General features: G+C 33.5%; 1 protein-coding gene across 1 annotated transcript; it reads right to left on the reverse strand.

Annotated features, from left to right (window-relative positions):
• Window positions 1–14,650: 14,650 nt before the first annotated feature.
• On the reverse strand, window positions 14,651–43,464 carry LOC132563115 (receptor-transporting protein 3-like). The gene is made up of 4 exons (XM_060227873.1): window positions 42,557–43,464; window positions 24,983–25,127; window positions 16,063–16,233; window positions 14,651–15,129 (listed from the first exon to the last, which is right to left on the reverse strand). The coding sequence occupies exons 1-4, from the start codon at window positions 42,928–42,930 to the stop codon at window positions 14,965–14,967; spliced, it is 855 nt and encodes a 284-aa protein (XP_060083856.1). The 5' UTR covers window positions 42,931–43,464; the 3' UTR covers window positions 14,651–14,964.
• Window positions 43,465–72,089: the final 28,625 nt, after the last annotated feature.

A 72,089-nucleotide genomic window follows, 5' to 3' on the forward strand; every position in this document is an offset into this window, starting at 1 on the left:
GCAACACGGTGACGGAAGGCGCAAAGTGTGGAGGCGACGAGGGGAGCGTTTTGCGAACTGCTGCGTCGCAGAACGGGACCGCTTTGGCGGCGGAAGTGTAATGGTTTGGGGTGGTATTTGTGTGGGGACTCGTACCTGGCTTGTTGAGTTAAATGGCAATTTAACCGGTATTCGATATCAGGACGAAATTTTAAGACCAGTGGTTCTGCCATTCTTAAGAAGCCATGGCGTTGGCGCCATTTTGCAACAGGATAACGCACCAGCGCACACCAGTCGCGTCAGCAGAACTTTCTTGCAGCAGAATAACGTACAGTTGTTAGATTAGCCATCTAAATCACCTGATTTGTCACCGATTGAGCATGTCTGGGACGTTCTTGGGCGACGCGTGAGAGAACGTCAAAATCAGCTGTCAAACTTGCAGGAGCTGGCCCAAGGCTTGAACGCTGAATGGAACAACACCTCTCCTCGAATTATCCGCCGGTTTACGAGTTCCATGCGACGGCGCTGCAATGCTGTTTACTTCGCAATCGGTGGTCATACCCGTTACTAATGGTGTTACCTTTGAAATTGACCCCAGCCTCCTTTACAGTCGAATAAAATCAACTGAACGCAAAGTTTTATAATGAACCATGACTGCAGTTTTATCAGAACTGATCAATTACTTTATTCGTACATGATTGGTAAGGATTTATGAAGGGGTTAATTAATTAATCACAGAATAAAGTAGTGTTACCTTTCTTTTTTTGTTTAGGATATAGTGTGAAATACAAGAGAACAAAACAATGAATTTAACTGCATCATATATCTGTTTCGTCCTTCTCACACTCTTTGATGACTTAAACAAGGTTGATTTTTTTAGCCAAATGGGCGACTGAGGAAAATCCAAAGTGACCGACAGAAAATTCCAAATCTAGAGGGGGAGGTGCAGCAGCCCTATAATTAAATAAATATCGTAATTTCATTATATCAGTTAAGATTAGGACAGCGTCAAGTACGTGTGTATATTCTGAACCGTGCCACTGTTCGATTAGTACATGGTAATAGATTGCCATATGTCCTCCTTCATTTTAATTAATTAGATTTGCATTAATTACACATTGCTACTCTCCCGAACAATTTTGAAAACATTTAATAAAAAGATTGAATATCAACACGATAAGATTAAATAATATGCTGCTATTGGTAGCTCTTGGTTGTTCTACCATGTTTCACAGGAGCGATCTTTTTTCTCTGGTAAAAGTTCAATTAGCCAATAACTCCTGTAATAATACGGTATTATAATTAACATAAATAATGTTTTCTATTTCTAATCATGAAATATGATCAATAGAATTGGGCCTATCAATAAATCGATAGAATAGACATAAAACGATGGGTGAAATGATTCGTTACATACAAAATTAATATACTGATAGGTTTTCCGTCGTATTATCTTCAAACACTCTGAAAGAATCAGAATCATTAAACTTTATCTTGTTACTTTTACCTACGACTGCCTAAATTAAAATTTTAGAACCGTGTCTCTACGCGTTAGTATGTAGGTTGTCAGATTTATCGCCCTCGGTATCTTTAGAGTATCCTTTGAAAATAAAAGCAAACCACTGTAGGTATAGATATCAGTAGATTTATGTTTGTGTGAATTACACCAGAGAACTGTGAAGACATGGATGATAAAAATCAAGTTATTTATTTATTTAGTTCGAGGTATACTTTATCTCCATTTTGCGGTTTTGAATGTGTTTTTATACAAAAAATATTTTAGTGACATTGTTTGGTACTACTATATCTATTAACTCTAAATTGTTATGAAAAGGTGAAGGTTATTTGTGTATCTTTAGTACAGTCTTCGAGATTGCAGGATGTAGACACCCTTTTTATTATTTGCGTTCTAGAGGTTTGCCATTATCTGCATGCAACGTTTTAATTCGTACATATGTTCCTGGTCTTTTTATGCTCATTTGCTGGTATTATAGGTTCAATAAACGTGTGTGTCTTTTGTACAAACATTGATTCTCTTAACATTCTCTTGACAGTATTGGCTATATATAGTCCCTTATCTGGTGTAGAGTGAAATGTTTACCATGTGTTGTTGACATTCATTTTATTTGATATATAGTTCGGAATGTGATTTATCTGTTTTGTATAAATATACTTAAGAAGATATTCATCTTTATCACGAACAGCTATTTGAAAATATATCATCGGATTTCTTGCGGTAAAAGAGTTCTTATTGGGACGAATGAGTTGTGACATTTTGACAACTGACTTTAAACTTTTGTCTGTTTGCCAAATAGTGAACAGTCAGTCTTGACTCATTCTTTTGAACAATTTGCTAAATGAAGGAAACACACATTTCGAAAGCTCACAGTTTCCAGTCATCACGATCTATGCTTTAAGACACACGTCTGAAATATCTTTAATGTCTATATTAGTAATCATGTTTGAAAAATTGTAAAATATACATGTTGTTAGTGATGTAGTGAAAAAATATTTTTTCCCAAACTAGATCACAGGTTTTACTATGAATATGTCGCCCTGGGCGTAGCGCTTTAAAGGTCCTCGCAAAATGTCAACAGCTTTTAGAGCTTTCAGATTTCTGAGAAAACCGCTTAATGGGTATTAGAGGCAAAGGCACAACGGCAAAACTAAGCAAATATAAATAAAAGATAGAAAATGTGATTAATGTTATTGCCTTTGTTTCTGAATGACTAAATGCGGTGTATTTCATCGCGTGGGTGGGAGCTTTGATATAACTAGTAATATTACATATGAATGCGTATCTTTTATTATGATGTATTGTATGCTAATATCTTACTGGATGTCGGTAGCTGAGAAACAGACAAGTCGATGCTGTTAAATATATTCTTAAATGCATCATCAGTAATAGAAGTAATATTAAACAAAATAAAAACTATTGCAAAAGAGAATGAAAGCAAAATAAAAGAAATATATGAAATAAGAAAAGTTTTTTTTTTTTTTTTTTTTTTTAAATAAATAAGTATTGTCGATTTGGTGAAGGGCTGGTTGTTTTTACTGTTCGATGGTCCATACTAACGAATCATGCTGACATAATGAAACAAGACCAACAAAATAATTTGGTAATAATCTGACTTCCTGGAGCCTGAAAGATACGAAGATCAAACACTGATCATTATCATCTAATTTCTGTGAGTTACTTAGTTTACGTTTTACAAACTAGTATCATATTTTTTGTGTTCGTCACATGTTTAAATTTTCCCTATTTTACAGGTAACCTTTTCTCTCGAGCCGTGGTCTCCACCAACCCTCCCACCTAATGCTTTTGTAAACTTACCAATCTGCTTCGGTTATATTCGTTAATACAAAATAAACGTGTGATATTTTGATCATGGTTCATATAGTTCATGCTTGCGATAAGAAAAGACATAAGTGTAATCAAACAGGTGATGTGGTCATGCACGCACGACCTTTGGTATTTTCGACATATTTGAAATTTATCACTTTCTGTTCCCAAGAGTAAAGCCGGCCACAGCGGATATTGTTTGCATTATTTCTCATTATCGATTTTTGTACATTTAGTAGTAATATATATTTTCAGGACCTGACAGATATCAATTTAGTAATTGACAAAATTGTCACTTCAAAGCACAAGACAAAATGACATTATATCTGATAAAATGTAGGGATATACCATTTAACCAATGTATATTTTAACATTTAACATTACATTATATTACAGTATGATATTACGTCTAAGGCATACCATTCGTCCATTGTAAACTCATGTTCTAAAACCAAATCGTTTGTAAGCTTTGACATTCATGAACTTAATTTTCTTTTTTCCCAGAATAAAATCAAACAGTTTCGGCGTGTCATGGACATTATATACTCTATACTGTTATACAAAAACTACTTGCCCAAAAAACATCCATTATGTGTATGTACTAATGTCCACGACAACTCCTAATGACCTTGTATCTGTCATCACTATTGTACAACAGACATCAAATGCTTCCATAAACAAACACACCATGAACAGACAGGAAACACCAGGTGAAAATGATGTGTTCATTTTACGATCAAAGTTTACACAGACCGGTTAGCTTATCAAACCTTCAAACGTATTTTAAAATCCCGAACACATTCCGTTATGTCTAACTTCTTCTAATGAGTTCTAAGTAATAACATCAACGAATTAATGTTTGTATTTTCAAAATATGGGAAAATATCATTAGTGGAAAAGGTGTAGGGAACATTCTAAGTAAAATATCAGGTCTGAAGCGGACAAAGAATTAGCCCATTGTTCTTGGCGATACAGCTAGACCTGCCAACATATGGGATTATTGAACAGACAGATTTGTATTCCAAACAGCAGAAAAGTGAGTATAATAAAACAGTATTTCTAAAGTATTAACTATACATGGACTATTTTCTAATCTTTATTTGAAATGAATACTGAAATAATGAATATATTCCTTGATTTTTGCTGCTAAAATTTGTAAATATCGATGATTTATGAAGTTGAGTAGATCTTTGACATTTCATTATCTAAATGAACATATTTCCTGTATCTTTTAAATAGCTATAATAAATCCATTTGTTGTCAAAGAAGTTCATGTCAACATCTTGTACGGCAAGGTATATCACATTATATATGACCTAAATTCTAACAAACTATGGCATATGGACGCGTTAATTCTATAAGCTTATTTACAGTGAGGAAATAAGAATTTTGTTTAACTGATATCCACGATGTGTTTTTAGGTTTAACTGGACATCAAAGTCATCGAAGAAATCACCTGCGAAATGGATATCATCGCACGTCTGATTTCATGCACATATTATCTCCTAGTCCTGTTTCCGTGCAAACTGGATGCCATCAAGAATACATTCAGATCATCAGGTAAAGATTTTACTGTTGAACTTATTAATTCATTTATCTTTACTCTGTAGCACTATGCTGTTTTTTTTTAAAGATTAATTTTGCATTATTTATTTGGTGTTGTCCTTTTTAATTCCTCGACGTTCAAAAGTTACCATCGGTTAAAATCTTTAATGCAGTCTATGTTTTATTGTTTCTTTAATTTTGTAAAAAATAAAAACAAAAACAAAAAATAATATGTGGGATGTTCGAGGCTTTAAAAGAAAAAAAATGTAGTTTACTGTTCTATATTGCTTAACAGGGTTGAGTATATATTTCAAATAGATATATATATTGTGTAATAATCAGGTCTGATATCAGGTCACAATTCTCTATAATACATTCACAACAAACTAAGGCAGTAATGGAGAAGACACATCATATGTCACATTTAAACATAGGGAAACACAAACAATCCTTTATAACTGCGAAGACATAACACATCAAGTAAAGAACGGGCACGTAATATAGCATTAAACACTACAGATATGCTAGGAATACACAAAACAGAGATGACAAAAAGCACTTATTGATTGTAAGGAAAGTCAAAGGACATCAAACACCAAAAGAAAGAGAGAATAACATTGAACATAACAAAGTACTGAAAATATACAGAGGAGAAAACAAGTTTTCAGTATTTCAATGATGAGGAGGTAAAATAGCATTTTTGGAAAGACAATATGGGAACAAAGATTATAATTGTATTGTTTTAATTTCCAAACAATCTCGAAATGCAAAAGAAAAAATGCATGATTCATAAATCAGAATTGGGATAAAATATTTGAAACAATGCTTTGGCATAAAGGTTGATATTTGAAAAAAATTTTTTTCAATCATCCCATTAGTTTTTCCTCGCTGTTATTGAACAAGATTTGCATTGCAGATATTGTAGACGATACAGCAGACGCTTACTCTTCCAGAACACCTGGTCCTATAGTTTATCAGGAGATATGTCCGTGTAAATCTTTGCTCTGTTCCAGTTTCTCCTGGTTTAATCAAATTAATTGACTTAAGATTTCGTTGACATATTGTTATTTTCTTTGATGGTTTTTAAATATTATGAATTTTTATCAAGATTTAGCCGGCACGTATTTAAATATCAATGCCATACAAAGTACTGAAATTATCACAGATTCTGTCCCCAATGTACCGTAAAGATTTAGAGGGAAAACAAAAACGTTATTTCTACATTTTAGCAGATGTTTGTATTTGAAAATATCATTTTAATCAATAGAATGGAAAAGTGTTTTCAACTATCGTGATATCTCCTACAACGCCGATTATAAACCCGATGTATCCCAGAAACCGATTTCATTTTTTCAACAAGGAGCATCTCACAACAAACATGTCATTTCAAGCTGATTAAAAGGTTATTCTGGTGATATCGATTTTTATCAACCTTAACTCATCATCAGTTATTCAATAGCAATTAATAACGAAATGAAGGTTCACTGAACGTATGTTAAAGGGAGATAACTCCAGACAGCATGGCTGGAACTTTGACTGGATTTTAAACAGCTTATATTTCGTATACAAAGTTTGTACAATATTCCCGTATTTCAGATCATCTGATTTAGTCAGGATGTACTCGGGTCATTTGTTGTATAGTCATTAAGGTCATCGAAATAAACTAGGTATCATCAAATAAATACTTGTAAATAATTGTTATTATTTACATAACAGACATTCAATTACCCTTGCTAATGTATAACGTGTATAGAAGACACATAAGTAAATGGACGCAAACGTTCGAGGTAAAACAAATAACCAATTCGTCAAACTTTAAGTAAACTTCGAATAAGTCATAAATACAAATTGTAATGTATTGTATATTTTGTAATATCTTTTTTTGTCCAAGCTCCACTTATCAGTGGTTACCATTCGATTTGAAATCACGAGTTTTGACGGTATCATCCTCTTCAATTCGACAAGGTCATAAGCAAGTCTTCTAACTAATTGTTACTGTTTTTTTAAGTATAAATTGGAATACATAAACATATAATACGTAAAACGTCTACAGTTTACCATGGGAAAAAATACGAAGTACGATGTATATCTAATAAGTCAAAATTAAGGATAATAGATAACGTTCTTAATTGCAGGCATCGTGAGCCTCAAACCTATAGAAATCGAATCAGGGATTCAACGCTTTAACAAAGGAGTAAAATGTTAAATTAGGCAACATAATGTATGATTGTGCAAACTCTTAATTAAATTTATGTTTGGTTGTCGAAACTGGTAATAGGAATACATAGGGTAAGATTTGATTGGTTGAACCAGAAAATATACATTATGATACAATGTCTGCATCTAAAAGTAGATATATTGTAAATAAGAGTTAAGATACAATAAAAAAATGCGTTATGCACAATATCTTTTGTGTTAGCACGGTTAACCAGCTCAGAGACTGCCGCTTGTTATTTGTTGTATATATCTTATAAACAAAAAACAACAGGGAAAAGAAATGTTGTCAAATGGTCATTTATTAAATGATAGGAACATTTCAAATACAACCATAATATCAATCACTGTTGTTATATAATATATAGATCTGAATGACATTAACTTCAGTCTATATGTACAACAAAAAGATGGGGTACAAATTATCGGCATACAAACATAAGTTTGAATTTAAAAACAAAAAACAATAAAAAACATGGATATATAAGCTGGCTCAAGACAAAATGTGGGAGTGTGGTATGGGTGGGACTTCGAAAGATATTAAACGTAATCACAGCAGCAGAAAAATTATGAGGAGTGATGAAGATATGACGCGGTCAAAGTCACGAAGAGGTGCGCGCCTCGCTGATTGGTCAATCCAGGCCCTGACTTCCTAGCATCACGGCTACTGCCGCTGGAAAATATACTAAAACCGTGACCGCATATGAGCTACGTGCGCACAATAACATCCAAATAACAAGAGACACAAACTTTAAAAGTCACCAGGATATATTCCAAATAACAAAATCATGCAAGAGCCAACTTACATGTGAAGAACATCTGTAGGATTATGACAATTATACATATATATATACATGAATATATAAAGTAACCATCTAACACAAATGTATTTATTTCATAAAATAAATTTTATTTATATATACAGTTGGTGATTACGGCAATGGAATCGTACAACAAAGAGCTGGATTTGCAGGATTTGGAATGGATGCCATGTGTGCTCTCTGTATAAGGATGGGTAACTATCAGTGTTATTTAAGATACTGTGCTGGCGCGCGAGGGGGATTTGGTGGAGCGGGGTTTGTTGTTGGAGATTTAGCGGGAATGGGAGGTCTGCCTCCTCCTGTGTCTCGAATCGATATGATACCATGGAACCCCACCTGTGCTATGTGTATGACAGACGCTTGTCGGCGACTGTGGTGTGCAAGTGGTCGTGTTGCCGCCGGTTTTGGATTAGCATCCAGTGGACCTGGAAGAGGGAGCGGTTTTGGACCAAATGCATACTATCCGGGATACAGTGGAAATGGAGTTATGGGTGGATATATGACTTCACCTAGAATATCAAGAAAAGTGAACAACTACAAGAACAGACAATATTATTAAAATGAAAAATGAAATCTAAAATAAGGTATTGCTGTTATGGTGATTTTGATTTTATACAAAAAAAAGAAAGAAAATGTATTTATATAAAATATATTCTTTATTCCAAATTGAAAAAAATAGCTCATAAAGATGAATATAAGTCCTTCACATAGTAAAACATCCAGCACCAAAAGGAAAAATATAATTATTGAACGCATATACATGTCCTTAAAACTATGTATTTGTTGTCAATGATTATGTTTCTTTAAATCTCGCTTTTTAGTTTTCAAAATTTAACATTCGGAAATCTGTGCGTCAAAAGGACACATAAGACATTTACATAACACTAATTAACCCATAATACATAATAACGTAAAGAAATTCTACTAACTGGAAATAATATCAATTACAATTAAGCGTTTATATATTAATATTCGTTGTTAAGTGATAACGATTTGAAGTGCCAAATTGATTTGCTTGAATTTGCACAGTACTATTCCGAGTTGGCGTGCCTTTGGTTCCACTGTTATTTACCTTGTTCCCACTTTGAACGTGGCATTATTAACATGAATATACATTGAGATAGACATAGTGGGTGTTTTCGATAAAGCACATGACGCTTTGCCTTCAGGAACACCTGGTAATGTAATAATTGTTCTCATCTTATTTTTGCCGAAACTTTCATCGAAGTTGTATTTGAATTCGGATTCTGTTGATTTTTTATTGTTATGCTTGAAAATATCGCCACTTCAAGAATACACATTATCGTTACAAAAACTGAACTATTATATTACTTAAAGACCTTAAGCTAGGTTTGCAAATTCCATCAACATATTGATACAAGTCGTGGAATTCGTACTAAGTAAGACTTGTAACCACCTGGTATTCTAACCAGTATAACGATGCTGACCTAAAATACACGTACCTGAAAAATAGCACATAGTTTAAAATGGAGACATGGATATCTATATCATGCTGGTTGTAAATATCACTGCGCCACAGCCTTTACCTCCTGTCCATACACTCCTTGTACATAAAGTTTCAAACGACGAATGCATAAGGTGATTTACGTCACACAACTAACATAATCAAACAGATAACCTGCCAATGTCAGACACAACAGTATGAAATATGGCTTTTTGGGGGAAAACAAACAAAAAATAAAACAAAAAAAACATGAAATTCACCAGTGATTGAACATACAGGTGCACATACATATGTAATATTATGCATAAACACATTACCTATTTATTAGTAGAATTAGCCAGTTATTAGATTCTAAACGAAACGTTTATTTACCAAGAAGCGTATGTACTACTACATTAATAATAATATTTTATCACTTTCCGATAGGTTATTGTTTGTTTATCAGTAAAATGAAACGGAAAATAAAAACTGTCCATTCAGTAGAAATAAACACATGTTTCTCGTGTTATCCAGTACAACTTTCTCACGATAAACATAAACAATATCAGCATACACTGTTGATAAAAAGATATTTGACAAAGGTTCTTCTAGACAAACATCGATTCCTTTCTAAAACTTTCTGTAATTTTATCATCATGATGACAGTTTAGCGGGAGTTATCTTTCCTACACCTACTTATACATTGTAGCTACTAACTTGAAGGGAGAAAACTCTGTATACATTTATGCATTCAAATCGTCGCGGACAAGGTTTGGGTAAGCCAGGTCTAGTGTTAATGTAATTATCTACTTACAATTAAACGATATAGAAATGAAAAACAAATATCGCACCTTCACAGGTACAATAATTCTTTTGAAATAACGATACCAGTCAGCTTGTTTAATTTTTAGCTTTCCCAAAAGAAGTTTTGTTGAAAATGTACAAAAATTACTGAATATTATGTACAATATTCGCCAAATAAAAAAAAATTCTCTTTTGACTTCGTTCAACATTAAGGAAACTTCAATCACTACATGTCCCGATGCGAGAGTGGGTTGCGTGCTGGTGGATCATTTCGTAACATTGCTAAGTCTTAAATATGGTCACACGTATGTACCAATATAATGGAGACAGTTTTACAAACGAATGATTTGACTTTCCCGAAAGCTTCGTCACGCCAATAGTTATCCTACTCTATGTTTTTCTCCTACCCTACAGTACGGTAGCAGATTGCAGGCGAAATGGAGTCTGCTCTAAAGCTTAGATGCCGTTACCACGATATCAAATAACGTAAGTGGTCACGTAAATATGATATCTCTTCCTAGCTACTATATTGACATTTCAGACTCCAGTCATTATCAGGAAAGCCATCGAGTGCTGCGACTGTCCTTGACTATGTATACATAACCCTGCCGTAATGTGTGTGTCTGAAAGCCTTGTATAGACTGCTTTTCGGGATCCGTAATCCTTATAGTGGATTAAAAATTTTCCAGTCACTAGCCACGTTAGTTTTCATGTCAGTATACTAATAACGTTTTCTAACTAAGCTAAAACGACGTAAAATTCTACTTACATCAACGGTACAGTGGACAATTGAGTATGATTCGCTTGACATATGACCAAGTCACAAACATGTGGTGTTGTTACTGCAAAGCGATACAATCCATACTAAAGACTGTGTATTCAAAAGAAAGTGGTTTTTTTTTTTAAACAGTTCATGCTAATATCAGGATTGATATTCGATTTTGTTCCTTGTATGGATTGATGAAGGGAAATGGACCTCACGTAAATGGCGCAATCACTGTTTCGCATTTTATTTGCATTGGCACGAGCTTTCCTTTCCCAGTAACCAACACGCGACAGTAAATCCGTAAATGAAACTGCACTACCTTGTTGTTTCATCTTTCGAGGTGACGCTAGGAGCCTAAAGTGTAAAATCGTAAATGAAACAGCATCTAGCTGTTTCATCTTTCTGGGTGACGCTTTCTAGGTGATTGTAAAATTTCAAATTTGCAATCTCAAATGTTTTTGCAAAACGACGTTATTATAATATCTGCTATCAAAACTGTCTATGTTTTTACGATCATAGCATTGTAGCTTCTATTTATTTTCTTTCTATAAGTAATGAGAGTAAAATTCTAATCAAACAATATAATTATTCCGACATCCTTACACACGTGCACGGGTATAAGACAATTTTAGCCATAGAAATAGGTTAGCTCTACCGCATCGACGTGATCTGCCATGAAAATCTATGTCAAAGCAGTTGAATGTGATGTTCTGAATGTCGGGAAAACATAAGCCAGCAAAATCATGATTCAAACTCGAAACTCAAATATGTAGTGTTATATAGTTTAGCACATGTCGGATATTATCCCTAAATTGAGTTGATGTCTGTTATCTTATAATGCGGTTTTTAAATCTATATAGAGTTATTGTCCCTATGTATTTTCAAATACACAGTTAAAATGTATACGATAAATTTCATATTGCAATCTCTGTACTCTTTAAATGCGTTATCTCCATCACATTAGTAGGTGACCAGATGATATTAAACCATGTAAAATTTTTTAGGTGTGACATGAATAATTTTCTGAAGTATCGATTAGGATCTATAAGGCTACAATTTATTTCTATACCAAGTTGCAATTTTTTTCAAATCGAGATGAAACAATCATTTATCCTTTACGATTATTCTAAGTCAGTTCAGTAAGACTTATTCTCTGATGCTATAAATGTTTAAAATTTGATTAAGAGAACAAACAATCATAAAACGTACATTTAAATGCTTGAAAAGTGTTATTTATTTCAAATAGACAATATAAAAATTCATATTGCAAACATACATTGTACACACAGAAACATTTAAATTATGTGACAGCGTTCAGAATTCACTTTAACAAATGCATTCACCATTGATGATACTTTTTTCTCAGTTTAGTCACTTTGTAGCACTTTAACATTGCAGACATTTCAAATCCCTTTTGACCGGATGAATCTTTTGTTTGTGAAACCATTATGATTTCATACTTGTTATCGTGATAGCGCAAGTCAACGTGAAAATATATGGCACGCGAAAAACACGCTCTCTAAAGTATCCACACGAAAACCAAGGCGAGGAGCTAATAATGGTAGCTACCAGGTAACCTACCATCATACATTCAGATATTTCTCATATTTTGCTGAAATTTCCGGAGCAAAAATTTCGAATTATGTCAAGAGGAGAATAAATGTTTGGAATTATGAATGTGCTTAATTCAGTTATCATCAATATATTTTTGATCAATAGATATCGCTATTTAAGATATAAACACTTTTGATTCAGAACAAGTGATTACCTATATAATTAGCTAATCATAATTATGGACAGTTGTATTGATGGAAATAAACTTTCCATTGTGTTTGATTGAAATTGAATAATATATATAAATATATATATCTTAAGTTCAAAACTAGTTATCAACACCAACTTCAAAGAGAACAAAGTGATACCTGCAAAATAAAGAAAGCTTAGTATCAACCCTAACACGCCAGATAGAAACAAACACAAACGTAGACTAACAAATACATCTAAAAACTTAAGAAATGGTGTACAGGGTCTTCTCATTATATTTAACGCCGAAATTAGATTTTTAATTTATACATTTAAGTCTGTAATATAGTATTAAGAATCAAACGTCATGCTGAATATACACATCAGCTTGACGTTCTTTAAAAATATCAAATATATGAAAATTTCTTTATTGAATTACGAGGCAAGAGCATCTCCTAATTTTGATTTTGAGATTCATTTTGTCAATATTTGTTTTCCACAGTCGCCTCCAATGTTTCAAAATTAAGTATCGAGCTTGTTTTGATGAATCAAAAAGGAAGAAACAGCTCTACAGTTAAATACATAGCTGCAGTGAATCCAAGTCACTATTTGTATTGAAAACCATTCTTCACTAGCGAATTTTTTGTAAAATATTTTTCAATGTATCATACAAGACCCTGTGCTCCATTCCGATAAATTCTAATAAAATCTTAATTGCGCAGCAGGCTTATTTAATAAGAACCACACTGCAGTACATTTATATTAACAGACAGACAATACGTTTATATACAGAAAAAATACAATGTAACAATTTAAGTATTTACAAATAAGGCACAATAATTATCGTATCGTTTGAAGAATGTCGAATGATTTTTAGAAACAGCTTTAATTATTCTGAAAGTATCCTAGAGACCTATTTACGCAAAATACATAAGTATCACTTATGTATCAAACATATTATCATTAATGCGATATTTCCCCTGCTTGACAGGAATAGCTTTGTTTCTCACATCTTTGTTAACAGATTTTACAGAGATTGGAAATAATTAGATCAAATTATTGACAGTAATACTTAAATAGCAAATAATTAATAGACAATTACACTATCAATTATTAAGATTCTATAATCCATTAACTTCCCCGGGTTAGTTTATTCATATTTAGTTTATTTTTAAACAGATACTAAATTATAAGGATTGATATCAATAATGAAATGGGACTTAAGATAAAAAATACTGTTTTAAAGACCATGCGATTGTGCAGTTGCCTATAACACTAAACGATTATTAACATATATTGTTGTATTACAAAGGTTTTTTTGTTCATGAGTTTTTTTTATTCAAAAATCTTATTTTCGTGAATTTTTCTACCCTTCCATGTATGTTGAACGACTGAGATGAGACAATTGATGAATATATTGTTAAAGAATGAAATGTGCCTTTTTGTGACAGTCGAATTTCAAAATCAATTTTTTCCTTATGTAGATTAGTACATTGCTTGGAAATATGTTGGATAGAATTTTGCAGTTTTGAGTAGAAAACCACCTGACAGAAGAACGGTATGATCAAAATATGTGCAATAAAATATGTTTAAAATGATATATTATTAACTATTAATTTATTCGAAGAACACAAAAGATAAAATTGCATCAATATTTACAAAACATATAACGTACGTTATGATAAAACAATTTTGACAAATGCTGGCGACATAGCAAACGATATAATACTTAAATGTTTAACATTTTTTTATCTAACAACATTTTGAGTTTAGATCGTATTTTAGAGACAATGCTACTATATTTAGTTCGCAGTAAAATGCTGTGTCTAATAGTAAGCAGATCTAGCAAAAAGGCTAAAAGAAAAACAATGGTGATGAAAGAATTAACACCATCTTCAAATTGAACACAGTCAATGAATTTTTAAGAAATTTTGAACTAAATACATGAATCGAGACTGTTCAACAATCTGTTCTGCAAATAGTTTGCTACACATGTATAAGTAAAAATAAAACATTTAATAAAATCAAATAATATATACACAAACTATTCAAAAGTAAAATAATGAGCACACTATTTTTTCTGCTGAAACAGCAGATGTTGATAATGACAATAATACATCATTGCATTCAGAACGAATATAAGACAACGAAATTTTGTCATCGGTATATTTTTGGCCAACCATATCCATTTTATTTCACTCTCGTCCAATTTTCATTTTCCTTACACGGCCCACCATTTGTGTAGTATCATGTAGGAGTTACTGCCCTTCAAATGCATATTACACTGTTAAAGATGGCGCTGCCTTCACGAGAATGACCATTCTTCCCGGCATAGACCTTCCTTGCAAGCTTGGCACAGTTCGGCGTTGTGCTGGTTTCTTGGTTTCCCTGCTCTTCGGTCTATCCTTAGTGGAGGACGTATAAAACCATAGTATATTTGTCCGACTCGATTATATACGTTTCCAAGTACCTGAAATAATAAAGGAAGGCCAACGATAAATACAAAAACTGTTTTGATTAATATTATCAATTCAAAATATCTCGAATTTAAATGGAATCATTCTATAAATTGTCATTTCAGGGTAAATCCTTATTATGCTCATACACTGGAGAATATGTAATTTTGATTTAATCCTTTCGGTTGAAGAGAATAATTGCTTAAATTTCCCATGTGTAAAAACTAGGCCCTTAAGAAGTTCTGGAAGGAAAACACAGTTGCATGATGCAGTGAGTGCATCTACTGTATCTTATTCTAGAGTTGTAGTGAAAAATTCTGATCACTTGTGAATAATTTGTACAATCTTCAAAATTACAGGCACTAAAACACTACTGGTGGACATTTCGTCAACGAGGTTTGACGTAACCTGCATATGCCACGTTTTGCATCATTCGAATAGTGGCATGCTTCAGATTATATACATGCAATTGCTTTTGTTCTAAAATTATCAGATATATAGAAATATATCGAACCATCGGGCTAGTTTATCTTTCAATTAAGATTTTGACATTTACTTGCGATCAATTTTGGTTGCCCTAAGTCGCATCTGATGTTTCAAAATGTATGCCCTGGCATTAATGACGAGTTATAGAAAGACAGAACAAATGTATGATGCTGTTAACTCCTTATCTGGGTACATTGTGCCTAATTGTAAAATTGTATTGAAATGTGCTACTTACGAAGCCTTTGTACAATCTTTGCTATCGACTCAATCTTAACCATTAACGAATTTGTTTTTATCTATAGTTCTTATCATGTAAACGATAGTCTGTTTACTTTTATAAACGTAAATCTCTCATATCGTATTAGCAGCAAAACACTGTTTTCGCTGATATAGAATCTTGTTTGCTAATATACAGTTTTATTCCGTCATGGTTTCTTAAATAACTTTTTACACATCATTACCTTCACTACTTCCTCAGGATACCACATGGCATGTTCATATGTTCCATTTTTACATCTCTGACACTGCTGACCGTACAACTTAAACATGACGTAACCCGTGTTTGTAACGTAGTTTAACTGGAACCAGAATATAACACGTCCCTTCATTGAGGTCCATCCATGTCCGCAACTCTACAACAAGAAAAGGGAATTTATTTACAGATTCAAAAAAATCTTGGTGACTGTTATTTAACATGAAAATTATCTCGTCAAGGAGATATATAAAATAATATTGATTTTATTTTCTTAGTACATAGTACAGAAGAATCACGTGTCACATTATTGGTATTATATGTTTTACGAAAAAACGTATTTCAAGGTTCTTCTGAAAGAAGACCGATTTCAGTAGGAACAGTTTTCTATATAAGAGGTGATCAGGATGTACGTATGTTTAAAGGCTGTGCGTCATCAGCTGCATTGGCAATACAAGAACTATATGCCTTAACATCCTTGTTTCAAAGACGATCATGGCAATGAGAATATTTGTGTTAGCCTATCTTTTCTATGCGCTGTCACTTGATATATGTACATGTATTATCATCATTATGGGTGGAGGCTGTAATATATAGGTAAACCTGGAATATATCTGATAAGGAGATTTATAGTCCGTCATGCAAACAAGCAAATTCAAAACCGAGAAACTGTATGAGCAAGATTCCTAACACAGGACGTTTTTCCAGCTGGGGTAAATATTTCAAGTACATCATAAATTACATGATTCAGGCATATGAAGTGCAAATATAAGGTAACACACGGCGTTGGACAGTGTTAAAAATTCCAAAGACAAAACCGGCATGTGTGCACACCTGTACGCAAATCTGTAAACAATTTCGTTCCTTTGTTTCTAATAATGGTTGTCCTTTGTCAGTTGATAGGGCTGTTCTTTATTCCCCTTTCTCCACGTGAATCATGTGATCCCTGTTAGAGGTATACCCAGATTATGTTTACATAAGCAAATCCGACCCCTTATCCAGTTTATCTCCTGTACCTCTTCTGTCATACGTAGCTCAACAACAATGGTTCTAAAATATTCAATCTGGAGTAAATTCAACAGAAGAATTCAAAGGTACATCCAACGTGTTATTTTCATAAAATTTTTGATGACGTTTCAAAGGATTGTTTTTATCGGTTCAATGTTAAAACTGTAGTTACATGTAGATACATGAAGCAGCGTGTGTAAATACGCCCTTCGCCGTTTATCTCCCACGGGGACCGTGGTCTCCTCGTGTTGTCCTGAATGTACATCATGTATCTATGTGTTCTAACACAAACGTTAAGATAAAATGGATCACAAACATATCGGCATGAGATCATTAACGACGTAAACAGATTAACAGCATTGGCAACATGACAGTATAAACAACATGGACAGCATGACAGCACTGTCATGAACGTGTGATCCCGGTGTTATCAGGATAATAGCGCAAGACTAATCTGTTAATATCTAAATTGCATGTTTAAGGTCTTTAACATGATACTCCTTAATATGTAAATCTTAAGGAAACATTTATTTTCTTGTTATAACTCATAATCAATAGATTTCATTGATCAAATATTTACCACTGCATTGTGCTTTAATGTTTCAACCTCACAGGATGCTTGAGTGATAAGATTTGAATCAAACTTGATGGACGTTTTCAACTTTACACCGTGGTGAAGCTAGCTTAAGCAGTTCGTGATAACAGAGACACAGCTCATTGTTAGAAGCACGGATTGCTCGTAAATTTACAACAGATTTTTTCATACGGATGCTAATGACACTTAAAGATATACTACAAATTCTTGATTAATCGAACGACTAGAATTTTATCGTTAATCTCAACGTACTTTTGTTTTAATATGACACCACTAACGGCCATAAGGAAATCGGTAATTATGTTTTTTTTAATTTTCCAGTGGCCCAATTTTCATGGCCATTAAGATATATAAAATGTTTAGCCGACTTCTTAACGTCAGCATTCAATTCTCTGTTTTATCTTCGTCTGACTCATTTTATCCAGTCTTGTACAAGTTGACATTAAAATGAAAGAATTTAAATATTGATTTATCAATTAAATTGATTTATTCCTTTAAGCTATCACAACCCTTGCCTGGTACTAGGTGATGCGAAAGTAGCTCTATTCAAATCTATTTTATTGCTCTGTTGAATGCTGTTATTTAATCAAATACGTTTAACAAGTGTTGCATTCCTATTGATTTTTTTAAAAGCAATAAAACAATACAAGAAATGCAAAGTAAATATATTCGAGGTTGATTTTCCTGTATTTTAACTAAAAATACCAATGTACAATTTGAAAAACACATTGATTAATGGAAGGGACGGTTTACTTCCTAGTTTTGGCAAATATTTTTGAGCGCAGGTTTTTTCACTAATGTTTGGTAGAAGTTTTCCTTGTGGAAAAAAGAAAGAACGAAATATATTTGATACAAATAACACGGCATGTCAATTTACAATAAGTATGTAATGTGTTGTTAAAGAAATGTTGCAAATCATTTCAGCAACACTACTTCGATAGAATCTTTTTAACTTGTTTCTGTTTGACTATATGGAGAAAATGATCTAATGAGGTGTATCTCAGCTGATGGTTCATGGTGATGTACCATACTGTCACTATATGACACGACTATAAACTGCATATCATGGTATCACAAACAAAATCCGCCTGTCTACACAGAATATCCATGTGGCCATACACTGGTAGCATGTTACACTTCTTAAAAGCGAAATGACAGCGCAACCAGGTGAGGTTCACGAATATACCCGAAACATTCCTCCGTTTGACACCGAACAGGCATGTCGTCCGTCTGTCACTCCAAACAGGATGTTGTCTGTCAGAGAGCAAGATATTATCTCGTATTCGAGATAGGAAAAGGGAAAATGAAATAGTACTGAATGACGAATTTTAAGTTAATATAAACAAGTGAAATGCGTTTGCAATCAGAAAAAAGTATATGTACCTGTCATCGAAAACTATAAAAGATACTGATCAGATGTCCATAGATATATTTTGATCATAAGGTTAATAAGTAGTGCTGGTGGTTGATATAAGGAGACTTAAGTATATAGTTTTCAAAGGAAGCGACATATAGCTGTAACGATACCTCTAGACCAAAATTTGGAATATAGCTTGTAACATAGGTAACTCATTAGTCAGGCTCCTAAGTCATGATTAAATCTAAGAAAATGAGGTTTACTAACTTTACACAGCATGTATTTTGTATGGCATTTACGTAAATAGACGTAATTAAATAGCATTCTCGGCATGTTCTGAATGCATTTGATTCCTTATTCGTACTTGAGCTTTAGTGTAAAGTAATACTCTCTCAAAAATTCCTTTCTGTTTTACGATTTCATATCTTTGCTTACACAGTTAGCTAGGTTACATAATGAATAGTCCCTTACAACAAAAAGACAGCTTCATGTGGCCGAATTGATTAATTTTATTTTTTACGTGCAATGATAAAGGAAAAAGTGAAAAACCAGATGTTTTATCAGAATGTTCTTTTCTAATAATTTTAAATGAAATTTCTTATCTCAGGTCATGTGTACATGGAAACTGTGTCAACCTGCTTACAAGGTCATTGTCTTTTCATAGGCAGTAGAAATTAGAGTCATCAACGCGACAACACAAGTCTACCAGACACCCATGATTAATCGTCCATACTATAAACTCTGTGTTCATAATAGGAACATCATTTCCTTGATATTTGTCGTTTGTACACTTTTCTCTAATTCATTGCATATATCACAGCAAACATTGGTACATATAAACAATTTTATATTGGTGTGTATTCATGAGTACACAAGTAATGATATTTATGAGACACTGTATGTTTTTTTATTCAAAGGTGTTAATTTCATAGATGCATATTGTTTCAGCTTTTCGAACAACGAATAATTGAAAACTACATGTGGTTTAGTTTCAGGACATGACATGACCTTGAACTTAAAAAAAGATATAGCGATAATGCAGAGTACTGATAGTACAAGTATACCTGCTTACGTCACAAACACGTTAATCCGTCTTAACAACATTATTGCAGAATATGGACCCAGTTTACACCAAACATACCCTAAATAACTGAAATTGCGTTTGTTGCACTCTCAGGAGTGACAAGATTACAATATTGTAAACATTAGACGTCAGTATTTCTGTGGAAAGACATATCTATTAAAAACACGCGTTACATTTTTAAGACGCCATATGCACATATATAGACAATTAAGTATTACATAATAGTCTCTGTGAACCAGTTTGAATGTTTGCAGACATCATGCTAACAATGCTTTCCTGACACAGATGACGTGGTCAATTTATCAATATATAGATATCGTTAAGAAGTACAATATAGTGGTAGAAAGGACGGGTTATTTGTGTTCTATATTGTAAGTAGTAGCTATACAAACGATACATCAGTATCTCGTATATAGTTTCAGAATAATATTACGAGAGACTGGTACGAATTATGTCGCATTGGGAATATGATACATGTGGTTATACACATCTTATACATTACAACGTCTCATGCATATCATACAACTACTATTGTTCAGAAAACTAGTTTACTTTTTGCCCTACAAAAGATAATATACAACTATTACAATAGCTTTTTGACTCAGTCACTAAAAAAACATAAATGATATTTGTCCTGGTAGGTAGTTCTTTTGAAGTACTTATCTTAATCAGATGTTGGTGTTTAACATGGAAGAGAGCTGAGACCTCAGATTTTTTCACACATAGATATTAGCTGACCTGTAACAAGTCTCGATTCTATAGATTAAATAAATTCATTCCATTCTCTATCCCCCCTTCGCCTTATCACATATCACGACGTTTAACGATAGCTTCCTTGATCTTTAAGCAATTTCTGTGTAAATTTGTTTTATTATCGAAGGTTTTCGCCAATTATTTTGTATATAATTTACTTGTAAGAATATGATTCTCGAAATGCTTATATGTTGTGGTCAAAATTTAACATCTGCTATCAAGTTTAAATGAAAAATACCCTTGCGCATTATCTACTCATACCCTAAAAAGGACTTGTTAGTTTGCATGGTAATTCCGTTATTATTTACCTTGTTCTCATATGAGAACGTGACATTACTAACTTGGAATTAAAATTAAATAGCAGACGCTTACTCTTTCGGAACATTTTTTATTGTTATTTTCCTTATGCTTTTCCTGTTTCTATGTAAATCTTTCTAAATAGTTGTTTCGAATTTGAGTTTCCATTAAGATTCTGCTGATATGTCTATATATTTTACTTACTTAATTGATCTACATTTTCCCATTTTCGAGATAAAAAGATGTACTATAAAAATAGTACTTGACCCTTCACAAGTTTCCTCCATCGGATGCTTCTTAATAATCATTAGTGCTTACGTTTACTTCTTTTCATTGTCTCGGTCCCCGATAGGGTATTGAAAAAAAGTATACATACGTATTTTATACAAAAAATATGTTTACAATACGTTCTGTCTGTAACATGATGACAATCGTGACACGCTATAAAAGAGATTAAAATATTTTCGACTACACGGGCAATGATATTTTTCAAATCCCCGACCTCTGACTCTCTGTGTGCGAATAAGACACAAATTTAGCATATATTGTATGGTACGATATTGTGGCCGGTCGTGATAAGAATAAGGGATGTACCCGTTTCACGTTACCATGTGAACAAAACCGTAACCACGTCATTCAATGCATGCCTATTCGTCTCGGGGTCATATGTCATAGTTACACGTTAAACGTGTTCGCTCTACCGTGAAATTTCAGTTAATTGTCTCAGACGATAATCCATCAAAGAAGGAGAATGCACAGTATGATAATGCAGAAGAATTCTGCTTCATTCGGTACAATACCACAAACACGATGAGAGATATTTAAGGTCCTGCATTAAAAAGCACTAAGATTCTTTAAGATGAAATTTTCGGTATGCCTGCTACTTCATAAATATATATAGAATATGTCGATTCGATAATGCATGACATTGCCTAATTGATGGATATTCAATCATTGCACATGAAATATAGAAAATATTATTCACCTATACGGCTACGTTCAAAGAACACATTATCAATATCATGTTGCTTTCCCTTAAGGTTTGCAGTTGATCTTAAAATAAGATGTGTATCAAATCAATGTGATGTGAACGTGTAATTATGGACATACAAGTTACAAAAATAATAAGATTTTTTTGTCATTCTGTAGACACAAGACTGTTACTGTAAAACTATAAATTTTCGCGAGTTCATGTGTTCATGTACTGATAACATTATATAAGTAGATTTTAAGATATATATATATATATATCCACGAAATGAAGCGCCCATGAAATGCATTACAGTAAGTGATTTGCAGTAAAACCACAAAAAAATGGTGAATTTATGTTAAAAATGTACCTTAAGGAAAGGAAATGATATAGTCATTTTTGTTTGAGTGTATGATAAGATCATTGTTAATCGACAGCATTTTACTTAGAATGACACAGAAGGCTATGGCAATGAAACTGCTTTGTTGTAATATCAAGGTCATTGTTCATCTGTTATTTACCAATGCATTTCAGAAATTCTCATATTGCATGTAAATAATTGGGACATGTTTGGGTCAAGGCTTACCATACAATGCATGTTGAAATTTAAGACGTTTCGTGTTAACCACACAGTAACGCTACAGTAGTCAGTCAATCGCTCGCACTGCTTCTTGTATTCATATTAAACTTTTAGGTTGTGTATTTACGGACCTTGATAGCATGACTTAAGCGTAGTTGTGATTTAGTAACATTCATCAAATTTAACTTCCGAAGTAGCTCATAATTCATGCTAAGAACTGGAACACTATCGACGCTGGAGGTGTACAGTTTATAATCTATTCTAAAAACATAGGTCGCCGGCATCTCCATTTTTTTATCAGGCGGTTACAGCTTTGTCTTCACTAAATATACAGTACAACATCACATTTACAGCTTCGTCTGTACTAGATATACAGCACAGCATGACATTTACAGCTTTGTCTACACTAAACATACAGTACAGCATGACATTTACAGCTTCGTCTGTAATAGATATACAGTACAGCATGACATTTACAGCTTCGTCTGTACTAGATATACAGTACAGCATGACATTTACAGCTTCGTCTGTACTAGATATACAGCACAGCATGACATTTACAGCTTCGTCTGTACTAAATATACAGTACAGCATGACATTTACAGCTTCGTCTGTACTAGATATACAGCACAGCATGACATTTACAGCTTCGTCTGTACTAGATATACAGTACAGCATGACATTTACAGCTTCGTCTGTACTAGATATACAGCACAGCATGACATTTACAGCTTCGTCTGTACTAGATATACAGTACAGCATGACATTTACAGCTTCGTCTGTACTAGATATACAGCACAGCATGACATTTACAGCTTCGTCTGTACTAAATATACAGCACAGCATGACATTTACAGCTTCGTCTGTAATAGATATACAGCACAGCATGACATTTACAGCTTCGTCTGTACTAGATATACAGTACAGCATGACATTTACAGCTTCGTCTGTACTAGATATACAGTACAGCATGACATTTACAGCTTCGTCTGTACTAGATATACAGTACAGCATGACATTTACAGCTTCGTCTGTACTAGATATACAGTACAGCATGACATTTACACCTTCGTCTGTACTAGATATACAGTACAGCATGACATTTACAGCTTCGTCTGTACTAGATATACAGTACAGCATGACATTTACAGCTTCGTCTGTACTAGATATACAGTACAGCATGACATTTACAGCTTCGTCTGTAATAGATATACAGCACAGCATGACATTTACACCTTCGTCTGTACTAAATATACAGTACAGCATGACATTTACAGCTTCGTCTGTACTAGATATACAGTACAGCATGACATTTACAGCTTCGTCTGTACTAGATATACAGTACAGCATGACATTTACAGCTTCGTCTGTAATAGATATACAGCACAGCATGACATTTACAGCTTCGTCTGTACTAGATATACAGTACAGCATGACATTTACAGCTTCGTCTGTACTAGATATACAGTACAGCATGACATTTACAGCTTCGTCTGTACTAGATATACAGTACAGCATGACATTTACACCTTCGTCTGTACTAGATATACAGTACAGCATGACATTTACAGCTTCGTCTGTACTAGATATACAGTACAGCATGACATTTACAGCTTCGTCTGTACTAGATATACAGTACAGCATGACATTTACAGCTTCGTCTGTAATAGATATACAGCACAGCATGACATTTACAGCTTCGTCTGTAATAGATATACAGCACAGCATGACATTTACACCTTCGTCTGTACTAAATATACAGTACAGCATGACATTTACAGCTTCATTTGTACTAGATATACAGTACAGCAAGATATTTTCTGTGTTATATCAACTAGGATAAGGTGGGAGTGGTAATGAGCTATGTTGATTATAATAACTATTTACAGATATTACAAAAAAAGAAACAATGTATTTCTCTGCCTCTAATTATAATATAGAAATCCTTTATAAGTGTAATATTCTGCTGTGCGTTAACGGTAACATAGACTTCTCCATTTTTCCATCTGTTTAATTATTTATTCATTTCGTGTATATATTACAAAAAACACTTAGGTTTTGAATAATACTCTTGACCAAGACAATAAATATTTTGGAAAGTTAATGTTTACAGGAAGATGATTCTTAAATACATATATTATCTTGACGCCTGTGGACGTTGCTCATTAAAAAAAGTTATAGTCCTTAACGCAGACTTGACTGTTTAAACATGGTGTATATGTGCATGTCTTATTTTAATGGTTTAATTTTGAGTACTACACATACCTGACAGGAGAATCTGACTTTGGCACTATCTTTGAATGTCCTCCAGCGGTCGTTAGGTGGGTTAAATGTAGGAACGAGGTACCACATGTGAGGGAAGTACTGGCTAAAGAGACGATCGAATTCACCATGCCAAACCAATTCCATTCTGAAAAATTGAAAGATATTTTCTTCATACATATATTTCATTCATGTAAAACTGAAATTAAATAAATATGAAGTCAACATTTAAAATATTTTTTTTTCTATTTATTTATTTAAAAAGGGTATTCAGCTATTTCATGTTCATCTTTCCATTGTGTTGAACAAACAAGTTATAAAAATCTTGTTCTATGTATCTGGCTCTGCGTCAAAAGCATGTCAAATTTTAAGGTGACGTCACTTCAAATAAATCATTACATTTGATACAAAAATTAATGGTACTATTTGATGTCTTCAGACAAGAGATAAATCTGCTGATAATGGACACTATGTTGTAGCATCTAAGACCCATGTATTATCTAACATCATTATTCAGGTCTATGGCATAGGCTTAATACAGGACAATATGAAGGTTGATCGACTACATGGCGTTGATACAGACATACAAGTCAATTGCATATTTTAATGCAAATTTTGAATAAGATACATTAACTCAAAATCATGAATTAAACTTTGTCATAAAGCTGTTTCGTCCTTTTAAAACTCGTTATTGATGTCAAAATCCAACATTCAGAAACCTAAGAGGGGAATAAGAAAAATCAGAATTGATTGAAGAAATGTCAAAATATAGATAGGAAGGTGTACCAGACCCAAAGGTCAATCAAATTTGTTATCTTTTAATATATCTGATAACTTTAGAAGAATTTCGAGTACATGTGGTTTATTCTGAACATGTTCAATTCGAATGAGACACGAATCCTTTATACATGATATATAACAGATTAAGCAGATGCCATGAAACAGCTACAAGAGATTAAATAAATTAATGACGTTTAACATTATTCACATTATCTCAACAAGGACCATGTACAAATTTGATAATAATATGCATACTTATATCAATCTGCATCATACCGTCCAAAGCTTTGATGTATTTATGACAGGACATGTTAGGTATATCAAAGCTGGCAAATCTCATTACACATGCTTGTCAGATATATCACCTGGATTTTTACATCACAATTCGTCAAAAGAAGTAATTTTGTTCGCAACTGTATTTAGAGGTTGACAAATGTTAGGAAAACTGTTGCCATGTGTAGAGTTTTATAATTGAAATGTACAGGATTGACAATAAGCTTTTAAAGCCTAACACATGGTTAAATGATATGTATGATATCACGCTTCTGACGAGAATTTTACATGGTGGAAACGTTTACTCTAAGATGTTTAATTTTTGCGAGGTTTTATTTTTGTTGTTCTTATTGTTGGTAACCTTAACCCGCGGATTCACAAGTCCGCGAAAAGTTAAACTGGTCGGAATATGTATCCTCTTAGTGCTAGGGGATTAGACATGTACTATTTACCCAAGAACCGCTCAAATGTCAATGGAAATGTATTTGATGGTTAACCACGGTATGAGAGCCCCACGAAAATTAGAATTTTACAGTAGCTATGGGGAATTAAATTATTTGATACTACATATACGGCTAACTGAAAATTTAAATTCATATCAAAACTATTATTAGGGGGGTGAAATAGGAGAGAAATCTTCGGGTTTATTGTAAATGGAACATATATGTCGAACACTAGGGTTGTATTCAATTTCGATGTATTTATTTCATCACTTCAGTGTCTGTTAAGGGAGGATTCCGTTTTCTAGCAAGGACAGAATATTCCATAGCATAGTGTCGTAAAGTTTATGAAACAAGATTTAGTGCTTGGAGCATCCATATACATGAAGTAATAAAATACCTGTTTATATGCATTTGTGATATTAAACATCTGTTTCAGCGAAGATAATAATGCTGGCCCACACAAGGTATGTTGCATCTCTGATTTATAACGACTGGTATTGATTTTAAAGAGTGAAAATATGTTACATACACGTATATGTATTTGTCTTGTGGATGACATCCATAATAAATTGTTACAGACATATTTGGAAAAAGACGCACTATTGAATAATGTTGAATGTACATGATGTTGTTCTAAGGTTATCTGATAAATGATTAATTGATAACAAAATTTATGAAATTATTGGGCTGGAGCACTAGATATTGACATTTCTTTCAACCACTTTCTATTTATCTTAATTACCTCTTATGTTTCAGACTTTAGGCTATAAGTATCACTGACGAGTCCTAGAAAAACGAAACAGCTGTATGATGATACTGAATTCATTGTTCAGCTCTACTTTATCGAACATTTAATCTGTATTAAAAGGCTGGTCATATAGTATACGAAGAGAATGATAAAATGCATCATACAGCTGTTTGGTCCTTCCAGGACGAAACCCAGGAACGAAGGAGGACAATCTAACCTGGGTGAAACATATGTCAATACATAAATGGGGAGATACCCTATCTAAATAACTCGTTAGGGAAATTTTATAAAACAGTTGGTCTTTGTTCTTGTATAGGATATAACGTCTGAACAATAGCAATAGCCACGTGAAGACATGTGTTCAAGGACAGCTCCAAAATGTTATCTAAAGTATTGAAGGTGTAGTTTTAACGCTTTGATCCCCAATGATACATCAAATAGGTGATTGTTAGTACTGCAAGAGACTTCTGTCTATCCGAGGTGATCATGTCCTATCATCTCCCCGAAGTAACATGCACTATATACTATATACTACTCAAACGAAATGTAATAAAATTAACATAGCTGTGAAGTTGTGAATGTTTGTTAGCGAGTAACCGCTTCAGGGATTCAGACAGGACCAACATGAATTATACCGCTGTGAATATGTCGTTTTGCTAGCGAGTAATGGAAAACCTAGATTACATTCCTATTGATACATTGAAATAAAATATCGACAAAGTTAATGTGTGCATGCTCTATAATTACTGGCCATTACTACCACTGACCACTATTATTATCTAGGTGACGACAAACAACATCCTTTCGCTATAGATATGACCAGCGGTCAACCAGAAGGTGTAGTTCATCAGAGTGTGATTCTTTAAAGCATTATCAACTTAAAGTAGAGAAACTAAGATTGTTTTGATTGTTTTGATGTTGTTCTAGATATTGGTACCAGTACTAGATGAAAAAACAATGTAGGAATATCATTCTACACACTATTTGTTAAACTGAGGTTAGGAAATTGTACTTCCAATCCCAACTACATGTACATCATAAAAATGATTTGTTTGTGTGTTGGGTTCGTAGCCTTAGCAGACAGGGCCAGCTTGACGCGAAGTCTAATTCTGGATCTTGTTTGATACCTCACCAAATAACATCGAAAATGTCACAGAAATAGAGCTTCAACCTTGTTCAAATAGCTAATAATAGGATGACAGGAGGGTCTAGTTTTCAGCTTTCTGAGAAATACAAATCACCAAGAGTAAGGACCGTGGAACTACACATCTCGGATCTCCACAAGTATAACGTTATATAGACTAAGCTATCGTACAACCCCCTTACCTCCAAGGAAAAGAAAGAATAGCGTAATATATTGCGTGACCTTATTTGGGAAGGAAATTGATTCGCTACTCCATTACATATGCTAATGACTTCACACTCTAACTTCCGCCATCGTATAATATTCTTACTAAAAAGTATGTCAATTGGCGTTGTTGAATCAGTTTCTGTTATGATGATTTCTTGATTCATAACACATTTTTGATGTTATTGCATTTGAAATCGGAATTGCTTCTAATGATGACATAAAGATACATTTACGTAATGTCACCTTCCACTTCCTGTAACGTAGATGCAGAAGTGGCTCTTTAAACGTGGAGAGATACAAATACTACTAGAAATGTGAATACAACTCATTGACAGGACCATAGAAATTTGATGTGATATGCATAACAGGTAAATACCAAACAGAAATATGCAAATATTACTCGTTTTCAGTTACCGCACAGGGACAGATCTAGTTATACTGAGGTAACTGAATAGGGAAAAGCTGTTAAATAACAAAGTGGTGCTAAATTTTACTAGAGTATTCATTTACACAAGTTAAATAATTTTCAAATTTAAAATCAGCTGATGTTTCACACGTGTATGCAGTTGTGAAACAATCCAGCTGTGCCTGGTTAGAATTGTTAAATTAAACAACTCGAAAAAAATAAGCTTACAATCAAGCAGGATTTTTGAAAAAAAGAACATTCCATTTTTAAACATGATATAGCAGATTGAAACATATTCTTTGAAGAATTTAATCATGAATTATCTATGCATACTTTACTAAATAGGCTCCCACACACATTCGATCAATCTAGACTCGGTATAAGTGTTTACATGGTTTGCCAAGCTGCCTGATCGTGAAAGGTTAATACATTTGTTGTACTTGAAATATCCTTGCAATATTCCGAACTTTCTTCTTATTTACAAATAGGACATGGATTATTGCACAAACGACAAGGGAAATACCAACATGTCAACAGAATTTCAATTTAGATTCAATGATACAAGGGCAACAACAAAAGAAATATTTACACGGAAGCCTGAAAAAGTACAAAGAAAACTGGATTAAGTGCTCCGAAAGTGTAAGTGTCGTCTGCTTGTCGAAAACAACAGCAATGTTTTATCTTTGCAAATCAAAGTAAGTAATGTCACGTTCCCAACTGAGAACAAGGTTAAGAGCTGTTTAAGGGATCCAAGTTTCTTTCCCTTTGTTTCAATTTTTTTGTCTCTATGTCTCGACTGACAAAAGATCACTTTTCACACTAATTATCTTCCTTGAAGTCTGCTGTGTGCGCACCATTCTAAATAGCTAAAATTTAAAAAGCACTTCGGAACAGTTTTCAATGGCAATAGATCAAGTCTTTTTAAGTCCAGGTTATCATTATTATACATATATTGAATAATGCAGATTCCTAGAACAGATAAAAGCTTTTGAATGTCGCCTATACCAGTTTGGTATTTTTTAAAGATCCTTTATTTGAAAAACCAATAAGGAAACTTAACTTATCGTAAAGGAACATCCCGTGATAACAGATAAGACATTATGTTGATGTACATTGGTGAATTGCAACAGGTGGGTTGTGTTAAAAACATCAGTTACAATATATCAAGGTTACAAATAGTTTGATGTTTTGCACATAAATGCGCGGAGCCTTGATGAAAGCCATTATTAAACCCTCATTAACACTCCATATGTCCTACTGAAATAGTACTACATTAATGTTACTCTGTAAATCATTCCATTTTTCTAGCCTAGTATCAGCTACATAATACTGACATTAATCAGAGTTTGGAAAAAAAATCAATATTTTGTCATTTCTTTTTATAAGATTATGCCTGATTTTCAAAAATCTTACTATACAATACCAAAGACGGTAAAATTGCCTTTAGCTGTCAACTTAAAATATATACATCCTTGTTCTCTAGCTTGGCGCCAAGATTACATCAAAAGTCCTAGCATAAACGACTTCATCATAATATACGATACCTAAATAACAAATTAAAATCTCTTTTGATACCATATAATATAAATTATATAACGTTTTAAATGAGATTTTACGAAACTAGTTTTTTGTGATTTTTTGCGAGCCATAGCATATACGATATATTTACCACACAACTGAATCAAGAAAACATTAAAATGGGCTGTCTTATTGTTTCGTTATGTTTAGTTCATGAAGTAACGTCATTCTTAAGAGTATAACATCACAATCGTTTCCAGACTGACGCAGTCAATGAAAAACTCTCCATGTAAAATATATTACAATATTGACAAATACGCAAAATCATTGTATGGGCGAATTAAACGGATAACAGGCGGATTTTGATAAATCTGATGTATTATCATGTGGCGTATTAACGTCAAGGCTAAACCGCAAATATTTCATTCGGTGAAATACTAAACAAAGGTACATCGGGTCTGTTTATACGATAACACTTCCTTTTTAAATGCATGTGATGAATTTGCCCTAAAACCTTGTATACATCTACCTCAACAGAAATATCACTCGTTCGAGTAAATTGACGTTTCAAATGCATTAAAGGGACCTAAGTGAAGAGAGATGACTGTGTTCTACCCATGTACAGTATGTGAGTCCATATCGTTAGCCATAAAGTCCATTAAAATTTTGGCTTTTGACCTCTTCATAAGGTTTGATTGAAAGGTGTTGAAGCGTGTATGAATAATGTTCTACCCAGAGATGAACTGTCGACAATTAAGAAGGCGCCACTGGGTAATTTAAGTTAAAAATAATCCCCGATTTAGGGAAAGTATACTTTTAACAACCTAATGGAAATATATGGTCTTGTTTTAAATGAAAGTTTATATATGAAGTTTGAAATCCGAGGTGCGCTTGAAAATTTCATGAAATCACCATACTTGGGCCGAAATTTTCTTTTCGACATTAATTTGATTTATATCTAATCAGTAAAAATGACACTTTTCCTCAATATTTTCTCAGAAGTGCTCTGCATGATGATAATAACGACGATAATGGGATATACGTGTTTCTAATAATATATCACATTGCTCTTGTGGATTAAACAGCAGGTTTGCTGGATGTTTAGCTAGAGCTGTGGTTTGTTCTTTGGTTCCCGGAAATGTTAAGTACACATCACCTTGTAGTTATGAAGGAAATTTCCAAAAAAAAAACCCTGATTGCCCTCACAATTTAAACATCCTTAAAGTCTCCGCAATATTTTTGTATATTAGTAATTACATGTATTCATATACAAATTATCTAGGTATTATCTATACTGACCTATATTTTCCTGGCTAGTCAATGAAGCAGAAGATGTTTACCCTTCCGGAACGCCTCGTATTAACGATTTGTTCAAGGGTCTCCATGTAAATCTGCCTTTAGTTTAAACAATACCTAGGTTTATTAATTTTGACTATTTGATTATGGAAGTCATTTTTTAAAATATTTTTTAAAATAGATATACATGTATATGGGGAAAGTTAGAAAATAATCCGAAATAAATTTGATAATGAGACGTAAATCCTGGTACAGTCTAACCGACAGATGATTGATAGCGAATCCTTTACATGTTTAAGTAAACAACTTATATTCCAATCTTAAAGCAATCTTTTAACATACAGAAAGAAATTCTACTAGGTATATGTACTCTTGTAAAGTTCGTATATCGCCTTTAATCACAATCAGTTATACGCGCTAGAAAACATATATTTTAGTAGCGAGTAATTTAGCTGTAAGATAACAACTTTCGTAAAATGTCCCTTTAAAATATCGATCGATGTAATTAAAAAAAACATACACACATTCTGCTTTAGACCCCTTTGGAGCCTCATAGCTTCTGGGAGTACAGAGCTCCGACTGACACACAAACACACCCCATAAGTGGCTGTCTGCTTACAGAGAGTAAATAAAAACGAGAGGAGATCGTCAGTTAACAGGTTAATATTTAGTTTGCCACAGGAGATGCAAACTCGTGACACGAAATGAAATTGGGAAATAAGTAGGGTTACAGGGGACATCCCTGCAACCTCCAACGAACAATTCACAATTAATTTTCGGTATATATTAGCTAAGTTTTATATACTGAAGGCAGATTCCAATGTCTCCTATTGTATTTGACCTATGCTTTTATCTCCGAAATTAACATCCAAACTTAAACATTTGTCTATGCAAATGAATTCTGCATGGACTAAAACAATAAGTCTTCATCAAATAAACAATGGGAAGTGTGTTTATTTTACATTAGATTACATTTAAGGTTTTTTCACATAAACAGAATAATTCTTAAAGGTCTATGACCTTGGAGATCGGACTGACTTCGACCCGGGACTGTCAAACAATTTTGAGTTATTGTCCCTGCATTATCTTAATAGGGCCATAAACTGACATGTTACAGTTATTCTGACTTGAATTTACCGGGGATTGAAAACAGCAAATGAGCTAGGGAAATGCATGTGTCCCTTTTTAATGTGACTTAATAGCAATCAAATTTAGCGGATGGGGGTTGTCTTTGAAAGTCTCATCAATCGTTGATTTCGATGACAAAGAAAATGTTTGCTTGCTTTGTTTTTCCATCGTTTAACGTCCAATCAACAGTCATGGTAAGGAAAACGCTCAAGGTATTTGTCATTGGTTGCGTTTACGTTACAAACGCGCGTTAGCAATCATTATTGTGTCTTTCCGGTGAACTCTACTTCCGGTAAACGATCCTTGTTTAATTCTCAGAACTTAATAAAACCTCACGACTGATTTCTGCGATATAGGACATATCACTGATTTGTAACCGCACCTCGAGTTCTAGGAATAACCAGAACAGTCTTATACGTAGCAAAGGGTTATACATTTCAATCCATTGATAATTTCATTTCTTTCCAAAACTAAGCTCTGACACGTGGTACGTGTAACGTTTTGTGTTCAAATTCATTATATATGTTGTATTTTTTTTCTTAATGTTTTGGTGAACAATAATATCCACATGATTTATAAAACAGACCAGTTATATATATATATATATATTCAGATACATAACGAAATCGGTCTGTTATCCAAAGAATTCGAATACATTGTATTTTGCTTATAAAGCTACTGTCATGTAGTGTGAAGCGATTTTTATTGGTCGCGCCAGTCAAAACCCGCTCGCGATGTCATGAGTTGATAGGCTGCCTCCGTTTGATTTTTTTCTAAATCGAGTCAAAAGTTTATTGGTCTGTGTTTTGTGATAAAAAGAGTCCTTTAATTTCTTTTCATATTTCATATTAGATATTCACCAAAACTCGTAAAAATAAAAAAAAATTAAGGCTCATTTTATGAAATATCACATGATAATAAAAATGCCACTGTATGTAGTATTTCGTATAATGGTATTACTCGTTTTGCTGTTTTCGTTTTACGTCTGTCTTTATTTTGAGCAAATTCCATAAAGCTTTTGAACATGAAGCAGTGGTTTGACCACATTTTCAATGGTGAAAACGTTCCTATATGATACAATATTGACCTTCCAAGTCGATGGCGACCGATCGGATCACCTTTCGTCCTCAAAAACGTTTAAGACATGACTAAAAAACATGAATGGTAGTATTATCAAAGTCTTTTGGCAGGATCACTTTGTCTTATGTACAGCGTTAAAGTTATCACAAACTACGGGGTTCAATGAAAGTGTGCTTTATTTTAATATGCAAATTTTCACGATTCTCTTTTTCTTTTTCTTGAAAAGTGAAAAATCATTATAATTTATGAGTGTTCGTCAACTCTGCGTGGGTTTCGTATTTAAGCTTATTTTCTTGTGACAGAATGAGGTTAAATTATGATTAAATTATGTAAATTTACAATATCCTACCCCCTTTATAGCCCCATTCAAGTTTTACTTGTAATCAGAGTCACTGGGTATTCAGCTTCTTTCCAAAGCTTACTGAATTCATTGCCAAGGCATGTCGGCTATGAGAAGATATTATCAACTTTTTATATGTATAGTTTCGGAGTAGATACAATCAGTATAAAGAGATGGAACATTCGCTTTGACTGTGTAAACAGTTTAAATTTCATAAATGATGATGATTATGCTTATATGAAAAATATTCATATCATCATCGACTTAACACCCGTTTGGTGAAAAATAACCAGAGAACATCTATTTCAATGCATATCTAAAGGAACGCGGAAGTACAAACTCAATTTGCTGAAAGTATTTCGCAACTCAAAGTAGAAAAAAGTACTTCTGAACTTGGGAAAACCAATTTAGAAATAAAAAAATATGTTAACATAAGGTTTATACTGATAAAATGAAATGAGAGTTGCAAATGCGTTTCAGTGTCTATTACATAACGTGCTAGCTCCAGCTGTTACCTCGGCTATTAGAAAAAAAAAAACAGTTTTACAGTTATAATCTTGACTGAAAACTCGAAGCCTATTAATTTAGAATGTTGATATGATCATTATGACGACATTGCAATTATGACGTCGATAATGATTCACACATTGACATCTAAATCACACGGATAAGGTGGTGTAAACCATTTCATTTATTGAAATTTTAGATGATAATCGAAGGTGTATGATGAACTGATATCAAATATCAATCAAAACTATAAATAGAAGTATTGACTGTCCATCTGTACATAATTATGTTTCCATAAAGCTGAGCAAAACAAAAATAATAAATCTAAATGGATTACTTTATCGTCCTTTTCACAATTATTGAGTCATATTTGTGAACAATATACGGTGTAATGACTTAATTTAATGCTAATTATCGAACGCCATTCAAATGTTTCATTTTATATGTATATAGATTTGATATCAACTCGTGTTGCATTCTTTACGCCTTGGTGAGGTTGAACAATGAAATCTAGATAAAGATGGAATCACTTGGATGCAGTGCATTTGGTGTGAAAAACGTGACATCCAACAAAATCATGACAAATTCATTGTTATGAAAGAAAGAGGTTTAATAGTGTTAATATGAGATCGGTCATCCATGAAAGTAATAAAAATATCCTATGGATTTTTACTCCTAGTGACGTCAGAAAAGATTCCAAGACTCTGGTGTCATATCTTTATTCTAAAACCTGTTTAGATCGCTCGTATCAAGACATCTTCCTAACGGTTCTCAGTCGCCTTTAAGGCATCAATTTTCGACCCTTAGCATATCACCAACGAGTCCAAGAAGGACGAAATAGCTATATGATGCAGTTTAATTCATTGTTTAGCTCTAGTTTATCTAGCTATGAATTAGTATTCATCTATGAGTTTCTGAGGGCATGGCCTTTATATCCAGATGGACAAACACAAAAGAATGAATTTAATAAATGCATTGGTCGCCCCGAAATACAGTGTCTGTTATCCTTTCCTGAGTATGATAATTCAGTGGGATGACACTATAAAATGATTCATGAGAGACCTATGATTCATACACACAGCCACCTTACAAATGTGCGACCTTGGCTGTTACCGAGACGTTAAACTTTTAACAATACAAAGCAGATAATACGCCATACTTCAGGTCTGGTCCTCCCTATAACCTATAGCCGGTAGGTTTAATCACTAACCCAAAGCCATAGTAAGCATTTAACTACACCGGATACCCTATCGAGATACGAAGGGCCTTGTAGATAGGTAGTCAACAGAATGTTCACAAGCTTAAGACATTTAGCGAATACCTATGTAAACATTTGTTTATCTTTGTAAAACAGCATAACAGATAAGATAATATGTATCAACATTGAATGAAATGTTTCTTCTTCATATTTCGATCTATATATTAAAAAACATATTCGTATTTCATATTTATTTTCAGAGTTTCAGTAAAGTGTTTCGGGTTTTAAGAAAATATAGATCCACTTTTAATTTATACACTATACACAACAAATTTATACAGTTATTACCCAAACACAGTAAATTGTAAACACAGCACATCTCTAGAAATACCTGGTAACTAGTCGAGTGTAGGTATCGTGACGATTGAAGTACAGTTCTGTATAGAGCAGGCTATTTTTATACCTTGCTTCTTGTCACTTATCAGAAGGATTATTTAAACATTATCATGAGCTCAGGTTATGATTGGATGATGGTTTCGAAATACACATTAGGTAAATTGGCATAAGGTGTTAGCAAATATCGAGATCAAGGGCCTAATATCATTCCCCTTTGGCTGTGAATGGGATGAAGACACGTCATGTATGAAGATTGATTTTATGATAATTATGATGAAAAAAATAGTTCAGGACAGATCGTGAAATTGACTTATAGGTATAAAATTGATAAGAGAAAATGATTTTTTCCCAAATAATTTTTTCAGCTAGACGCATGGACTGTTTAAATTCGATCAGGTTACCCTGTAGTATTTTTTACCTGATGTACGAGTTCATATCAAATATCACAGTCGAACAAAAATCTATTTCTGGAATTTTCGATAAAATTTTAATGATTTACAGGGACAAAAAAAAAAAAAAAAACAAAAAAAAAAATAAAACTTGTGCTCATCTAGATATTAGAGATTATATTTTTTCCCATACAAAGTACATGCTGATTATAGTTACGGCTCTTGTGCTGAGTTATCTCCCTTGAACACATTCGACACTAAATTGTATCTATAAATCATGATATCAATCTATTTTATAGCTTTATAACTATAAACAAATTAAAACGGGGACGATAAATGTTCTCTATCAAAGATTCACTCTCCATTTTAAAGACTGAGTGTACAGTTGCAACCATATTATATTTTTTCTTTACGAATTCTACATGCAGTTTGAAGTCATTAATCTATCACGGGGGTATAAGAGGGGCATGCAGGTTTTCTCATGTATACTTCATGCATGTCGGGATAGAATTCTCGAGTTTATTTTTACTGCACTGTATGGCATATCGAAACTAAATCTTGATTCACAGGTCAAACAGCGTTCTTAGTGAATGAGTTTGTTCCTTTGTCCTTGATTTAACTACTCTTTGACTTTGAGATTTTTTTTTCCATAATCAAGTTATTCCTTTAATACTTCCATGACCTACACTGAGTCATGAGTCGCATGTCTCCAGGTATAGACCTATAATTCATATATAGGACTTAATTAGACACTGCACTTTCTCACTATACGTTTAGATCAAAGGTCAATAGCTTGCCTGTCACTGACGAAACGATAGTGAAAGAGCGGAGGGACTCCAATCAATATTGTATTGTTTATTAGAAAACACTTATTAAAAAGAACACTTTGTTCGGAAATTATTGTATATAGTATTATTAATTCCGTAATCTTAGTTTTTTTAAATGCATTACATCATTTTTTTTATGAATTAAAAAGATTTTGTCCTGTGATTTAAAAAGATCTTAATAATTCAGATTTTTAAATGGACGTTTTAACGAGAAATAGTAAAACTGCATGTAATAATGATAAAGCTTGAAACACGTTGATTCAACTCTTTCCTAGAGTTATATCCGTGTAAGGCTGTGTGTAATTAATGCTAACGTTATACCTACTGTCAAGACAGGAAGTCTCACGCATCACTAAGGAATATACATTATATATTACACAGCTACGTTCATGTCGGACAATCAGAGGACGTCTTGAGGTCAAAGACCATCAAACGTTTCCCCGTCTTAAGCGACAAAGTAAGCCGACACCGTCATTGCTACTATTTCTCGAGTTAAGAACTAACTTTATAGATTACATGTATTGGATATGTTCACTACAGCCAGTTCTTCTCAACCGTACAAAGGTCAACGGGTCATCATGTTTGTTAATTTCACCTTGAATGACTTTGCCTGATTTCTATCAGCATCCCTTTTGGTACATTGACCTTCAACGAAAATTTAAACATGAGGACAAAGACGTTTGTCCTTCGCGTCATTCCGATATTAACAGCGTCCGGCAATAATTCCTGGTTTGTTAATTATCGGATATTCAATTGCATGTTAAATCAATAGAGTGATATTTGTATTAAATGGGTTTTGTTACGAGTTGGACATTGGACAAGAATTACACAAGAAAATAACACTTTTTGATACAAATTTCGAATCAGGTACCGTCTATAGTCATTTATTTAAACTGTATCATACAGCTGTTTCGTCTTTATTGGACTCTTCAGTGATGCTAAGGGTCTATGTTTTAAGCATTGAAAGGTGACATAGGAAAATCTAATATGACGGAAAAAAATATGAGAAAATCTAGATTGAGGAGAAGTGGGCACATTTTGCAGAAGCACAAAACAAAGTTTGTTTATTTGTTTGTCTTTGTTTGTTTGTATTTTCTTTTTTCAGAAACTGAAGTTCATAAAGATTATCATCTATTCATGAAAAGTATGATAGTACTTCCTGAACTTACTTACGTACATGAAAATACAAACTTGTACTATAGAGAGAGAGTGTATGTATTATGATTTTAATAATGTCCTGTGGCAGATGATATTAAACGTACATGCAGTATAATGAGCTACACAACGACAGGCTTACGTAATTAATTATCGTTACTGTATAAATTAAAGACTATGTCAAACTGTACGACAGAGGTGTAACCAAGTTTGTAATACATTTGGCTTTAACGGTACGTCTTCATGCCACGTGTTACAATGCATGTCTGACAGCTAGACACAATTGCATTAAAATAACCCGGAACCTACTTAGACGGCTAATTCTATGGAGATGGGTTTTCAGTACAGAAAATCTCAAATTTTCAGATTTCTCTTTCTTGTAGGAATGCGAAACTGACTAAAAATAGTCGAATATTACTAACAAAACAAACACACACAGCTAGAAAATTAAGTATGTCAATGAACTGTTCTCTTAGAAGCAAACTATTCAATGTAACACTTAAAAGTGTCGCGCTTGACCTGCTGTCGTTTAGCCGTATATGTACATATATAGGCCTCATGTCGCACAGTGGCAACCTTACGAGGTCGTATATTCTCAAGTCTTTACCATAAGTACGCTACTTTACCATCAAAATGACAGCAAAATAAAAATGAAAGATTAATTAAGTTTCTGTCATGGGCCGTTGAATTCTGATGTATATGCCATGTTTTGTAGATTTTAACTCGTTTTGGTGCCTTCGCCACGTGTAACATCTATTTTAGATCATTGTAAAGTAACTTTAAAGGTTTAACATGATTGTGCATGTAGTAACGTTAAATAACTAAATGGGCTGTAAAACATATACATTTATATAGGAATATACGCATGTGTGTGTTTGCTTTTTCGACATTAATTCAAATGATAGAAGAAAAAAGATAATTAATCAAACAAAATATATTAAATTCATTAACACTGGCAAGATGAATCACGTGAATTTAAATTAAAATCTTAAAATAAACCACTTGATGACAAAATAAAACCTATAGAGTAAACTGATGCGCATCCATGAGGAAAAACATCAGAAGTGATCACGTTTTACAAATTATTTAAAATTCAAATAGATCTGTATTGTAGGATTGTATTTGACACGATCCCATTATATATATACTTTCTAAACATACTTTTTATCTTGTTTGAATAATACGAAATATTTGATTAGCAATTGACAAGATTAATTCACACACGATCCTAAGAAGTGTTTTACGCCGAAAATTATCAAACATAATTTTTGATTTCGTTCATCAATACGTGTACTATTACTGTGGAAAAGGGGCTCAGTGCTGATCCTTGTTTTGGACCCTGTTATATTTTTGTATAATTAAGGGCTGTGTACTGACCTCACTCTTGGTCCATGTAATATTACTATATAATTAAGGGCTGTGTACTGACCCCACTCTTGGTCCTTGTAATGTTACTGTATAATTAAGGGCTTTGTACTGACCCCACTCTTGGTCCATGTAATATTACTGTATAATTAAGGGCTGTGTACTGACCCCACTCTTGGTCCATGTAATGTTACTGTATAATTAAGGGCCTGTACTGTCCCCACTCTTGGTCCATGTAATATTACTATATAATTAAGGGCTGTGTACTGACCCCACTCTTGGTCCATGTAATGTTACTGTATAATTAAGGGCTTTGTACTGACCCCACTCTTGGTCCATGTAATATTACTATATAATTAAGGGCCTGTACTGACCAAACTCTTGGTCCATGTAATATTATTGTATAATTAAGGGCCTGTACTGACCCCACCCTTGGTCCATGTAATATTACTATATAATTAAGGGCCTGTACTGACCCCACTCCTGGTCCATGTAATGTCACTGTACAATTAAGGGCTGTGTACTGACCAAACTCTTGGTCCATGTAATATTATTGTATAATTAAGGGCCTGTACTGTCCCCACTCTTGGTCCATGTAATGTTACTATATAATTAAGGGCTGTGTACTGACCCTACTCTTGGTCCATGTAATGTTACTGTATAATAAAGGGCTCTGGACTGACCCACTCTTAATCCATGTAATATTATTGTATAATTAAGGGCTTTGTACTGACCCCACTCCTGGTCCATATAATGTTACTGTATAATTAAGGGCTCCGTGCTGATCCCACTCTTGGTCCATGTAATGTTACTGTACAATTAAGGGCTTTAGACTGACCTCTCTCTTGGTCCATGTTATGCTACGTTCAAAGTAAGGGATCAGCTTAGAGTTGACCCCTGTCATAGAACGTGTGGTATTGCAATATAGGCGTAGACTGAGAATGCTGAAATAAAATCTAAGGTCATTTCGGACGACAGCTGTATAAGAGGTAGCATTTTAGAGCTCAGCACTGAGCCTTGCTACAACTCTGTATATGTATATATATGTGTGTGTGTGTGTGTGTGTGAGGATTCAATGCTGACCCCTATGTTAGTCTGTGAAGTGTCACTATATATTAAGGGTTTGATGTCAACTTACAATGGATGTCAGTCCCATACTACTCAGAACAAGTACATACAACAACATTTAAATCAAATTCTGCTGCTGAAACTGAAACCAGAAACTCTCCATGTCTTACATGTATTGACATAGAGCAGACAATCTTTGCTAAATTTTACATGTCGCTTTAGCAATCTGCTTCCGCTTACAAACCAAAGAGACGACGTTTGCAGTTGATGTTGTGTGTTTTTGAAACCCTTTATACTGTGTACTATTAAGAGAGAATTTTCAGATTGTTCCCAGCCAGGTAGCTACATCTAAGGGTCTTGATGACATATAACACCAATAAAAAGAACGGGTGCAGAAGAATTAGGAGCTTGTTATATATCATATCGTTATCGAACGCTGCCTAGCATGTGTCAATAATTTCAAGTAGGGGAGACTACTTGTCCTAGGTGATAACATGAACACACTGAACATGATACCCACAATGAGGGCGACATGGAGGGGGATTGTTGTGGAGCAAACTACATGAAAGTACATCTGTTCTCATATTTTATACGTCTTTCACTCATTTAATTGACTCCATTGAGATCTGATCACGTCTCGTTTTTGTAATGTTAATGTACATACATACGTGTCATTTCAACAGGATGTTTTGTATAATAAGGGTTGAGTTTGTACCAAAACAAGACGTTCTTTCTGTAATGAACAGTCATTTCAGGTATATTGACCTTCTGATATACACAGATTTATTGTTTAAAGCTTAATTAAGTTAATTCTAAACCGTACAGCTAGTAGTGTCAATATTAGCTCGTCTATCTGTTTGACATAACGGTACATCGCCGGCTGATCGAGTTTAAATATTTGATCGGCTCGTTATAGCTCCTATGCTGTAGCCGTGTTTACCTATGGGCAGGACAGAATAAGTATTGTCAGCTTTTTAACTGTCATCTCAGTGTAAATATTGGTTTAACAGAGCCGTCTTCGCAGAGATAATTATAAAGAATCTGTGGAGAGGTTGGCTCTTCAATTCTCAAACAAAGGACCGATCTTCTGTTTAGTTAAATCACCTAAGAAAGTAAAAATTTTTTTCGGAATATTAATGATAAATTATACTCGGAGAGTTTGTTAGGATAACTCTGACTAGTTTGTTCTGTCTGCTCCAAACGGGGTTAGTTTTTTTTATTTTATTTAAAATTAAACGAGGATGTAAAGACGTTTTTAGAATAAAATGTATGCTTTTATAAAATTTTCAAAGTTTTAATAAGGATTTACCTCTGTGAAAGTAGAAGTCCAAGGTCTTTGTCTCCGTAGTTTATAAGATGCATTATTCCTGGCTGTAGGGACATTGGTGCTACCGGGGTTATCGGACTGACCCCCGGGCTGGTTGCACTGACCAACTGACCGTTAGCTCCATTTACTCCGGGGCTGAGTCCTGGAGGAGTTACAACTGGGCTCATGCCTGGTGGACTGACCCCCGGGCTCAGCCCGGGGCTGACTGGCTGTTGTGAAAGCTGCGTGGTGAGTTGCTGGCTAATTTGTTGTGTTATACCCTGAGAGAGGGGCTGTGTTATTCCCTGATTGAATCCCTGGGTTACGGGCTGTGTAAGCCCTGGGTTTAAGGGTTGCTGGGTCAATGTGTAAATCATTGTCTCTCCTAAAGTGACCGCCAGTTGGACAGCGATGTTCAATTCACCGTACGGTGAATTGATTCTGTCAGTTATTATTACGTAACTTTATCCAGGATGTCTCCAGTTGCCCTATGTAGAATCCCTTCTTCAATCACTTTATCACAATCCGTTTTTAAAGCAAACCAGTTGAATTCGTGTACAAGGTATCACCGAATCTGATATATGCGATGTTACCATAAATGTTTTCGTTGTCCAGGTAAACTTTAAATCTGCTTGAATATCGGGAGCGGATCCTCACAAATCTTTACAAAACAGGTGATCGTTAGATGTCCTCTGTCCATGCAGGTAACACACTCACCTGTATATCCTTCTAATGTGACGAAGCTTATTATACGGGTGACAATTTTAAAAAGTTTTTGTAATTTTATAGCCTTTGATTGTAGACCAAATACGGATCCTGTTCGGTAAATAGTCCACGTGTTGACAAATTTCTAGTACAGTTTTTTGTAAATCTACCTGTTATAGGCATGTAAAAGTTTCCCAGGTAAAAAACAAAATCCTACTGAAGCTTGTATCTACAACTACAGGGTACCAACCGTCTCCTCCAATACCCTTGTATTACCTGTGTTGATTTCTCAGGTACGTACAGGTTTATTCGTTCAGGTGAGTTCATTTGCTGACAGGTAAGTATCTCTCGCCAGTGATGCGGTTACACCAGTGATCCCGGTAACGTCTATTTATACACACGTAGAACGCGACGTGCTTCAGTACAGTGTGGACGCGTTAATTTGAAATGTAGCTTGCAAACTTGCGATGTATTAGCATTTATAATTTCAGAATTTATGCAAATTTTTTAGCTCTCATTTAATGAATATTCTTAATGATAATTTTCCATGATATATCTACACACAGCGAAATACAGTTTATGGTATCATAGGCACGGCACGTGTCCTATTTGAAGGGCTAGTGTAACACGTTGTGCCTTTATTGTCACCACGTATAAACGAATACTCAGTCACACAATATTTTAACTTAAAACAGTAATTCTTTCCAAAAAGAAAATAAAGAATATGTCGGAAAAAATATATGTTTCAGAAATTTATAGGTGGGTGGGGCCTTGATTTCAGTGATATTGTTTAATATGTTCCTGCAATTAATCACACAGGACGTGTAATCTCGAAAAAAGTGACGATGACGTCATTCAATTGTCTTGTTGAATCATGTCGTTTTACTAGAAACATCATAAAATGCTGCCTGTTTCAGAAAGTGTATTGTTTGGTTTTAAAGCGTTGCACGTCCTCGCAACAGCTTGGAGCTAATGAAGACGGATTCAAGAGGGACGCCAACAGTGGAAAATAAAGATAAAGATATAGAATGACCAGAAAGGATAGGAAAAGATGTATAGAAACTTTCCCTTGTCTGAGGGTAGGACATGGAAACTCCTACCCGACGAGCATTTACAACTGTTTAAGCCTTTCTACCTCTTATTTCTAACATCCTAGAATGGATTAAGCAGGCAAATGTGCTGACAAATATAGAATCAAAAGCAGGCAAATAAGGATTTTTGTTTTCATTTTGACCTCTTTGTAATCTGCATTTTACATTGTACAAGGACAATTGTCATGATGAATTGAAAAAAAAATCTGAATAAAGAAAAATGATCAGATACTGTCTTACAATAATATTAAACTTATAATAAACTGTCAACATGAATCAGTCACGTCTCTCACGTCTCAAATTAACAACTTCCTCTTTAGCACGTGTTTCTGTTCTGTGAGTGTAGTCTGTCTTATCCCGGCTTGGTAGAGAAATCTTACCATCACCAGCAGTTTTGAGTTTTAAAACAATACTTGAAACAGCTATTCGTAAATCATTATAAACTGATTTGTGTTTTTAGAGATGACGCGAGTTCCTTCAGATACCTAATTCGGTAATATATATATAATTATGATCAGAACGATGTTATCAATAAAGTTCCGCTCAGCATAAGGGGCTAAGGTAGGACAATGATCCCGTTCCTGATATACATATGTTACAGAGTGATATATACCGAAGACGAACTATTTACATTAAACCCAAGATACTGTATACAGCTGGTAATTTCCATGGGTCAAAATTTTCGCGATTTTCTTTTAAATAATCTGATTATGTTTTAACGAATCAAAATTTCGCGATCTCGACGTGAAAGATTTTCCTACACATATGTGTCTCGTAGTTTTACTGACTAAATTTTGACGATCAATTAGATGTTGCGCGATATAGCGAAATATCATACCCACGAAAATAACCGGCTTTATCAACACAGGTCTTAAACGTTTATGTGAAATAGTAAAAATACTAAAATGGCATGATCAATTTGTTGCTTTAAACTGTATCTGAAAAAAATTAATAATATTTTTTTACATCATTTTCTTTTTTGATGTTTTAGACCAGTTTTTAGCTTTAATGACTTCTATCTGCACTGATGGGCAGTTCAGAGTAAAACAATAATACACTTCCATGATTTGAGACAAAGTCGGAATATTATCCCAGTATCCTTCACGGATCATAACGCTTCAAGGATTATGTAGCTGCCCCGATGTAAACACGCTTCAAAACTAATACAAAAATAGCTAACCCCATTATGTTTACAGCCAATAACCTCAGACTGTAATGAAACATATATATATATATATTTATATTTACTAAAACAACTTCAAACACATCGCTAAACAGGATGATTTCATATTTGAAGTAACGCCAGTATGTAGCGCCACTTGTAATACTTTGATAACGCAATCAGGAACAAAATGGCTCCAATAACAATTTTTTTTTCATTTGAGTTTTTTTAATATATACTATTTATTACAGAAGATTTTAACTACCTATGTAAGTATCTTTCAAGTGTCTTCACATTTTAATCACATTTACGTAGGAATGCAAGCCAGCATCACGGAATAACAACCAACATCGTATACTCTCGTTTAAGCCTAACCGGTCTGAGTAAAAATCGATAAATATCAACATAGGGAATGATAGATTTCATGTATACAGGTGTAAATAGTATACAGATAGTTTAAATCACATGTTTGAGTGACGTTTTACCGGAGACTATAAGCAAAGGAAGAAATAACGAATGTGTACTTTATAAACAAAAGCCAGAATATCAAGGTTTTACAAAACAAAAAACAAAAAAACAAAAAAAATTAAAAAAACAAAAACAAAAAAACAAAAAAAAAAAAAATAAATTCTGAGTATTTGTCATTTCAAGAGCAGAACAGCATCGAACTAACGTTTGTTCCGGTAGGAAAAGCGTCTTCTGTTTTATCGACGACACCAACCATGTTAACATTGGTTAATTCAAATAAAATTTCAATCATCATTGTGAGCTTTTAAGAAAAACTCTATATGATAATATATACACAATATTAGTATAGTTGGTTTTAATGAGTAATAACTTAATGATTGATATATCGAGATTTCAATGCTTTGTGAAAGAACAATATGTTGCAGTTTTTCACTATTCCTTGTTCAGGAATATTTATGAAGAAGGGAATTCTCAACACCATGCCGTATTAACACAGCTAAGTTCATGTTTCGTGTTCATTTTAACAGCACGATTACACGCCATAATTCAAAGAGGGTGATGTATTTGATATATGGTTTAGCGACATTTATCATATTTTCATTTCCTTAAAAGAACACTATTAAAATTGATAATTTAGTATCAAAACAGCAAGACTTCTGCTCGCGATCGATATTACATATAAATGTTTTCCATTTGTAAGTCTTTGGGTATAATACGCTGTTGTTGAGGTGTTCTACCGCTGCGAGTCGCCATGTGTATGCATGTCCTTTGTTACTGGTAAAGATATGTACTCTCAATTAATTTTCCTCGTTGACATGCTTGGTAATTTGTACGTTTCCTGAGTGAATCAAGCAATATAATACCTTATTACAACAATTTTGCAAAGGAAATGAATTTTTTTGTCTCGAGATTAATTCCTTTGGAGAATAAACTGTTACATGGCTCAGTGAAATGCGCTGACGTAACTAATAACTTTAAATGCCACGTCTTGTTTCATTCGAATAGTGGCACGGTTCAGAGAATATACATATGCATCTGATATTGTTCTAAAATATCAGATTGATAAAAATTTAAAAAAAAATTGAATTATGGGCCTCGTGCACCTCCCCGCCTACATTCTGACTATTCTGTCGATCACTTGTGATTTTCCTTTGTCGTCTCATAGGCTTTGGCAATTTGGCCCTTAGCATCACTGACGAGTTCTAGAAGGACGAAACCGCTGTATGATGTAGCATCACTGACGAGTCCTAGAAGGACGAAACAGCTGTATGACATAACATCAGTGACGAGTCCAAGAAGGACAAAACAGCTGTATGATATAGCATCACTTACGACTCCTAGAAGGACGAAACAGCTGTATGATGTAGCATCACTTACGAGAACTATAAGGACGAAACAGCTGTATGATGTAGCATCAATGACGAGTCCTAGAAGGACGAAATAGCTGTATGATGTAACATAAGTGACGAGTCTAAGAAGGACGAAACAGCTGTATGATGTAGAATCACTGACGAGTTCTAGAAGGACGAAATAGCTGTATGATGTAACATCACTTACGAGTCCTAGAATGACGAAATAGCTGTATGTATAGCAGCACTTACGAGTCCTAGAATGAAAAAATAGCTGTATGACATAACATCAGTGACGAGTCCTAGAAGGACGAAATAGCTGTATGATGTAGCATCACTGACGAGACCTAAAAGGACGAAAAAGCTGTATGATGTAGCATCACTGACGAGTCCTAGAAGGACGAAATAGCTGTATGATGTAGCATCACTGACGAGTCCTAGAAGGACGAAAAAGCTGTATGATGTAGCATCACTGACGAGTCCTAGAAGGACGAAATAGCTGTATGATGTAACATCACTTACGAGTCCTAGAATGACGAAATAGCTGTATGTATAGCATCACTTACGAGTCCTAGAATGACGAAATAGCTGTATGACATAACATCAGTGACGAGTCCTAGAAGGACGAAATAGCTGTATGATGTAACATCACTTACGAGTCCTAGAATGACGAAATAGCTGTATGATGTAACATCACGTACGAGTCCTAGAAGGACGAAATAGCTGTATGATGTAGCATCACTTACGAGTTTTAGAAGGACGAAAAAGCTGTATGATGTAGCATCACTTACGAGTCCTAGAAGGACGAAATAGCTGTATGATGTAACATCACTTACGAGTCCTAGAATGACGAAATAGCTGTATGACATAACATTAGTGACGAGTCCTAGAAGGACGAAATAGCTGTATGATGTAACATCACTTACGAGTCCTAGAATGACGAAATAGCTGTATGATGTAGCATCACTTACGAGTCCTAGAAGGACGAAATAGCTGTATGATGTAACATCAGTGACAAGTCCTAGAAGGACGAAACATCTGTATGATGTAGCACCACTGAAGAGTCCTAGAAGGACGAAACAGCTGTATGATGCAGTTTGCTTCATTGTGTGGTTCTACTGTATAGAACTCCAAATTGTTAACTTGTTTTTCTTTTGGTGAATTCTGAATTTTATGAGAAAACGTCTCTAAATTATAATACTAATCAAACTACAGGTATCTATCAGTCACATATACCTATCTGATACTTATCATATACCTATCTGATACTTACAGTCAGCAATGAACCAATGATGGACAAATATAGATTCTTTCCCAAAAGTACTGAACTGTATCTATTTAAGACCAAGTTTTAAATATAGCGTAACCAAACCGACTACAGTGCATTGTCGCCATCTTGTGTAGTTTTTTTTCTTTATAATGTGTTTACCATCTTCACCCGACCTTCATGTACATTGAATTATAGTACAGAAGTAAAAAAAAAGTTGGTCGATTCCTCACAATCTCGTACAGTATGTACGTCAGTGCTAGAATGCTCCGTACATTTGTCTGATGAAGGTGACAGCGTAGTCATCAAAACGTCACACTGCGGTCTTCTACTGGTTGTGTTATAAGAACTGTTATTATACTGCTGAACCATTTTGGTTTTTGTGTGTAAAATCAATATAATCTATGACATCTAAAGCTATTTAACACCATGGAGTACAAGAAGTCTATGGATTCTGTCCTCAAGCCATAACCTAAGAAAGCCTTATTCTATGATAGTTTGTGTTCCTGGCCTGTTGCAGAGCACCAGGTAGCGGCGCCATTGTCCATGAATGTCATCTTCACATGATTCTGGCTGTGATGTGGACATGAAACCTTGCAACAATACAATTTCATAATTACATGTGTTTAAATAAAGTCAATCAATGACAAACAACAATTGTTTGTGTCATATTTTTTATTACAGATATAATTGAATACCCAACTTGAATAAAACGGAGTACAACTCACATATTTTTTACGCTAAAAGTTTACCTATACCGTAAGAAGCATGCCAGGCCAAACTGTAAAATATCATCATCTTTGACCGTACATTTAACATGGCATAAAGACTGGACAGGATAAGATCAACATAACGAGATTCTTTAATTATCTGTAAAATAAACAAGTCGACGGTCGATCGAATAGCCTGTATGTGATTTGTAAATATTTGCTCATCAATCGAAAACTGAACAGAACCATGGCATAGTACACTTCAGGTTTATGCTTGAAGAGTTGCTTCATTCCAAACGAAAAAAGTCTTTAGACATAAGGATTTTATAACGGTGTGATAGATTTAGTCATTAACGGTTTTATACTGTCGATTCATATGACGCTAGTTTTCTTATCTTCAACACTGAACATGACCTTTTACGGGAATTTTTCATCATCGCACGCGTTAGATTGCTAATTAAATTATCGCGGTCACGTTAATGTACCGTTAAATAGCGAAAATATCATTCCCGCGAAAATAACCAGCTGTACGGTATATCTGGATTACATAATTATTCTGATAAGTCTATGCGAATGATCAGGTCTTACCGTAACAGTATTTTTTTTTTCATTGTATCCGCTATGATTCGAACCCGGGACCTCTGGTGTAATGCTCAATCGATAAAGAGAAGTTCTTTATAGTCGAGCGGCATATTGTGGCTAGGATTATCATGGTTACGTTGATAAGGAAAATTGCGTACGTAAGAATATGATTTAAATAACGATTGGATAGTTCGTATGTTTAAGGGCGAAAAGAGAACATTTAAACACAATTTGCAATAAATTTATGTGTTGAAAGTTTTAAAATACACATAAATCCACATTCATACATGTCAAAAATGTGCATTTCAGGGCTTTTGTCTAACACAACAGCTGATAAAGTAAGAATTCTGAGTGTTGAGATTTCTTTTTTATAAATACAAATTAATCGGGGCGTTGAAATCATGACAAGATTTATCCGTAGGTGATGTAGTCTGTAATACACAAATATCAATACTTTAATATCAATACTTTAATATCAATACTTTAATATACAACACTTTAATATCAATACTTTAATATCAACACTTTAATATCAATACTTTAATATCAATACTTTAATATACTTTAATATCAACACTTTATATCAATACTTTAATATCAATACTTTAATATCAATACTTTAATATCAACACTTTAATATCAAATGAAGCACTAAGAAAGATAAGTAATTAGTTGCAAAGTGCACGTGAAGTTAATTTTGATCACAACGAAAGTCTTTTTCCAAAGTATTGGTAATAATGACTAATGGTCTAAATCGAACATGATTTTTGTTTATTTATTTATTTATCTATTTATTTATTTCATCATATTTCTTGTATGGTCTTATAATTGAAATTTCATATTCGTCAAGTTTGATGTTAAAGTTGCAAAAAAACAGTATAGTAACATTGTATATTGTCATTTTCCACATATTTAACATTTGGTAATTAATACATAAATTAGGTAAAAGGACACATGCTCTAGGCCAGCTGTTACGTTACTGTGGTATACATGTTGTAATTACATACTGTTTGTTGAAACTTTAATCAACTACAATCTGTAATGTATGATAAATGAAAAGAAAGGATAAAATAAAATAACGAAAAATGATCGCTGTAAACCTTGATACTATTGATAAATTTATCGCGACAGATTTGCTTCAGTAAAAGTTGATATGGTTGTCATGATGACGTCAATCATTTATTTTCTTTTTGAGAGGAAAGAATAAAGGCCATCATGCGACATATTAGCGATATAATTTGTAATGCAATCGTCTTATACTTTCCTGCTATTTGCACCTGATTTCGTGCAATGATTTATGTCTTCGTAATGACAGCTACAAAGATAACTTGTCTTGTCATTGCATTTGGAATAGAAAACTATGACATGCAAATGCTAGAAAATACAATATGCAGCTTTATATTGGATGGAAAACCTGATCAGATAAAACGAAATGCAATCATTTGTGACTTTTAAAAGAGCTGACAAAAAATCAGTGATAATAAGTATCATATCAGTGCTCTGCGTTATATGCATCTAATGTATTAAGAGATTACTAAGTGAAAATGAAGCCAAATGGAAAATTACACCAAGCTTTTGTTTTGACCACTTTAGAGAGAATGGTTTAATATATGAAATGAACACGAATCCTATAAACCTGTTTTCAAAGAAACACATATAACAAAAGTTTTATTTTGATTAATAAGTTTTATTATAAACTACAAACAGATAGTTTTTTTCCAGATATTTTCAATATATAATACAGAAGTCATTAATCATTCTCATATTAACGAACGAAAATCATCATCACTAGCATTGACTTTCATCATCATCATCATCATCATCATCATCATCATGTAATTTATCATAGTCATCAATTTCTTCCTTTTTCTTCGTCTTCTTCTTCTTCTTCTTCCTTCTCCTCCTCCTCTTTATCATCATCATCATCATCATGTAATTTATCATAGTCATCAATTTCTTCGTCTTATTCTTCTCCTTCTTCCTCCTCCTCCCCCTCCACCTCATCATCGTCATTAATTTGATATTCATTTTCATTATCATTATCACCGTCATCGTCATCATGAATGAAAATACATACAGATAATGGTGACAAGAAACTTGATGTGTGGTAATGAATCAAGCAAACCTTATGACAAAGATTTTTAATTAATAGTTTGGAACAATTCTGGGACGAGGTATGTGGGACGAGGTATGTGGGACTAGGTATGTGGGACGAGGTATGTGGGACTAGGTATGTGGGACGAGGTATGTGAGACGAAGCATGTGGGACGAGGTATGTGGGACTAGGTATGTGGGACGAGGTATGTGGGACAAGGTATGTGGGACTAGGTATGTGGGACGAGGTATGTGGGACGAGGTATGTTGGACTAGGTATGTGGGACGAGGTATGTGGGACTAGGTATGTGGGACGAGGTATGTGGGACGAGGTATGTGGGACGAGGTATGTGGGACGAGGTATGTGGGACTAGGTATGTAGGACTAGGTATGTGGGACGAGGTATATAAAATGGAAAGTAGTGGGAAAATAATGAAAATTTTATATTTCAGAAATTGAAGTAAAAACGTGAATTGTTAATTGAATTAGCATCTGTAAAACGAGAAATCCCATGAACATGGTTAGAGGAATAGTGAAATGTAACATTTAAAGCGGAAGTAAAAATTGCATGAAGGACGTTTGTGTTTAATAATACTACATGTGATATAATGCCAGTAGAAAATGTCAACAATAACGATAAGTACGGGATGTTGATGGATAATACCACATACCTTTGATGTATCCAAAGATATATTCAGTATCAAAAATAAACAAATAAATAAACGGAAAAATAAAAAAAAGAGAATTAATTGTTTTTCTAGCCTTTCCAAATTTGTATTTAGAGTAATGATCAAGGAAGACGAAGAAATATCCCGATGGAAATTATTTCATAACATGATTTGAAACGGTATATAATTAAAAGGGTGGAATATGAAATTAAATGATAAATTGTGAATTCATTTATTCATCAACAGATGAAGTTTTGCGACAAAACATGTTCGGTTTTCGTGAAGAAAACAATCTAGGCATTATGTTGAGAACAAACACGAGGGTGTAAACACGGATAAGAGTAATGGTAGTTGTTTGTGTGTACAGATAGCGTGGATAACGAGCAGACATTGATGTTCTACGTTTAACTGAAGATATTTGAACAACTTAATATTTGTGTTAGCACGGTAACCCAGCTCAGAGACTGCAGCTTGTTATTTGTTGTACATGTCTTATAAACAAAAAACAACAGGGAAAAAAAATATATATATGTTATACAGGGAAAATGGATTTTTGCAGATATAGAAAAACGACAAGAAGATTACTGACAAGTTGAGAGAATCAGAATTCAAGATCTATTTCAATAAAACTATGGAAAAATGTAAACAAAACAAAGATTTACAAAAAGTACAAGGAGAATAAGACCAGGTGTTCTGGAATAGTGAGCGTCTTCTGCGTCATAGACGACAGCCATCATGTAAACCTTGCTCAATCCAAGTCATTAATGTCACAAAAACAAGGTAAACATTAGCGGAACCAACAGGCATATTAATGAGTGTCATTCTTATTGCAAATTTCCCTGAGTGATTACTATGACGATCTTAAACGATAGCATCGTTATCCATATTGTATGGCATAACTATCGTCGTAAAATGCATATTAGAGTTCACCATGATAAAATGTGATGTGGATATATGGAGGTAAGCTTCGACAGTTTTACTTATGTGACTTACTTGGTTAACCAAAGAAAAGTAGTAGTTAAATTATGCACAACCACAATACCATATCATTAACCCAGACCCAATTTTTCATTCTGCATAAACAACAACATAAATTTTACTATAAACTTTAAATACAGAAATGAGACTTTTCAATTGATATTTCAAATTAATTATAGTGTTGAAACTTTTAGTGACATATGTAAGCCATTCTGATCTTCCTGGTTTCTATACCAGGGAACCGGTTTACAAGCCGTACCCGTTTTAAAGACGTAATTTGTTTGTTTTATCAGATATGGTACTTTTTTATGCTGAGTTGTCAGCTTGATAAGACGCCATATTAAAGTTTAAAGTTGATATTTTTCTTACCTTTATTTTGTTTTAAGTGATTGACAACTTACATTATTGCAGGCTGTGTCTATTTAACTCCGGATTTAACTCAATGGTTTTGATATACGTTCATGAAAATGGTATTTTTTATTTTGCATATTTCATCGTCAAGTTGATAAAGTTTGTCACAATTTCTTGGTATTCGCGAAATTGCATGTTTTAAAATAAAAACATTTAAAACAGCGGTATCTAGGAAGGCTTTTCTCTCATTTCTACCAGTATGCATAGATCCTCGTGTTAACTGTGACTGGATAAAATGTCTAGAAGGTCAAAATCTAGATCGATTGTGAAATTTGTTGAATCAGTGTTATACGGTACAGTTAGTAAACTTAGGCATTTGATAACCTCTATTTGTGGGATAATAGATCTTCGTCTATACAAGTAAAACCTCACTTAAACGACACCTGACTATATCGACATATTGTTAAATCCGACTTTTTGCGTAAAGTAAAGATTTATATAACTTATTTCATGAAAACGAAATCGTAATTAATTATTCTTATTTTTTTGATCCGGTAACATAAAAAAAAACAAACAAACAAACAAAAAACCACACACACAAATAAGTTATTTACAGGTAAACATATGTACATTTACATTTTTTGCTTATTGAATTCTACTGACTCAGTCCAGTCACTTTTAACCTTTAAAGACGGCAAGGAATTAATGTTATTCTTAAGAATATCGATTATGTAATAATTTTCTGTCGGGAGCAAAATGATTGATAATTACTAGCTTGTTGTGATGTAACGTAAGATCTCGATTGAAAATAGCTTTTGATGAAATCACGTGATTCTGAGAATGTCGCAGCAAACTGAATATTGGAATTTTCATTATACAGAAAATTTCGAAAATGCTGATACTTTTTGTTTTGTTAAGGTCCACAGTCTGTATAGACGGGAAAAGTCCTGCTTGGAGTCAAGAATATGTTGTTTAGAAATCTGCAGTATGATTCCAAATGTAGGCGACATGGTCTCGTATTTTACAAACTGGATTTCCTGTAAAGACACTACAAATACACGACAATATAACTGGTTTAATTTCGTCGAATATTACATGATCAAATGTATGTATTGATCTGTTTGATGAGAAAATGTTACAAGGGACTCTGTGAACCAGGGACAAACTGGTATACTATTTCATAGTGATGAAGGTTACTCTATTTGTAAGGTGATCTGGGACGGAGGACAAACGACCCAGGAATGACTGCTAACCACCTTGACGAAGGTTAAGTAATACTACACCTGTATCATCTCAACGATACGTATCACCTTCAAAACGAACATTTCACTGTAGGACACTTTTACACCGGCTCTGTATTCAAAAATTGTATGAATAAAATACTAGACTTGCCTATGTCCGGTATCATAAATGTCATTTCAGTTTACTGTATTTTATTTGTACTTAAACGAATTATTGATATAAACACCCTTAAAGGCATACGGATAAACCTGACTATAATTTACCTGTAACATCATCAAACGTTGTTGATATCCGGGTGTACAAAACTATCTACTTTTATCTTAGGGTCTCTTGGCGTCCTTATTTTCACGACCCCATTACAATGTTGTTAGGTCGAGCAATTCATCACAGTTAAGAAACATGATGAATTTCATACTCGTTTTTTCTTCTATTTTTTAGAGAAAATATATCATTTCGTAGACGCATGTTTTCAAAGGAAACATATCCACTTAATATACTATTGTAGTTCTTATTTCAACAGATAGCGGGAATATAGATTCGTCGATTAAGTGTACCCACGAAATTAAAGAGAATACCGACCCACGAAAAAAAATCAATTTACAGTAAGTGATTTGACCTAACAAACATAATATTTTCATCTTTTAAAACTGCAACCTTAAACTAGTTTCTGATAGATAATTTCTTTAGTTTCCTCACTCGCTCCATGATCGAAGATTGTATAAAAAAGCTCGCAAGAAAAGTTCACCTTTTAATACAAATAAAGTTGGATACAGTACAGCCAAATATGAATGAATGAATTCTAGGGGGCGTCTATAAAGTATTATCTTACAGGTTTCTGAAACCTCGAGGTACTTTCTAAATAATATGGAATGATGTGCATGTTTACCATAATAGTGCATGTATAAATTTTATAACATTATACATGAATTAATTTTTTCAATGGAAATAGTTAGCACTGCACTTCCACTTTCTGTTTTCGCATCTAAATGCATCTATTAAACAGAAAACAAATAAATCACCAAAATATAACACTGAGCTTAAGAATGACTGCTGTGTCTTTCTGAAACAGCTATATAATACTCTACTGTCCCAAAAACAGAGATTCTCCTAAAAATAATTTGCACACTTTGATTTATGGAAGGTGATATTCTCCGATACAAGTACATACATCACACAGGTTTTAACATATTACTTGGGGCTGAACTTCGTAAAGTGTCTGTATAAAACAACAGCTTTAAGTCTACCGTGCACTCCTGATTTAAATCTGTGCTTTGTTCTGCTATTGACATCCTAATATAGATTTCATATACCAATCAGGTTGTATGAATCAATACTTGGCTGGTTCCTTTATCTGATATGTAATCTTCTCTTACTTCAAGACAACAACCGTCTTTGTTTAAATATAAATCGAGAAATCGTTTTTTATTCAATGGGAATGAACTAGCCATGCCATGGTATTTGTTTTCGATTTTTATCTGTTTACACTCTTACAGAACCTGATATGAAAAACACTTATTGAGAGGGTAACACACCGAACACTGTATACGAAAGGTCTTCTTTTAAACCAATCAAAGTCTTTTATATTGAAACCTCTCTTAAATACCACCTCGCTGTTACGACATTTTTCAGTCCCAAATACTACCTCTAAATAGATATTATACGTTTTAATATTTAGGCCACCTTACAATAAAGAATGGTTAAAAAAGTCCCGGAAACCAGTTTCGTGCTCAAATTCACCTTTCCTATCAAACTAGTTACAAAACCTCGTATCGTTACCTGTGTATTTCACCATGTACATCCGACAGGTATCGGAATAGAAAGCTGTATTCAAATAACTGTAAAACATGGAAAATGAAACCAGTTTGTTTTCCTAGCCATACTCCTTGTTCTGACCACCTTTCTATGAAGATAACATTGATGCTTTGTTCAAGATGATCTCAACAGTGAAGTTTTAACGTTCATATATATTTTTACCATTACATGAAATTTTAGGTATTTATTGCAATACCTAACTACGTATATGTTCTTTCTTCCTGAGCATCCGCTTTCGACCTTGGGATGGTTTGAAGGGCAAACACTTTATCAGATATCCGACGATTTTTTTTTATCTAAAAACATTTCTATGTCACCCCAGTGTTTTGCTGTATAATGATGTTTGTCCCTCGTCGTATCGATATCATTTTGCTGGTCAAACTCGTTTGAGTGCGGTAAGTCAGCCAGGGGTTGCTCAGAGTAAATATATTCAGTAAAGTCCTTAGGCAAAACAAACCCAGCAATCTCACAGTAATTCACAAAGTCGTCTTCAATGAAAACTAAACTTTTCCTAATGCAAGTTTCCTTCAAAAAGTCGGCACAAAATATTGGTATGTATAACATAGAAATTCATGATCGTGTAGAATTCAACCAGTTCCTAATGTTCGAACTGTGCTACATAGCATAATTCTACGGAAATACTCACAAAGATTGAACATAAACACACAAGGGGCTAGCAACTTTTAAACTGCAATTAAGAGTAAGATGCAGTTGAGCCAAAAAAATGAATTAAATTGCATCGTAAAACTGATAAAATATTAAATGTACCGTTGACGTGAACACACGTATTTCAGTGTGCATACGTCATCGATATATGCGTCCTACAGGATAAAAAAACGGAATTCATTGTTTAACGCACTTTTAAATTCTTATTTCGTAGAAATCTATTGAAAATGTAATTTTTAACACACCTGTACATTGAGAAAGATAAAGTTACGGTAAGATGACTTGACCTCAAGCTTAACGACAAAACATATCTTTGTGCTCTATATCGTAAGGTCAATAACCAAGACACCGCAAAACAAACAAACATGACGAAACATGACTATACAGGACGGATGCAAATGTATTGGTCGCAAGGAGCAAATGCTATTTTGTCACGTGTCCATGTATCAGTTATCGGTAAAGTCCTTTATATAGTGACGTCATAAGTGTTTAATATTTGGAGATCGAAGACCTCACACATGATCGCATCATGTACAAAGATAAAAGATTCTTGCGTCATTTTTTTTTTTTTTTTTTTTAATTATTATTTATTAATTTTTTTTTTTTTTTTTTTGCCCTTTTCAATCAATTTCATTGACAAAATTCTATGAATGAGTTACTTTATCCCCTTTCTGTTTCTTTTTCTTTCTTCTGTCTGATTTTACGAGAAATCAGTATAGTTGTTCAAATTTTATTTTCGGAACGTGAAATTATCGCTCAGAACATGAAATATATATATCACTTACACCGTGAAATCAACAGTCAGGACGTGAAACTATCTGTAACTCAGAACGCAAAACGATACATTAAGCAGTACAAGGAATTATCTATCACATAGACGTGCGAAAACATACAGAGAATTACATGATTTGTTCACGACACCTAAGTTAATTTTTAAACAGACATAAGAAACAAGGCACCAACATGGTTTGAATGTGTTTTAGTTTCTTTAGTGATTAAAGGTACAAAAGACTTTGGATGGTTTGTTTATCTTTTTTTATTTTTTTTTATAAGACAATTAGTTCTGTTAACGTGGATGTTTCTTGCGTAATTTATTTAAGTCATGTATTTTAGTTGAAAACACCTTTTCCTTGTTTTGTTTATTTATTTATCTAATATATCTACTTTGTTTTTTTTTTAGTTTTTTGGATGTTTCTTGCGTAAGTTATTTAAGTCATGTATTTTAGTTGAAAACACCTTTTCCTTGTTTTGTTTATTTATTTATCTAATATGTCTACTTTGTTTTTTTTAGTTTTTTGTTTGTTGTTTTTATTTTATTATCTTTTTTTTTTTTTTTTTTGTGATTTTATACACATATTATATATATCTCCATTCACGTGATTGCAGTGATACACATTAATATAATAATTTATTAATCACATTAACTGATATCATTTTACAGATATTTTATATTAAAGTTATAATTGTAATGCTTGACGTTGGCGGCGCGTTGTCCGTTATACTGACACAGACGTTAGTAGATTTCACAAGACTTATCTGAGTCAGAAAGTAGAATTAACATCTTCGCAATGAGTGCGTCTGTGTGTGCATTAATGAGGTTACATGTACAGTGTGTATAGCATGTAAACACGTGAACCCTAACAGGTTAATGCGTTAGTCATGCTCCCGAATCAAGATACCCACTCGCAGGTAATGCTAGACGAAACATGTATAAAATAAATTGTGATCACTCAAATACTGTATTGATAAACTAACCTTCTGTTTCAGCATCACATTAACATAAACAACCCCATGCATTTATTTATCTCACACATATCTCAACATGTTTTCGTGTTTGAACGTACATGTAGTGATAGTGATAAGGGCTAGTTGTCGTAATTGTGAAATATATTCAGTAGATTTCATAATACATTACATGTATAGGTGATTTTTTTTTAATTGAACTTGCGTCATATTCCCTTATTTTTCTTGGGTTCAATAGTGTTATATAAATCATTGAAATATGAATGACTTAATCGTAAAACGTCAATAAATAAATAAAACACCAATTAAAACTCAATTTTTGAGGACATTCGGAAAATATGAAATATGAACTAAAAGAAGATTCACACATGTTCAGTAAGGGCAGGATAAAAGTCACATGTTTCATCGACGAAATCCCGCCATGAAAATAGTAATAAATATAAATAGGTAATGAAACGATTTCTGGAAAAGCAGACGCAAAACAATATGGAAAGCACCATGAAACTCTATAAACAATATGTAGAACAAGTGCAATGCATTAACCACACAGTCCTACATGGCGAATGTATATGTAATAATTCACGCGTTAGATTTCCCGGACTTAAGAAAATGTACAGAAATAGATTTTCATGGGATTTGATTCTCATGGAATTTGATTTTCATGGAAGTTGATTGTCTATTCTGTAAATATTAGTATTTTGGAACGCTTTTTTTAAAACTCATTGAGACATCAAATGATTTTCATATAGAATGTGTTTTCGTTGAAATGGCTCTCCTGTTGAGAAACGTGTATTAGCATGATGCATGTTTTCGATGAAGCTGAAGCTGAAGCCGCTTACCCTTCCGGTACACCTTGTTTCATTCCCGTTTTCCCTTTTTAAATGTCTCTGTTACTCTTTCCTACCTTTCTTTGTTGCCGTCGCTTTACAAAAAATGACTTTAAATTACAATGCTGTTAGAACGTCATTATTGTCTTGGTTTATAAAAAGTAAAGCCATCTACAACTGATACGGCACAAGAATGCATGGTATAACGTACAGTAATGTCGAGTAATGTTGTTGATTATACAATCTTGAAATCCTTAATCGGTCCATCGCACGTATTGGTGTTTTTGTTTAGGGTTTAAGGTTCTTGCAATTGTCAGGAACACTTTAAAATCAAACACAATACAAATTGTTTTTTTTTTCATCCTTGTATGTGTTAAAATCGGGTTGAGAAGTCACTCGTGTTTAAATTTTCACCTCAAAGCACTTAAACATAGTGATGTAACTTGGAAAGAAAAGGAACGATATGATATAGTTACGTATATATGGATATCCTAGGATAAGCTCGACCGACGCTAAGGTTAGTAAGATGATAGCTTATAGTAAGTGATATATTTTGTAATTTTAACAAGAAATATGATATCAAGGTTATTCTTATTGTGTGTAAGTCACGGTAGAAATTTTAAGCTGACAAATTTGACTTTGACGCGACCTTGTGGGTAGGTCTATGTGTAAAGGACAGGTACACTTGTCAGTGATTCCTCCTGTGATGGTTGTATAACTTCTTGTCTGTTCTTTTTTAAAGATATTCGTGCAATGCAGTGAAACCGACATATTGAAACCATATGACATATTCTATATAAATTTTAACCAAAAAAAATTTTTTTCTGATTTTGTTTGTTTTGTTCAATGTGTGTTTTTCAGTGCATACGATGGAAACAAAATATGATAAAATTCTAAACGATGATCACAATGTACATTGATGAAAAGAGACTAAATTACATATAGGTCATGGTCTAATGACCTCTGTTATCTCTAGTGCCATTTTATGACGTCGTTGATGGGGCTCTGCCTATTTTTGTTTAACGTTAGTCAGATACTCTCATTGTGATGTCCTAAACAACTATAAATTTATTTCATAGAATAAAACTAATGATGTTAATTTGCCTATAACGACAAACCACATTATCAGTTGTGATGTTCCAGGATATGTAAATTCCCTCAGTGATACATTCTAGATAATGTGATTATTTGTGGCAATGCTAACAACCCTGTGACAGCTGAGGTAAAAGTCATATGAATGACATGGAAAACAGCTGAAGAAAGAGAAAGTACCATAGAAAAACATGCTTAATGTTATTTCTTGGTAAACATGTTTTGTTTGAAATGGAATTGTTTCTAAGCTTGAGTGATAATTATTCTAACCTGTATATTGTACCAATGCTAACTAAACATTATTATCTTCGCTCCTCTACATTATAAACAAAAACACACGTCGTAATTTTATTCATACTTATACAGATAATATTTGGACTAAAAGTAGTTCAGAGTCGAATATAACATCGAGAAGAATATCTTCGTCAATAACAGGTCAATAAAGAGATACACCACGCATGCGCAGTTGAACGTCCGATATATTGACCTTGATGGTAAGTATTATGACTATGAATATTAAGGCTATGTAGATAATTCGTTTGACAGCTATTTAGTTATGGCTATCCATGTTTATACCGTTTTCATATATACTTACCTTGTGACCAGAATCGTAAACACCTTCTCCGCTGACTCTAATTTATTTTCAAACATATTAAAAATTTAGGCCGTTGGAATCACTGACGAGTCCTTGAAGGACGAAACAGCTGTATTATGCAGTTTAGTTCATTATTTGGCTCGATTTCATCTAATTCTAAATTCATATTGAAATATGCTATTCACATTTGTGTCTATTGCACAATCTTCTGTTGGTTTTAAGTCTACCATACATTTGAAATTAAGTTGGCGAAACACCAATGAACGCCTTAGGAGGACGAAACAGATGTTTGATGCAGTTTAGTTCATTATTTGCCTCCACTGAATCAATTCGAAATCTATTCTGATATCTGTTTTTGTGTCTTGCACAATCTTTATTGAACTTTACAGTCTACAGTACACTTGGAAGAAGGCTTACTTAGGCGAAACGAAATAATGGCGAAACATCATTCCCATGTCATGTGAGGACGAAACCGCTGTATGATATAGTACACGAATTCATTGTTCAGCTCAACCACATCAAATTATAAATAGCATTAAAATGTGTTGTAAACTCGTGTGTCTTTTGTACAATCATCAATATATGTTCATTCATGAGTCTAAAATTGAACACTGAATGGTAAATGTTGGGTTCCTTTACTCCTAGAACTAGCACGAGAGTTGAAACACACTATACCTTGCCTTTATTTATCAGTTTTGTAAAAGATATGAATCCTTATTCTTTTTTTTATCTTCGTGAAAAATTTAAAGTTAAAATGTTCCTCTAGAAAACTCAATAATATCATTTTAAATACAGTAGTTATTTTATTAAATGAAGAGATGAGGCATCACGTGATTTACATATCCACAATTATATTGAAGTCACTAATAAGCAATGAACCTGAGATATTTTTCATTTTGTTTTGAGACTGCCTTTCTAGAAAATGGAACTACTTCACAGCAAAGTCAGCAACAGAAATAGAAACAGCTAGAAATAAAACCTTAATAAATATGGAAGGCTTATAATTCAAAAATGAAATTCCTTAACGACGTTTATTGTGTATAAGTATAATCATGACGCAGAGATAAGTGCGAGATTGCTTCACCAATTGCATATGACTCCATTATCATTATTTTATAAATAATCATACGACTTACTAACGACAACTGGAAAGTCTTTAAGATTCATGTCAAGGGACACAGAGATGACCACTTTTTAAATACTTACAAAATATTTCCCTTGTATATTTTCATTATTAAAAATTCGAGTCTAGCATTGGTATGCTTGCCTTACAGCACCACACAGAGCCACTAGTGAGTGCTATTATGTTGCGATACAGCAACATGAACGCAACAGCACGCCTCCTGTCGATCACGTTAAATGACTTCATTATAGGTGAGTGACAAACGAGTAAATGACGGTAGAGATACATTGACTTGTTCCCCCAGACAGCAATAAACCCGACAACCTTTCACGTAATCCATGTTTTAAAGTATGAGAAGATATCATTTTCGACGTTTTGTTATCTACACAATTTCATAGGAATATGAATATCTAGAAATATATAAAGATTATCAAGGAGCGTTACGATGAATTCAAATCAATAATGTCATTGAGCTATCGATGTATGATTTTTCATAAATGGTATTTGAGTTTCTTTTATTGGTTTTACAAATACATAAAACGGCATTCAGAGATCGAAGCTAATATCTGAAAAATACTAACCTAAAAATCAATTAGGAGTCACATTCAATTAACCTAACAGAACCACGGATTACTGGATTAACACTGGTGATTTGTTTGATATAATGTCAAGCTAAAGCTAAATTCAATATATCAAATGAAGGCCCTTATATTCGTCAAATATGTTGCCAGGAATGTTCGAGTAATTTTTTTTTTTTTTGATTTCGTGAACTGCAAGGTAAATTAAAGTTTTATAATAAAAATAATGTGTATTTTTAACCAAGTGAACAGTTCGATAAATACCAGAACTACATGATTGTGTACTTATCACAATCTCACGGTGGCTAGTCAAATATGTACTGATTCAATTGTGCATACAGAAGCAACATGACCCGGCAATCGATGACATGAAAAGGGATTGTATATCGAAAGGGTGTAGATTTCAGTAGGAACGTATGATACACAGTCCGCTGACTCATTTCAATGATCATTTATACTTAATGCTTCCCTTACTTTCGCAACAAACCGTTGCTGTGTAAGGTAAACTGTTTATCTTATTCAATCTTTATTTGTTCCTTTCTATACCTTTCAAATCAAATTCTGTCTGATTTGTATTTGTACAGGTAATGTGATTTTTTTAATCAAATAAATTCTTAATTGATATTTCTAGTGTTGTTTTTATAACTTTTCTATTGATTAATGAATATCATCATAACCTTAATTGCATTTCAGTAATTACTATCTGTTATTTTAAGCATATATATCCCTCGAGCCTTCCCCTTCTAATGTAGTTAATCATCTTTTAATTTCAATTAAATATCGGCCCATGCTTTTTAAGCCAAGTCTATGGTAGGCTACATATAGAAATACCCCTAGTGATTACTAGTACTGTTGTTTTTCCCAAACAGCAGTTCGGAAACTGTACAACGGAATCATACGTAAATATCAGCAAAAATATAGAATCAGATACCATAGGATCCTCGTCAGTAATGCTTATGAACTGACGTATAACGCCTAGCAGGACACTGAGGAAAACTAATCACGATTGAACAAAATGTTAAAATCTGGTTGAGCAGGTGATCTACTCCAAGCATTAAATAATGATCATAATTTTCACATATCTGATAATTTCAAAGGAACTTCAACCGAGAGTAAGAAATATTTTCCAAGTCATCAGTTTTTCACAATGGTCTTTCATTATCGAAAATGGCGAAATGTAGAAATCCCTGAAAACTACACGTTTACAGAATATGATGTTTTATCGTCATAAACGACATCGGTTAAAGGTGTATCAATAAAAATTCTATATATGTCAAACATGAATTATTTTCATTATTGTTATCGATAGTTAAAAATTGAAACTTAAGCATGATTTGTACTCTTTTATGATGATAATAAACAGCAGTTATGTATTTCATTAAAATATAAATTTGCATTTTATATATGTTGATAAGGCAACGAATCCCATTTCATTCATTTATATTACACTTTTCTTTCACAGCTGTGTTTATGACATTCGTCTGTATTATAGCATTACTACTATCGTGAATATTCACAAGGATGACAGCTTGTTCTAAAGTGAGATTGATATTTTATATAAATGTAAGAGTTACGATATATGCAATTGTTTATATTCCTTTGTTCGCAAGTAGGTTAAAACTGTGACATTTGTAGCACTGAATGATGTTTTCGCTGTGTTGATACAAGATCACAGTTATGAACAAAACTTTCTATAGTCAGATGAAACCAGGCGAACATCAAAGGATACGATTTTCTCTATGTATATCATTGTTACATACATACGTTTTTATTCTATCTATTGCATTGTTGAAGAAGAGAAAATAATAATATACAAAGGTCTAAAATTGTGCATACAGACACGTTTTCGAATAACAATTCAGCAAATAACCTGCTTATTGACCGATGCTATTTAATTTACAATATCTGTTTATCTGATGCCACGGTTTGAACAGCTAGTGTTGACCAAGCATGCTGAAGTTGTTAATGCAAGGGAGAGTACTCTGAATATTTGCATCCCAGTCCTGAATACAGAAAAATAAGACCAGATAGAAGTCAAGTACAACGCTTATCATGATTGCAGATTTATTTCTGACTTTATTTTTTGTCTCTAGCTGCAACAAATGCATTTCATTTTCTAAACCTTATTAAACGATAATTGAAGTAAGTATACATGGCAATTTTCGAGGCTCCAAAATTGCTTTTAAGACGATTAAATTATATCATAAAGAACAAAACTTAGCTGACCTGGATGTAAAAGGACATCTATGACACCCGTGTTTTACTATCATTTTACGGATGAAAATTTTGCATGCTGGGAATGTTATAAAAACGTTGTTCAAATTTTATGTTAAGAGTTGTTAGTGAAGTAATTACGATATTTTTGGTAGATACAGTAACGCAAAATTTAGTTCCAATGGCTTGCCGTAAGTAATTTAGATTGATCACAATCAATCGATGATAATGATATTAGTCAGCATTAATTAATGTGTATATACTTCGTCAGTGACATCAACAAATCATCCATCAACATCACTTAGAAGGATACCAACCGCCCACTCAAGGTTACTGATCAGGCGAAAGTTTGATACGCCTGCAAATTTAATTTCCATGCTTTAATTTGAGAAAGCGAATGTGCAGTCATGCAACTGCTTATTTAATGCTGATGTTAAGAAACTCCTGATCTCTGGCCGTAAGGACAGTGTAATGTACTATACAAAAACTGATATATGCGACCACTAAACATTACATTAGGACATTGACATGGAAACATTTGTATCTAGGCCTATCATGCTTAGAAAATGTGGAAATATTCAGGGTTTAATTTGGATATTATAAAAAGAAACACAGGTGTATAGTACCATTTGATACACATTTTGATAAGCTACAGTAGATCCAAACAATGAACTAAGCTGCAACAAACAGTTGTCTCGTCATTGTAGGACTCCTCAGTGATGTTAACAGCTTACATGTTAGAGGTTGGCATGGAGTGTTCAACAGTACCCATTACAGAAGTTCGTTTATTACACTAGAGCTAATGTTAATATTTAAATTTATTCAATATTAAGTACATAGGGGTCCATATGGAAGGGATAGTATAACATCGAACTAATGGACCAAAGGAATACAGCTGTCGTCAGCTCCGTTTTTATCTACCAAATCATCTTTATATTCTTTCAAAATCATCCCACTTAGAAACCATTTAACAGATTATATTGATCAGAGGCGGTCACATGGCACCTGTGTCTACAATCTTCCACGTTTCTACAAAAAACATGTCGTATTTGGCTTATCGTTTTCAAACTCTGGTGGTGTGATTGACTCTATGTAACCCAAAATGAACTTCTTAGACCATTTGTTTCTATCAGCATGTTGCTTTTATTTATTTTTGTGATACACAAAGGAAGTGCTCGAAAATTGGAAAGGTCAAGTGTATTGTCATCACCATGTTAGTGTTCGTACGCCAAATTGTTACTTACTGCAATTATTGTGTGATAAAACAGATAGCTATTGTATTGTTTATCATATGGAGGCATGTTGATTGGTAAAGAACATCACTTTGAGTGGTCACAGAGCAATTACTACTCACATAAGTAATCTATAATCACAAAGTTTTCCCATTATTTTCGAAGACGATTGTTATTTTATCACAAATTAATATATACAGTTCATCAGAGGTTGACATATATGTAATTGTATATAGGATAGGTATGTCATCTTGATAAGACTGTTAGAGTGTATTAAAAATCAATGACATTTCAAAACATTTCCTGCATAAAATCACTCCGGAGATGATATCACAAAACAAATCATTCAATTATTGATAATTTTTCTTTCATTTGATATTAGAATGACGTGTCTGTCGTCAGCTCTTTTTCAAACTTTTAAGTGCCAACGTTTAAACCAATAGACAATATCTTACAAGGATGTAAGTGTTGACTGTGTGTGAAGAATCGACCGCTAACAGTCTTACAAAAAAGATATGAACTCATACACACCACAGTATTTGCATTGGTAATCAGACTTTGATTGACAACTGTAATTGCTATTACCTGCATATGTCATGCATTTTATATCAATGTACGAGGTAAGCAGGTAAGTAAAATAATACAGGTGCATTATCACGTATATTATATGTCGTATATGCGTTATGCTCCTGAAATTGATAAATTATGTAAATGAGCTGCCTGGAATCGTATGATTTATTTTAACCATGGTTCATACCAAAGGGTTATATAAAACAGAGTGTTTCATATATTCTTATTTTATTCTTGTCTTTTTCATAAACCGAAAGAAATAAGTGTTGAAATTTCAAAATCAAACATTAAACACCCGGTCAAAATATGATTATTATAATGTTTCGCTATCTTTCCACAGATATGTTCTAATCTGTTCCTTTTCCTTTAGCAACACATTTCGCAAATATTATGATAATGCAAATTTAACAGAAGCTTGGTTTGTACAAAAGACACGTAAGTGGGTATCACCTTTCAATATAATTATAATACAACAGAGGAAGTTGAAGTACACTGCATTATACACTGTTTCGTCCTTCTAGGACTCATAAGTGATGTTACATCATGAAGCTGTTTCTTTCTAGTAGGACTCGTAAGTGATGCTATGGACGTAAAATTTTAAAAACTAGGAAGCGACGGAAAACGATTGACTAAACAAAATGTCAAACACGACACGAAAAAGAGAGGGACACTAAGCGCATAATTCAATTAATTGTATCAATAATTCATTTAATGATATCGAAGAACGTCATATACATCAAGAACAAGAAGAAAATACCAACATGGTAACGTAATTATAACACAAACTCAAGTTCCGTAAAACTAGTGCAAAATATTAACAAAAGATTTACACGGCTACTCCTTAAAAATTTCAAGGAGAATAAGACCTGGGCCCTTATTTATGAAACCGTTCTCATGCTCAAGTATGAATTTTATGTTCAAGCCTTATGTCTTGTTTAAGCTAAAAATTTTTAAATAAGACTGATTTTGCTAAAGATTAAAAAGAAATTTTGAAAGGACTTCAAGTCAAAGTTATATTCAATGTTTAAATTTGACATTTGTATTATTTTATATGATTTAGGTGAATTATGAAAAGTTTGATTGAGCACAAAACCTACGCTTGAACATGAAAATGGTTTCATGAATACGGACCCAGGTGTTCCTTAAGAGTAAGCGTCCTCTGCTTCATCGACGACATCCGCAATGTAAACCTTGCTTGGTCAATCCAAGTAAGTGTTGCCATGCTCTCAAATGAGAGCAATGTTCGTGTATATAACAGCGGTACAAACACGTAAACTAACAAACTTCAAATACCTCCAGATACATGTCACAAAAATAATATTTCTCAATGATATCACGATGGCGACCACAAACTTTATCAACCTGGATCGTTTAAACCCGTATGTTTCGAGTTTGTCATTCAGTTGACGATGTATTGCACGAAAGCCGTGATAATGAGAAAAGGGCTTTGAATATCGAATCAACTATGACATGTAAATACCATTGGTTGGAGATGCAGGGTTAAGGATATTGCTATCCAGAAATGGAAAATTCACAATAGTGAAATTGAAATCATCACGTTTATCATACGGCTTGATGGAAAGCTGTCCATGTTGGTTTTGGTGTAGGAAAAGATCGAGATATGCAGCTAATGTAGATGAGTATGTCATATCCTTGATTTTCAGTTATTCAAGGTTTGGATATATACGATGGGCGTAGTCAATTAATTTCTTGTTATTTAAAGACAAGGCGTCATCAATATATCTGAGGGTGATTTGGCAAGGCTTTGTGACCTGTTTTGATAATCACTTCAATAAATTCAACCTCGGATGAAACAAAAACAAGTCAGCGAACAGAGTCTGGATCCCATAGCTATGCAGTCTGTTGGAAGATCTTACCACTAAACACGACAAAGTCATTGTCAACTAGAAACTCGATTATTTTTATATTTTCGTCCTCCGTTTGTTTCTTCTTTGATTTGGATTTGAATTTTACGGAAACAAATGGTTCACAACTATATATTTTTACTGTTGTTTGCTTTCATGAAGAGTAAAGTTCTCATAACAAGAGAAGGCGTTTAGAAAGGAGTATGGTGGTGTATTTTTTGCGAGGAGGATGTTTAATAATATGGATTATGAACTAAACTGAAGCGTATTTGGCCACAGTTACGTCTATATCAAAGAAGAAATATACGGTTCACGGAATCATAATAAAATATCGCGTTTCTGGTTGACAACATATTGGTCAAGCTTCTAACAGACTATTGGCATACTTCTTTGTTGACTGACTTGATTTTGTTTTCAAAGTTTATTAGAATGGGTCACAAAGATCTTTTAAAATCTTTTACTCTCATTTTCAGATATACTGATCACGTCTTGTTTATAAATAACAAAAGATATTTTTACTTCGTCCATCGTATATACCCACCGGAAAAGGAAATCAAGGAACCAACCAACTCTTCAACATCAGCCGATTACCTCAATCTTTACTTTGGACAAAACCGACAAAGGGAACTTTCAACCAAGTGTTCCACCAAGCTGTTCGATAAGCATGTTGATTTTAATTTCCGTATTGTGGCTTTTCCATTTCTGGATAGCAACAGTCCCATACTTTAAACCTATTATTTTAAAATATAGTTAATTCGATATTCTAAGGCCTATTCACATTATCATAATTGTCGTTGAAGATGTCGTCCAGTGATAGATAACCTCATAACATTGGGATTCAAAGAATGCAGGTTGATCTCATTGAATGATATTTCTTGGTGCGATATGAAGCTGGATGTGTTTGATGTTCGTTTGTTTGCTTCTTAGTTCCGCCGTGGTATACCTTGTTCTCATTTGAGAACTTAATATTACTTACATGAATTGACCAACATTTACATGGCGGGTCTCGTCGATGAATTTCTTGTCTGAGTCACCTTGTACTTTTTCATTAGTTTCGATGTAAATCTATCTTTTGTTCATATTTTGCACCAGCTTTATTGAATTCGAGTTTTGATTATGATTCGGTTGACACAATGGTAATTCCATGTTGTTTTTGTTCGTGTTTTTTTCATCTATAGCTTACGCAACATACTACCAAGTACTTATTAGTGAAGTTTGGTAGGGGACATAAGTTTTGAAATAAATAGGGCGAGACTGGTGATTTACAATAGGCTAAGATATTATTAAAATAAGAAAAGGGAGGTGTACCCCATCAACTATTCTAAAAAAAACTCGTCATATTCAGAATAATGACTAAGTACATGTTGAAATAGATAACGAATCAAACAAGCTCTTTAACAACAAAATGGTGAAATGTAACAGATTTTCTATTAAAAATAATCACTAGAAGTTCTATTAATCAATTTCGATTAATTTGTATTCTGTATACGACCAAACGAAAACATCTTAGTATGTATCTGAATAAAGGGAGATAAATCTTTCCAACATACACGGATATCTTAAATAAAGACGCAAAGCCAACTTTAGCCAGATGTGTTACTGATATCCATTTTTAAGGTGTACTTCTATTAAACAAAAACCTTAATTAAGAGACATCCATGATTTCATTTATAATATGTCTTTCCTATCGTATTTGAGTGTCTCATCTCCAAAAAATATTCCTTAAAGTGTCTTAAGTGACAATGTTTATTTCAAATTAATTGTGTATGTAACTATCCATTAAAATGTTTCTTCAGATTTTGATATACAGTGTCGGCAGGGAAATGAACTAATTGAAATTGGTTACGTAAGAAAATAGTTGGTATAGACTGTCATTAACAAATGATTATACAATATGCTAATGTGTATGCTAATTAATTGAAAATAGCAAGGGGCTGTACTTCTACGATAGTAAAGCATAAAGAGTTGACGTCAACGTAGTTAGCTATTCCGTCTGTATTACGTAATTGTAAAATTAAGAGAGTAATTTCTGACGTCACCATGTAGAAATTATTCATATTAATAGTCACTAATTGAAATTAAATAACAGAGATTTGACATTAGTTAATTGTTTATCAAGAGCAAATACGCAAGTCGATTCAACAGGTTTCATTAAAATATGATTTCTGTCTATGTCAAGACTATGAAGAAATCATCTTTTCAGAAATAATTTACATTTGTTTTCATCATAATGATTAGATAAAGACTTTCCTATATGTGATATTATCCGAAATATAATATTGCTTCGGGTGATATTTTTTATGTATAGATGATCCTTATTAACAAAATAATTACTTTAAGCTTGGTGCAAATTACCAAACATTATCTTTTTTAAACATTCCACACATATTTTCAACCATTATACAAAAGACACAAAAATATTTTTCAAAGCAATTTCTTATCCGTCAAAACACTACAATATACAATATATTGTATACCATTGATGAGATTCCGAATGCAGAAATGTTGACATCTTGTTTATCTGGCAACTGCTGCACATGTACTCGACGTTC

This window comes from Ylistrum balloti, unplaced genomic scaffold (assembly GCF_031769215.1).
Source record: "Ylistrum balloti isolate Yb309-2 unplaced genomic scaffold, AGI_CSIRO_Ybal_v1 Utg371590, whole genome shotgun sequence".
NCBI lineage: Eukaryota > Metazoa > Mollusca > Bivalvia > Pectinida > Pectinidae > Ylistrum > Ylistrum balloti.

Coding starts and splice junctions, on each gene's coding strand:
- LOC132563115 (XM_060227873.1), bottom strand. CDS start 42,930: ATGATTTACACATTGACCCAGCAACCCTTAAACCCAGGGCTTACACAG. Junction 16,234..24,982: donor AAGTCAGATTCTCCTGTCAG/GTATGTGTAGTA, acceptor TTCTTGTTGTAG/AGTTGCGGACATGGATGGAC. Junction 15,130..16,062: donor ATCCTGAGGAAGTAGTGAAG/GTAATGATGTGT, acceptor TTATTATTTCAG/GTACTTGGAAACGTATATAA.